Source organism: Triticum urartu, chromosome 5A, assembly GCF_056163025.1.
Source record: "Triticum urartu cultivar PI428250 chromosome 5A, HENAU_Tu73, whole genome shotgun sequence".
Lineage (NCBI taxonomy): Eukaryota > Viridiplantae > Streptophyta > Magnoliopsida > Poales > Poaceae > Triticum > Triticum urartu.
The window spans coordinates 154,697,336-154,769,267 of NC_141877.1; the positions used below are offsets into that span (position 1 = coordinate 154,697,336).

Consider the following 71,932-nt stretch of genomic DNA (forward strand, 5'->3'; position numbering starts at 1 on the left):
TCCTTGGCTGATTTATAGAATGCTCTTTGCACTTCACTTATATCTTTTGAGTATGGCTTTATAGAATGCTTCATGTCCTTCACTTATACCATTTGAAGCTTGGATTGTCTGTTTCTCTTTACATAGACAACCGCCATTTGTAGAATGCTCTTTTGCTTCACTTATACTTATTAGAGCGTGGGCATATCTTTTGTAGAAAGAATTAAACTCTCTTGCTTCACTTATATCTATTTAGAGAGATGACAGGAACTGGTCATTCACATGGTTAGTCATAAAATCCTACATAAACTTGTAGATCGTTGAATATGATATGTTTGATTCCTTGCAATAGTTTTGCAATATAAAGATGGTGCTATTAGAGTCGTGCTAGTTGAGTAATTGTGAAATTGAGAAATACTTGTGTTAAGGTTTGCAAGTCCCGTAGCATGCACGTATGGTGAACCATTATGTAACGAAGTCGGAGCATGAGGTGTTTATTGATTGTCTTCCTTATGAGTGGCGGTCGGGGACGAGCGATGGTCTTTTCCTAGCAATCTATCCCCTAGGAGCATGCATGTAGTACTTTGTTTCGATACTAATAGATTTTTGCAATAAGTATGTTAGTTCTTGGATTATACGCACTGTCACCCTTCTATCATTGCTAGCCTCTTCGGTACCATGCATTGCCCTTGGTGCAAACTTCGTCGGTGCATCCAAACCCCGTGATACAATACGCTCTATCACACATAAACCTCATTATATCTTCCTCAAAACAGCCACCATACCTACCTATCATGGCATTTCCATAGCCATTCCGAGATATATTGCCATGTAACTTGCATCATCATCATATACATGACTTGAGCATTTATTGTCATATTGCTTTGCATGATCGTAAGATAGCTAGCCTGATGTTTTCATGGCTCGTCTGTTTCTTGATGTCATTGCTACGCTAGATCATTGCACATCCCGGTAAACCACCGGAGGCATTCATATAGAGTCATATCTTTGTTCTAGTATCGAGTTGTAATATTGAGTTGTAAGTAAATAAAAGTGTGATGATCATCATTATTAGAGCATTGCCCAATGAGGAAAGGATGATGGAGACTATGATTCCCCCACAAGTCGGGATGAGACTCCGGACTTTACAAAAAAATAAAATAGGCCAAAGAAGCCCAAATAAAAAAAGAGGCCAAAGAAGCCCACCAAAAAAACAAAAAAAGAAAATAAAAAAAAGAAAAAGAAAAATAATGAGAGAGAAAGAGAGAAGGGGCAATGTTACTATCCTTTTACCACACTTGTGCTTCAGAGTAGCACCATGTTCTTCATAGAGAGAGTATCCTATGCTTTCACTTTCATATACTAGTGGGAATTTTCATTATAGAACTTGGCTTGTATATTCCGATGATGGGCTTCCTCAAACGCCCGAGGTCTTCATGAGCAAGCAAGTTGGATGCACACCCACTTAGTTTCAGTTGGAGCTTTCATACACTTATAGCTCTAGTGCATCCGTTGCATGGAAATCCCTACTCACTCACATTGATATCTATTGATGGGCATCTCCATAGCTCGTTGATACGCCTAGTTGATGTGAGACTTCCTCCTTTTTGTCTTATCCACATAACCCCCATCATCATATTCCATTCCACCTATAGTGCTATGTCCATGGCTCATGCTCATGTATTGTGTGAAAGTTGAAAAGGTTTGAGAAACGTCAAAAGTATGAAACAATTGCTTGGCTTGTCATTGGGGTTGTGCATGATGTGAATGCTTTGTGTGGTGAAGATGGAGCATAGCCAGACTATATGATTTTGTAGGGATGAACTTTCTTTCACTATATTATTTCAATAAGACATAACTGCTTGGTTGGTATGCTTGAAGTATTATTGTTTTTGTGTCAAAGGATAGACTATTGCTTTGAATCACTCGTGTCTTAATATTCATGCCATGATTAAACATATGATCAAGATTTTGCTAGGTAGCATTCCACATCAAAAATTATCTTTTTTATCATTTACCTACTCAAGGACGAGCAGGAATTAAGCTTGGGGATGCTGATACGTCTCCGTCGTATCTATAATTTTTGATTGTTCCATGCCAATATTATTCAACTTCCATATACTTTTTGGCAACTTTTTATAATATTTTTGGGACTAACATATTGATCCAGTGCCCAGTGCCAGTTCATGTCTGTTGCATGTTTTTGGTTTCGCAGAATATCCATATCAAACGGAGTCCAAACGAGATAAAAACGGACGGAGCTTTTTTTGGAAAATATGGAAAATTTGGAAGGAAAATCAACGTGAACCAGTGCCCGAGGTGGTCATGAGGCAGGGCCCCCCCTTAGGGCGCGCCCCTACCCTCGTGAGCCCACCGTAAGGCGGTTGATGCTCTTCTTTTTCCGCAAGAAAGCTAATATTCGGAAAAAATCACGGCGAAGGTTTCAGGCCAATCGGAGTTACGGATCTCCATATATATACGAAACGGTGAAACAGAGCCAGAATGGAACGCAGAAACAGAGAGAGACAGAGAGACAGATCCAATCTCGGAGGGGCTCTCGCCCCTCCCATGCCATGGAGGCCAAGGACCAGAGGGGAAACCCTTCTCCCATCTAGGGAGGAGGTCAAGGAAGAAGAAGACGAAGGGCCCCCCTCTCCCCTTCTCTTCCGGTGGCGCCGGAACACTACCGTGGCCATCATCATCATCACCGCGATCTACACCAACACCTCAGCCATCTTCACCAACATCTCCATCACCTTGCCCCCTCTATCTACAGCGGTCCACTCTCCCGCAACCCGTTGTACCCTCTACTTGAACATGGTGCTTTATGCTTCATATTATTACTCCATGATGTGTTGCCATCCTATGATGTCTGAGTAGATTTTCGTTGTCCTATCGGTGGTTGATGAATTGCTATGATTGATTAAATTTTCTTGTGGTTATGTTGCTGTCCTTTGGTGCCCATCAGATGATTGCGTTCGTGGATCACACCCTAGGTTTAGTTGTATGTTGATAGGACTATGTACTGGAGGGCAAGAGTGACAGAAGCGTCAACCTAGCATAGAAATTGATGCATACGGGATTGAAGGGGGACCAATTTATCTTAATGCTATGGTTGGGTTTTACCTTAATGAACGTTAGTAGTTGCGGATGCTTGCTAATAGTTCCAATCATAAGTGCATAGAATTCCAAGTCAGGGATGACATGCTAGCAGTGGCCTCTCCCACATAATACTTGCTATCGGTCTACTAAAGTAGTCAATTACTTAGGGGCAATTTCGCAACTCCTACCACCACTTTTCCACACTCGTTATATTTACTTTATTGTTTCTTTATCTAAAAAGCCCTTGATTTTTATTTACGTAATCTTTATTATCTTGCAAACCTATCCAACAACACCTACAAAGTACTTCTAGTTTCATACTTGTTCTAGGTAAAGCGAACATCAAGCTTGCGTAGAGTTGTATCGGTGGTCCATAGAACTTGAGGGAATATTTGTTCTACCTTTAGCTCCTCGTTGGGTTTGACACTCTTACTTATCGAAAACTGTTGCGATCCCCTATACTTGTGGGTTATCAAGAGTGGACGACGGCGAGGCCTAGGAAGGGGACGACGCGGAGCCGGGCAAGACGCGGCAGTGGATGCCCACGCAGAGAGGAGTACGAGCATTCACTGGTTTGGCTGCGGTGTGAGGCTGCCGTCGCCGCAGAATAACAGGGGGTGTGGGTGAGTGGAGGGATGGCCTGGCCAGCGGTGGGAGTAGTATGGAGGCGGTGAGGCCTCCGCGGTAGCACAGCCGGCCACGGGAGGTAGGAGCAGGTGGCACGACCGGTGCTGCTTTGGGCAGCTGGACCAAGAAGACCAGAGGTTGAAGAAACACTATGGCCGTTGGATGGAAATCATACGGTCACTGAAGCTAGAATTGTTTATATTGACTAAGTTGACAAAGCCCTTGGTACGCTCCAACTTAGCAGGCCCACAGGTCAGCCTCCGAAACGGTGCGCCCCAGATGTCAGGGGGAGGAATCAATTTTTGGGCGGCCAAAGCTAAGAATATCCGAGATTGAAGAAGAAGCACGACATCCGTTGGATAGACATCCAATGGCCACTGCTGCTAGAACCGTGTGTTGACTATAATAAGTTGACAAAGCCTTGCATACGCGTCAACTTATTTTTTAGGGGTCGCGTCACTTAGTAGGCCCACAAGTGTGTGGCAGAGAACTTATAGCCCATTTGCATTTTGTAAGAATGTACAGTCCATTTTTGAATTCTAATGGAATTTACAACAGCCCATTTACAGTTTGTTAAAAGTATAGCCCATTTTCTAGCTAGGACAACGATTAATAATGTCAACCAACCGTTGAAGACAGAATTCAATAAAATTTTCCACATTTCGATGGGATCTGAAATATTTTTATCCCGAAATTTCTAGTCAGATTAAATATAAATTTGTATTACATAAAAATCCAACGAAACATTGCGCACGCAACAATGAAAATTTAAGATTTTCAAAATCCATAAATAATATTTTATAAACTAATTTTGTGTTTGGTGCATTTTTTTATAGTTACTGCCCAGTTTTTATAATTACATCTCATTTATTATTTTTTAAAGCTCATTTTCCTGTTAAGCCTAATGCATCCCTCCTAGGAAAGATTTGCAGCCCAACGGGGCAGAGAATAACAAGTTGACCTTGCCTGGGTATTCCTCAAAAAGACGTATAGCTGGGCTAGCCATTTTCATCTTGAAAAAATTAGTATCTGGGCTGGATATCTGGCATGGGCTAGACGGGCCACAGCCCGCCCAGTTAATACCCTGCTCTCCTCTGAACAACAATGAAATCATCGCCATGAAAAACTCTGCAGTGCTCACGCCTCAAAAACACAAATACTGCTTGAGCTGCTTGGTCCCAGCTGTCGGCCGCACCTTGTGCAATTCACTCGTTCATATTGACTACATAGGTTGACAATGGTGTGGGATCATGATGTCAGGAAACCAGGAGAAAGCAAAAAAATAATATAGTTGTACATAATAAGGAGGCACTTGCGTACGTACGGCTATGGCCCTAGTGGGTCCCTAGTGTCATCCAGTCAAAATAAAGTCATCTCCTGAATCCTCATGTTCGTTGACGATGTTAACAATGCTCGGCGCCACGACGAGCGCAACAACTCGAAGGACAACGGAGAGGGCCTCGCGGGTCCTACGGATGGTCTGATACAGCGCCCGCTGCTCATTCAGGAAGTCAGGATCATCGGACACCTATGAGCAGCTTTGAGAAACTGAGACGGCATGAAACGGTAAGGCCGCGCTTGGGAGCTCTGGTTTATTTCAAACCTGTAATAGCATACAAGTGTAATTTACTCGTCATCGGAAACAACGCGTAAAATACAGGCGTAATGAAACCGAGGGCCCGAGGTCTGTAAGTAAAACCGGCGGGTTACGCGTGTAATTTGAGAGAGTAGTGTATATTTTACGAGCACTGCTATATGGACGACATTACCAGATGATACATGCACGACGTGCGTATCATGCCATCCATGGGCAAGGCTGAAACAACAGCTAACGGCTGGATTAGCAATCATCCAAGTGTCGTTCAGCGTTTTTATCGTGTGTGAAGTACTTCCGATATTTTACTAGTCGAAATCGACCAACCAAGCGCCTTCGCCTGAGACCATCTGCTTCAATTTACAAGCGTCAGTTTTACAAGCGGTTTTGGTTGGAAAACGACGATCCAATCACGGCCTAATATCATGAGTTGGTCGGAAGATCATATGGTTTCACGTCTAACCTACCCGACTTGTCGTATAGGCTATGAATGAAACATCAGACGATGAACTTCTTAAGCATGGAAAGAACAGAAGAGGATGATCTTCTTAACAAGCAAATCACTAGCATTAGATCGACATGCAAAACAATACGAAGCATTATTCTCAGGAGGCACGGTGAACAGCTCGTGATGCCGCATGCCACAACATTCCAAGTTCAACTTTGCAATCAAACACAAGGCCTGGCATTACATAGACAATATTCAGAACAAACCCTTAACACAGGAATATCTCAGCAGAGTAACTACTTACTTCTAAACTGAACACAGGAATAGGAAAAAACACTTGACGCTACTCACAGCAAGGGCGTCCCACTCAAAAATATCAAATGCATGTCTTCTGGCTAACATCAATGAGCAAATTTTGACAAGGTTTTCCAATTCCAATATATTAAACTAATGTCTTCTTGCTAACATTCAAGATGGGAATGGGCCGGGTCGACCCGCTGGGTCACCGACCCAGCCCAAAAATTCAAGGCCAATGGGCCAAGCGGGTTGGCCCTAAATGGTATATGGGTCGGTGGAGCCGGCACCGTGCGACCCGATGGGTCAGATGGGTCGACCCAATCTCATACATGTAGTAGCTATTATACAAACGTACTGTGTAATTAAGTTGTTTATCTAAAATAAAAATCTACTATGTTAGTTACTTGTGTTTGTGTCCAGCGTTGTGAAAACTGTTAAAGTAAATTATGTTCCGTCAAAAGAAAACTAAATATGTTTCTTGTACTGTATTTGGTAGGCAACCACCAGCCGTTTTGGCATACGACGGTTGTTTAGCTTAGATTTGATTGTTTCCTTGCCGTCCAAGGCTCCTATACACATGTACGTGATTCCTATAACATGAGCAGATCGCCCAAGGTATGGCGTTTTCCCTCGGGCATCATTCCTAAATGTGAAAATACGAGACCTTGTTATCTTACAAAATTGTGTAAACAAAGCTATAGGAGTGAATTGGTTAAATTTTGGGTCGACCTTATGTACCCAATGGGTCAGCGAGGCCACAAATTTTTGATGAAATGGGCCGACCCTTGGCCTCACATATTGACCTTGGACCCACAGGGCCAGGTCTAAGGCCAGGTCCAGGTCGGCCCATTCCCATCCTGAGCTAACATCAATGATTAAACTTTGACAAGCTTTTCCCATTCAAAATATGTAATGCCTATGATCGTCCTGTCATAGCTTCTTGTACTTGTTTGGGCACTTTTTTCCCAGGGCACTCCACGTGTTGTTAAATTGTCAATGGTCTCTGCAGACTAGTCATGTCACCGGTGTCTAATAATACTATGTAAAGCTTCTCAGTCATTCCTTCTGTAATGTAGCGCAAACAGTGACTGCTTCTTTCTGCAAAGTGGAACGACCAATTGGACCCAGTAATGCAGCAGTTTGCCTTGGACACATTGGCTCCTTTTGTGTAGTTCAACTAAAATCGAAGTCGGAATAAAACTGAGCTTTACTTTTGATATCCCTGTAAGCAACAATAGGTATAAGGGAAACAATTACTGAGAAATAACGGTTGATGACTTGTACTCCTAGAAGAAAAGCATCTACTGATCTACTTTATCTTAATGGGAAACAAAGCAGGAGAGTAGCAATTCTCCATCAGTGTGATTCATTCATATTGACTGAGACATTATCTTAACAATGCCTTGTTTCAACATGTATAAAGAAAAACAAAGCAGAAAAGTACCATTCCTAAAACAATGCAACTGATTCATTTTAATAGAGACATTATCTTAACAATACCTTGGTTAAACATGTAGAAAGAACTACAAAGCATGATAGTACCATTCCTAACAAGTGTTGCAGTTTTGAACTAAGATTTAGTAGTTAATTAATTCTGAGAGTGGCATTGCTTAATTTTACCAGCGGCATTAGATTAACGAAAAGCATAAACAGTTCCAGGGGAGAGTGGGCGCAAGAATAGTATGTGCTTCCATCAACTTATAAAGGGGGTGATGCAGAGTTTGTTGTAACAAAGCAACAAGCATCATGTCTGGGTTGGTCCCATTTTTGTTCACTACTTAATGGGAAAAGACAGCAATACAATAGCTTCAATTCAACATTTATTTAAAATAGTACCAATACAAGTAGCACAACATCTCAAAGCACACTGCACAATCATGTGGATGAAGGCCTGTACTGACCTTTCATGAGACGGACAAGATAAAATATGAATCTGCCAACACGAATAGGAAATTCAATCTCGTTTTGAGCAGTTGCACTGAAATCAAGCAAAGTGTTTCGCGTAGCGAAGCAAAATGTCGCAATATCAACAAGTTGAATCGATACGAAGACTGGAAACAAATCTTGATCTCCTTTTGTGCAGTTCCACCAAAATTAAGCAAAGTCACCGGTGTGACATTCAAGTCGAACTGCACAAAACACTCTTAAAACATAAGTGTTTCGAGTAGCAAAGCAAAATGTCGCAATAGCAACAAGTTGAATCGATACCCCTGTTTTAACAAAGGCAAAAAAGGCATTGCTTCAATTTTCCGGCGGCATTCTTAGATTAACAATAGCAAAATAGCTGTATGGGACATGCCAGCACCATGTGCGTCCACACGTATAAATGGGTGATGCAGAGTATGTAGCCAAGCAGCATATATGCGCTGGTCCCATATTTGTTCTCTTTGAACCTTCTTCCTATGTGAGGGCAGCAAATCTAGTCCTGCACAAACTACCCGACCCCCCAGTTTCTTTCCCTTTTCAACAAAGAGATCGGTTCCTTACAGATGTGTGTACTGGGTTACCCCCTTTTTCCCTTTTCGACCTACAAGCCAGTCTATACTACTTTCCGCCCCTCCTTTCCTCATTGAACCACGTCCTAGATTCTTGCTCCAGCCCACCGCACCATTCTTTCCTCTTTGAACCAAGACCTAGATTCGACTACAGATCGAAAAAGATCCACATGCAGCTAGAGCAACGACGGTTTCAAAGAAACTTATACCTTCGGGTCGTCGGGATGTGGCAAGGCGTGCGGCGAGAGGCCGGATCTGCCCACACTATGTACGGCAGCGAGGAAGAAGGGGTCGGTGGCCCTCCTGCACAGGCGCTGGGTGAAAGAGAACAGCGCAGCCGTCAGTGGATTGCCTCCCTCGCCGAAGGCGATAGAGTGAACGCTGCACCTCCTCCCCTTCCCGGTGCGATGGGATACTGATGCCTCCTTCACCACCTGTGAGGGGGGAGAGAGAGACAAGAGGCCAACGCAATCTTGTTTAGATCTGGTGAAGAGAGGGTGAGAGACTATGAATATAGCAGACCCTAGCAAATGAACGTTGAGCCTCCAGCGTGTAACATATATGTAGTGCGGCGAGCGTGTGGAGAGTGCAAACCCTAAGTTGATGTCCACTCTGTTTGTGGTCTATTTTTTTCCTAGTTTTTTTTGTTTCTTGTTGCTACATTATGTACTTGTGGGAGCTTAGATGTGATATCCTTAAATAACATATAGATGTGAATTAGACAAACTGATTTTCTAACGTACCAAGAAAGAAAATTCGATCAAAAACACGCCCCCGCTTCCAGGTCGCGAGAGTCGTCGCGCACACACACATAGACATAGACATGCATATCCGTGTTTACGTAAAATTCCATTTCCATCTCCATCTCCAATCATATTTGTCCAACTAGCACATTATTTACATTGTTAATTATATACGCAACAATATTAATGTACAGCATCTCTTGCTTGCGCATGTCCGGACCGCTGCCATGGCCGGTCCTGACCAACCCGAACCCTCTTCATCACCCGTGCGTGCTTCCCGCCTGAAACGGTCAGTGCCGCATTCATGCCCGGCCAGAGCGGACGCGACCTCTCACTGGCGCCGGCATTGAAGCGGCGCGTCGGCCGAGAGAGCGTCGCCCGTGCCGCTTCCGGGTGCACGCGGCTGCTCCGCGTTCAAAGGTCGCAATAGCCGGCTACAACATGCATGTAAAAAGTTCTTGGTAGTCCGTGCTACAGCTAGCTATCCTCCCCCAACTCGTCAATCTCTTCCAGTAGTGCTAGTACTCCATGGCGCGATCCATCGACAAGCAGGCGGGAAAGTTATCGTATACTCGGTTTGCGGTGAGTGGCATGCCGAGCGACCGTGTGGGGTCGAGCCGTGGAGGAGGGTGGGACACGAACATGACAGACGTGATTTAAACGTTGGTTTTTCTCAATGGCGCGATCCAACGAAACGAAACGTTGGTTTCTGTCCGTTTCCATTTTTTCTCCGAAAAAACGGAAACTTTCCACTCCATTTTCATTCCTATTCCAAGGTTACCCTGTTACAACATTCCATCAAATACAAAGGAAAACTAAAACGCATGTTGATGCATCTCAATGATTCACAGATCATAGCCAATATTTACTTCACAACTAAAGAAAAAAGTTGTGAGAGCATGTACGAAAGAAAAACTACTGATGGTGTCGTGGTTTTGTCACGGCAGATGTCCTAGAGAAAGGACTTAGTCATGGAGCCATCGCGACGGGTTAGCTTGAAGGGGTTAAAGCGGACACAAGGACGCAAGAGAGTTTATACTAGTTCGGCCCCTTCAATGAAGGTAAAAGCCTACGTCTAGTTGTGATGGAATTGATGGGGTTTCGATGACTAGGGCGCAAACAAGTTTCGCCTATGTCTCGAGTTGTTGTCTGTTGTTCTTGAACCGCCGCCGGGTCGTCCCCTTATATACACGGGTGACTCTTGTCGGCTTACGGAGTCCCAATACCGGCTCATAGATGTGTCCGGTTTGGTCTCTTCTTATTCCTAACTTACAATACAGGTTAACTACTAACGCCGGTTTACGGCTGCAGGCCTTGAGCTGACCATGGGCCTTGAGCCCTCCTCTGTCTTCTTGGGCTTTAACTTACTTAACTACTGACGAAGTTAACCCGGCCCAGATGGCTGGTTTACGCCCAGTAGTAATATCCCCAACATTAGGCCCCAGATTGATTTGAACGGGTTCATGTCAATCCTTTAATAAAAACTTCATCTTCAACATCTTCTTATAAATTGGTAAACCGCCATGATGTCATCTTCTCTGATTGCTGTAAACCGGAGTGACGTCACCTGTCATAATGAAGCTATCCATTATGCTTCTTTGTTTAATAGATCGGTGGAAATCGAGGCGATAGCTCCGTTTTATGGCCCCTTGATTGTCGCGCCTGACTCATGTTCTTTCGCCTTATAAATAGGACCGAAGGGTCATTTCTTTTCTCCTTCCGTGCCTTCTTCATCTTCCTCGCGTCGCCAGCCTCGGGGCTCCGCCGCCGCCGTTGACCTCTACCTCATCCTTGGCCGCTACATCAACCTGAGCGCACCAGAACATCGCGGCAACCTTCCGCATCTTCCTCAGCTCCAGTAAATCTTCTATCTTTTCCCCCGCAGATCTGGCCTAGGGTTTCGCAGTTCTTCAGTGTTCATTGTCTGCCCCTTGCTCATACAATAGATCTTTAGATGAATCCGCAAATCTTTATTTTGTGCAATGATAGTTGTTTGACCTTCGCCTTTACTTATGCATCTCAAACCATGGGTCTATGTGAACGTTTTGCTCATTGGTTCGGTACTGCTCCTTTGAACCTCTAAGTATTTATCTCTTCTCTGAACTTGCTTCAGATCCAATGCTGTAAAGAAATCTTGTGAAACCTGTTTGTGCGTACTTGTCCATCCGCAATCTCAGCTTTTCAATGCTTAGATCAGGCGGTTTAACCTTATAGAAAATTTTCCAAACCGGTATATGCCATTAGTCCCCTTGTTGAACCGCCAGATGTTGGTTGCTTCATGAAACTCTGGTTCAGATAGTTCTGTCTCCGGTTTAACAGTGCCCATACCAACGTACCTTGATAAAATGCATTTTTGAACTGGGATCTTCTACCTTGTAGATTCCATCATGGCCAAGCAAGTATATGAGTGCAATTGGGTTCCTTCTCGCGTCACAGAGGATCAACTGGACGATTTAGTCCTGATTGGCGCTTTAGGCAGCAAAGATACCATCCATTGGAGGGCTCCTGGCAAAGAATGCCCTCCCACACCTCAAGAAGGAGAGGTTGTTGTTTTCGTAGATCACTTAGCCCGGGGCTTTAAGCCACCCGGTTCTAAATTTTACCGGGATGTTTTAGCCGATTTCCAACTCCATCTGCAAGACACTGGCCCCAACTCTGTTACAAATATGTGCCACTTCCAAGTGCTCTGTGAGGTGTTCTTTCAAGAGGAGCCCATAGTGGAATTGTTCAGAGACCTTTTCCATCTAAACCGCCGTACTGAGTTTACTGATGGCTCTAATACGGAGTTGGGTGGCATGGCGATTCAGAAAAGGAAAGAGGTCACATACCCTCACGCCAAGTTGCACAGTCACCCCAAGGAGTGGAATCAGACATGGTTCTACTGCAAAGACACCACCCCTGCTGGTGAGAATCCCTTGCCTGGCTTTCGTCTGGAGCGGCTCAGCAATACACACCCTTTTCCTCAAAGATTGACTGCCCAGGAGAGAAGCAAATATGCTCCCCAACTGTCAAAGCTCAGAGCCTTTATGGCCAACGGTTTAACAGGGGTTGATCTTGCTCACTGTTGGATATCATGGAGCATACTACCCCTTAGTCAGCGCTCCGGTTTGATGTGCGAGTATACTGACAGTGTTGATGACCCACTGCGACATTCAAAACTCCAGCTCTCCGATGAAGAAATCACAGAGGCTGTGCATAAGATACTGAATGAACCGGAACACGTCTGCGCTAGAACTGGCCTGCTTCCCTTCTGTGCCACCAACAAACCACCAGCTGTAAGACTTTGATTTTTCTCTTTGCTGAATTTGTTATTGATATGTCTGGTCATTGTTTTTAATATCAGTGTCTGCATAATCAGGGCGATGATCCGTTTTGGAGCAAAAAACTGCCACAGGAGAAACCAGAAAAACCAGACAAACCGGAAAGAGCAACCCGGCAAAAGACTAAAGCTGTGAAGAAGACTGCCCACAGGAAAAGAACCACTGCATCTTCTAATCCAGCCCCTGATGATGAGATGGATAATCCGGACTTTGAGGTAGAGCTTGATTCACTTGGTTTATTTTTCATGCGTCTTATTGATGATGATATTTGTCAGGATGATGCCGAAGCCAGCCACACGGATGTTGCAGAGGTAATTATTCTCTCTTCCGATTCAGAAACTTTGCCTTCACAAAAAGTCCATCAGGCAAACCGGAAAGTTAAATTTTCTCATCCTCTTGCTTATTTGGATCCTAAACTTCTTATGAAGACCCAAGAACACGAAGCTCGTCGCACCACCCGGCACAGCGGCCAGGTAGTTACCTCCGCCGGTTTACCGAACAGTCCGGTTCGGAAACGCCATTCAGAGGTCTCTAATTTGCTTGTCAGTGCTTGTCCTAAAGAGGGCTTCTTTCGTCAACCTCTTAATCCGTATGACTCCGATTACCAGGTTACTTCCCACTCATCTTCTGGCGAGTCATCAGCTACTTAGCTCCCACTGCTCAACACAGTGCTTGGGTAAGCTATACTTATTGTGATGTTTGCAGTACATTGCCTTAGAACATATGTTGTATTTGATTTTGTTATTCTTCTCAGGGCCAAACCTAGGCCAAGCAAGAAGGCCCGCCTGGACAAAGCGGCCGAAGAAGATGTCATTCTTGAACCAGGCAAGACACCCAATCTTGAAGCAGCTATTCCTGAGGATATACCCAACGATCCACCGCAGCAGGAAGATGATCTTATTGCTGAAGAGAGACCTACTGACGCCTCAGGTCCTGTCAATCAGCCCACAGGTTCCATCCGGATTGAAAGTTCCACTGGTCCAGCAAAACCTACTAACAAGCCAACAGCCCCAGTGCAAACCAGCGGTACCCAGGATGATGAGGTTGTCATTACTGGCACTGGCCATACTGAGCCAAGCAATCCTGTCGCTTTATCCAAACATTCTGCCAAGGAAGAATTTGCTGCCTTTGGCAAAGGCAAGTGGAACGCTGATCTGACGACTTATGCTGCTCTGAACGCCCAAGATATCCATTCCGTCTATCTGAACCGGTTGTATACCAGTCGCGACTATGAAGCCGGTCTGGTTAATATGATGAAAGAGAAATATGAGGTAACTTCCATATGCTCCTTCCTGCTTGTATGCTTCCATTCTTGCTGACTCTCCTAGCCCCCAAGGGCCGGTTTGTAATATTATTTCAAACCAGGACTTACCAATATAAATCTTGATGCTTTGAAATTCGCTGATGTAGCCCCCAAGGGCCGGTTCAACTTAACGTAGTTAAACCGGTACTTTAAGTAATTGAAATTGCCGCATCAGAATATATACGAGCAAATAGCCATTAGCCCCCAAGTGCCAAGTTGAATACTTGTATTGATCTTGGGACTTTGTAAGCAATTGAAAGATGAAGACCAAATATGCATTAGCCCCCAAGTGCTAAGTGCATAACTTGTTATGTGATTGGTACTTAAATCCTTATACCGATTTGTTGAAGCATATATCTGTATGCATGCAGGCGGAGCTGAAGACGAAAGAAAACCAAGTCACCGATCTCCAAGAAAACCTGAAAACCCAATAGGCTGAAACCTCCAAAGGAAAAGAGGAATTGGCCAGCGCTTTAAGCGCCATGGAACAGCTTAAGGAGAGCTTCAAGAAGAAGCGGGCGGATTGGGCCACTGAAAAGTCCGCTTTGATCAAACGAGCAGAGGATGCCGAGGCTGCACTAAAACCAGTGGCGGATGAACTGACCAGCATAAAGCGGCACGTGCATGCCATGACTACTGCTATCTTTGGTAAGCCAGTTTGCCTTCTGAATTGGCTCTGCCTTCTGACAGAGTCGCCGGTTTATTAACCCTTTATGGTATTTCAGGGACACGCATTGGTCACTTGGGGTCAGATGTGCGGAAGAAACTAAAAGCCGCCTATACATTGGTTGAACAATTGTATACTGGTGCCCAGCGGATCATCTGTACCGCATCTCATAACAAATCGGCGCCCACTTTGATTCAAGATACTCTGATGAAACTGTCGGTGCTTCCTGCCCGGGTTGAAGAGCTGAAGAAATCTGCTGCTCGAACCAGTGCAATCAATGCCTTAATCCGGGCAAAAGCCTGGGTGCCGGATTTTGATCCTATTGAAGCGGCTCAGGGCTATCCCAGCTTGAAGGAAGATGGGTCAGAATTTGGCGAAGTGGATCTGCGAGCAATAAACCGGGAGGTACGTCCGCTAGCTTGTCAACTGGCTGAGGAAGCAGACTTGTCTCATTATCAAGACCAATATGACAGTCAGAACAAGCGAATAGCTGCACCAATCCATGAATCGGAAAATCTGATCCCTCCAATCCGTAAGCATACTTACGCTCCCGATATTGACCCGTCATTGCTGATCCATGATGAAGCTGTTTTTCAAGCATTAATGGGAATCGACTGGACAACTGTGGATTTCCAGCCACTGGGTAGAGAAACGGAGGCTGAAGCGGCGCAGGATGACCCACAACCATCAGGCCAGGCTGGTGACCAAACTTGAACCGGAAGTCGGTTTTAAACTTCCTCTCCTTTGCGAAAAACAATTATATTATTATGGGCACCATGTTGCCTTGTAATAGGCTAGCTGATACCTTTGATGTTGATATGCTTTCGTGCATAATTTGTTCTTCCTGTGGTAATGAACTTTCCAAAACACTTTCTGAAATGAAAAATTCGTCAAGTGCCACCGCGGTTGTACCGTCAGGTGGAATATGATGTCTGCATATATGAAATCAAAACAAAATTTTAAGTATATGATCAAATTTTTGAGATACATAATACCTGCCATCATTGAGCATGAAGTTGGCTTGGCCAATCTTGAAGCGGAGTTTTGCAAACCCACACTGTTGGAGGAGATAATAGCTCCTGTATATATATATATGACGCTGGTTTACCATGTAAACCATGCCGGGTTATAATAAACACCGTGTTACTCCATAAGAGGATGTTAACAACAAGGATCAAACCGGACAAAAAGTCTCCGGATTGACGTGAACTGTGTTCCATCAATTGATTGGTTAAAAAACTTTGTCGATTTAAAAAACACAATGAAAAGCAAAAAAAACCTTCAAAGAAAAGTGTGAAGCAAAAGCAACGACAAAACCGTTTGCCAAAAAAGGTTTATTTAAGCTGATCAAATGGCGTTACCATGGCCAAACACGACCAAGCTCCCGTTAGGTGTAACTATGGTTCTAGTCAGCCAGGTCCCCAAATGAAACCGTGGCATTTATGCCGACCAAATGGCATGGTCATGGTTTGGGTTCGACCAAGCCCCCAAGTGATTCTGTGGCCTTAGGCCGATCAAGAGGCATGACTGGTTCAGACATGACCAAGTCCCCAAGTGATCTGGTGGCTCTCTCCTATCAAGAGGCATGGTATTGGTTCGGACACGACCAATCCTCCAAGTGATATAACACGATGCTATTAGCAAAGCGAACTCAAGGGATAAACCGGAGGCCGCTTTAGAGCAACTCCGTGTAACCTCACATGATGTAAAAGAACAGATACCCTGCTTTAGCTGAGGTTCCGGTTTATTATATTTAATCATAATATATACATTGTCGTAATATGTACATAAGTATAGCCAATGGCTCAGGTATAGTAAGGCCGAAGATGAGCTATATTCCACGGCCTGTTAGTCTCCTCCTCTGATGTACGTGAGTCCTTATGCTCTCGAATATCAATCAGATAGTACGACCCGCTGTGCAGATTCTTGCTGACCACGAAAGGCCCCTCCCAAGGTGGGGATAGCTTATGCATATCAGTCTGATCTTGGATGAGCCGAAGCACCAAATCTCCTTCCTGAAAGGTTCTGGTTCTGACCCGGCGACTGTGACAACGACGAAGATCCTGCTGGTAAATCGCCGATCGGGTGGCTGCGATGTCACGCTCTTCATCCAACCGGTCCAAAGCATCTTGCCGTGCTATCTCGTTGTCCCCTTCAATATAAGCCGTGACACGAGGTGAATCATGATGGATATCACTAGGGAGAACCGCCTCCGCTCCATAAACCATGAAGAACGGTGTGTATCCTGTTGATCTGTTGGGTGTTCTATTGATGCCCCATAACACAGATGGTAATTCTTCTACCCAACAACCCGGCGTTCTCTGCAAAGGAACCATGAGCCGGGGCTAGATGCCCCTCAAGATCTCTTGATTAGCTCTTTCTGCTTGACCATTGGACTGTGGATGTGCCACTGATGAAACGTCGAGCCGGATGTGCTCCCGTTCGCAGAACTCCTTCATAGCACCTTTGGACAAATTGGTACCATTATCTGTGATAATACTGTGCGGAAAGCCAAACTGGAAAATCACCTTTTTGATGAACTGAACCGTCGTGGTCGCATCACACTTGCTAACAGGTTCTGCCTCCACCCACTTTGTAAACTTGTCAACAGCCACCAGGAGGTGGGTCTTCTTATCTTTGGACCATATCCAGCCCCCAAGTCACAAACGGCCAAGTAATTGGAATCATTCTCAATTCTTGAGCCGGTACATGAGCACGCCTTGAAAACCTTTGGCAACCATCACATTGTATGACCAGATCCTCCGCATCAGCATGAGCAGTTAACCAATAAAAACCATGGCGAAACGCTTTAGCCACCAGAGACTTTGAACCAGCGTGGTGACCACAATCTCCTTCGTGGATCTCACGCAAAATTTCACGGCCTTCTTCAGAAGACACGCAGCGTTGAAAAGCTCCTGATATATTGCAATGATGCAACTCGCCGTTGATGATAGCCATGGACTTGGATCGCCGGATTATCTGCCGAGCTAGAATCTCATCCTCTGGCAACTCACCTCGGTTCTTGTACGCCAGGTAAGGAAGCGTCCAATCTGGAATAACATGAAGAGCCGCCACCAATTGAGCCTCCGGATCAGGAATAGCCAAATCCTCTTCACCAGGGATCTTAACCGACGGGTTGTGCAGCACATCAAAAAAAACATTGCGTGGGACCGGTTTGCGCTGAGAGCCCAGCTGGCTTAAAGCGTCTGCCGCTTCATTTTTCCGCCGGTCCACGTGGTCCACCTGATAACCTTTGAAATAACCTGTGACAGTATCCACCTCACGACGATATGCTGCCATGAGTGGGTCCTTGGAGTCCCAAGTGCTAGACACTTGCTGAGCCACAAGGTCCGAGTCACCGAAGCACTTAACTCGACTTAGATTCATCTCCTTAGCCATCCGGAGACCATGGAGCAAGGCTTCATACTCAGCTGCATTGTTAGTACAAGGGAACATTAAACGGAGAACATAACAAAACTTATCACCTCGTGGGGAAGTTAATACGACTCCAGCCCCCGAGCCTTCCAACTGCCTGGATCCATCAAAATGGATGGTCCAATACGTATGATCTGGCTTTTCTTCAGGTGCTTGCATTTCCGTCCAATCATTGATGAAATCAACAAGTGCTTGAGACTTAACCGCTGTCCGAGGCACATACTTCAAACCGTACGGCCCCAGCTCTATGGCCCACTTTGCAATCCGGCCAATTGCTTCCCGATTCTGATATCTCCCAAAGGAGCAGAACTGACCACCGTAATTGAGTGCCCTTGGAAATATTGTTTAAGCTTCCAGCTTGCCATAAAAACTCCATACACCAGCTTCTGCCAATGCGGATACCTTTGCTTGGACTCAATGAGCACCTCGCTGATATAATAGACCGGACGTTGAACCGGATGCTCCTTACCTGCCTCCTTTCGCTCCACCACAATAGCTACACTGACCGCCCGAACATTAGCAGCAACATATAGCAGTACCGGCTCCTTGTCAATGGGAGCGGCGAGCACAGGCGGATTGGCCAATTGCCGCTTTAAGTCCTCAAATGCTTCATCAGCAGCAGAACTCCACACAAACTGATCCGTCTTTTTCAACATCTGATACAAAGGGATTGCCTTCTCACCCAGGCGACTGATAAACTGGCTTAGCGCAGTAATCCGGCCTGCCAGGTGTTGAACATCGTTGATACACTTCGGTTTAGCCAGGGAGGTGATAGCCGTGATCTTCTCCGGATTAGCCTCAATTCCCCTGTTGGACACAAGAAAACCCAATAGCTTGCCCCCCGGTAGACCAAAGACACACTTGTCCGAATTAAGCATCATCTTGTATGTTCTCAGGTTATCAAAGGTTTCCTTCAAATCATCAATCAGAGTCTCCTTCTCCCTGGATTTAACCATGATATCATCCACATAAGCATGTACATTACGGTCAATCTGCTTGTGAAGACAATTTTGTACACACCGTCGGTAAGTTGCATGGGCACTCTTGAGCCCGAAGGGCATAGACACATAGCAGAAGGCTCCAAAGGGAGTTATAAATGTTGTCTTCTCCTGGTCCTTAACTGCCATTTTGATCTGATGATAGCCAGAATACGCATCCAAAAAACTTAAACGCTCACAACCCGCCGTAGCATCAATAATTTGATCAATACGGGGGAGGGAAAAAGGATCTGCTGGACAAGCTTTATTAAGATCTGTGTAATCCACACACATGCGCCAGGTGCCATTTTTCTTGAGGACCAGCATTGGATTGGCAAGCCACTCAGGGTGAAAAACTTCAACAATAAAGCCAGCTGCTAAGATCCTGGCTACCTCATCTCCAATCGCCTTGCGTCTTTCTTCATTAAACCGGCGGAGGAACTGTTTCACCGGTTTATATTTAGGATCCACATTAAGTGTGTGCTTAGCGAGTTGCCTCGGTACACCTGGCATGTCGGAGGGCTTCCATGCAAAAATGTCCCGATTCTCACGGATGAACTCGATGAGCGCGCTTTCCTATTTCGGATCCAAGTTGGCACTAATGCTGAACTGCTTGGACGAATCGCCAGGTACGAAGTCAACAAGCTTAGTTTCTGCTGCCGATTTGAACTTTAGGGCCGGATCATGCTCCATAGTTGGCTTCTTCAACGGAGTCATGTCCGCCGGATCAACATTGTCTTTATAGTACTTCAACTCCTCGGTGGCACAAACCGACTCTGCATAAGCCGCATCTCCTTCCTCGCATTCCAAAGCGATTTTGCGGCTTCCATGAACCGTTATTGTCCCATTGTGACCCGGCATCTTGAGCTGCAAATACACATAACAGGGTCGAGCCATAAACTTGGCGTATGCCGATCGCCCAAACAGGGCATGATATGGACTTTGGATTTTCACCACTTCAAACGTCAATGTCTCCGACCTGGAATCATGATCATCCCCAAAGGCCACTTCCAGAGCTATCTTACCAACGGGATATGCTGATCTGCCAGGCACTACACTGTGGAATACTGTATTAGACGGTTTGAGATTCTTATCTGTTAGTACCATACGACGGAAGGTCTCATAGTACAGGATGTTAATGCTGCTCCCTCCATCCATGAGCACCTTGGTGAACTTATAACCTCCCACCTGAGGCACCACCACCAGAGCCAACTGACCCGGATTATCGACCTCGGGTGGGTGATCCTCTCTGCTCCATATGATTGGCTGTTCAGACCAATGTAGATAACGTGTTATGGTCGGTTCAACAGAGTTGACTGCCAGCCTCTGAACCTTCCGGTCTCGCTTGTCCAAGCTAGTGGTGAAGACATGGTACTGCCCACTACTCAACTGCTTTGGGTTGCTCTGGTAACCTGACTGTTGTTGCTGTTGGTTGTAACCACCCTGGTTGTTCTGACTATTTTGACCATTATGTCCGCCCGGATTACCATTAAATCGTGAACCGGAACTTCCTCCACCGTAACCCGGCCCGGATCCTGGGCCACTGCCAGATTCGTGTTCATACCGGAAATTATTAGAATTCTTGAACTCCTGCATAATAAAGCAATCCTTCCAAAGGTGGTTTGCTGGTGCCTCCTTCGTCCCATGTCTTAGACAGGGCTGGCTTAGCAGATAGTTTAGGCGGTTTGGGTTAGGGTTGGGTGCTCCATTACGATTTTTCGGCCTACCCTTGCGTCGCTGGCCATTGTCCTGTGCATTGGTATTAGCCACAAAGTCCATGTTACCATCCGCTTTACGCTTGCCTCCTCCACCATTGCCTACCCAGTGATGCTGCTGACCTTTGGAGCTGCTGTTCTTCTTCCCTTTCCCTATCTTGTCATCATCAGATTCGGGATCCTTGGTACTATCAGAATCAGCATATTTCACCAAAGCGGCCATGAGGGTCCCCATGTCGATGCAATGATGCTTCATCCGTCCCAATTTCAACTTCAGGGGCCCAAACCGGCAGTTGCCTTCTAGGGTTAATATTGCGGTGTCAGCGTTGATGCGGTCTGAGGAGTGCAACACTTGTGAAACCCGGTGCACCCAATGAGTCGTTGATTCTCCTTCCTCCTGGACGCATGCAGCTAAGTCCACTATCCACATAGGCTGTTTACAGGTATCCTTGAAATTGCTGATAAACCGGGCTCGTAATTGGGCCCATGAACTGAGAGAATTAGCTGGCAAGCTTTTTAACCAAGTACGGGCCGTTCCTTCAAGCATCATGGTGAAGTATTTCGCACACGCCGTGTCATCCACATCAAGCACCTCCATGGCCATCTCATAGCTCTCCACCCACGTCTCTGGAGGTTGATCCGCCGTGTAATTTGGTACCTTGCGCGGGCCCTTGAAATCCTTACGCAGGCGCACGTTGCGTAAAGCGGGGATAAGGCAAGGCACCCCCAAAGAACTAGAAGTAACACCAGGCTCGATCGAGATGGTTGGACGAACCGGCGTGAGCTGCCGAGCCTGATGCTATGCGGCTAACTCGGCCTCCCTGCGCGCTCGGGCCCGGTTCACCACTTCCTGAGCGTCATCAGCACCACCCGTCGGGTTGTTGCCACGGGGTGCTCTGCGTCATTCATTACTCGACACTGCTGGTTCATCCATATGTCTGCTATAGCTCCGGCTTGGACGGGGGGTCGAGTGGATCCGGTCACGGCTGTACGAGTACGCTTCCTGTTGGGCCAAAGCTGTCCTCAGAAGTTCCTTGACCCGTCGCATCTCTACTGCCTGTGGCGAGTCACCTTCAATTGGAATGGCCTCCAGCCATGCAGCAGCGGCAACAAGATTGTCCATTGGGTTGGAGTAGTGACTCGGAGGTGTTAAAGCATCCTGAGGTATAACAGTGTTTTGACGAGGCGGGTCCATCTGACGATGCTGAACCGGTGCACCGGTCCCAGGGGCTTCTGCCCGGTTCCCCTCCCGCGGATTGCCGGCTCTTGGTCCTGGAGTGTTGAAAAGGTCTCTGGCCTCGAAAACCGGAGGTAAGCGGGATCGGTGCTTCCTCCTCATGACTTCATGCGACGCGCTCTGGTCCAACATAAGCCTGTAGGCCTGTGCGTCTAAAGTGGCCCGCTCTGCGGCCATCCTGGTGTCCTCAACCGCCAGATCCGCCTTGGCCTGGGTGATCTGTTCCTTTACCTTTGCAATATCCATGTTGTGAACGTCCTGATCTGGCGGATTAACTTCCGCCATAAGCACAGCCAACGCATCAAATAGTTCTGATAGAACCTGAGCCGTCGGGCGCACAGGGACTCCTGCCCCGGCAGCCATCGCCACTGCTGAACCGGAGATCATTGCCGCAGCTGTCGAATAATGAAGCACTGCTTGTGTTCCGGCCATGAATATTCCAACCCGGTTGGGTAGATCAGAGGGGTCCAGAATACTGTCGTCATCGGAACAACTCCCAATCCGGCCATCTTGTAGCTGATAAAGAGATTCGGTTTCTCCGGTCGAAGATTCGTCACCGGAACAAACGATAGTCGCTCCGCGAAATTCTGATCCGTCGTCATAACTTCCTCCATGGATGACTCCCACGAAGGCACGCTTCACGGCCGGTTTAACCCGGGCGGATTGCGCACGCTGAGCCGTCTCGACGAGGTCGGTGCGGATGTCCGGCTCAGGGCCCGGTTCACCGATCTTGCCAATGAAAACGTGAATGCTACCAAAGGGGGCCCGGTACCCGTACTCAATTGAGCCGGCCTCGGGGCCCTAGCCTACGTCGTTGATGTAGAGCTTGCCGCGACAACTCTTAGTCATCCGGCCTACAGCGTAGCCCTCGAGTCCTTCAAAGAGGCCCTCCAAGAACCGGAAACCATCGTGCGATAGCCCCATGGTGGGCGCCAACTGTCGTGGTTTTGTCACGGCAGATGTCCTAGAGAAAGGACTTAGTCGTGGAGCCATCGCGACGGGTTAGCTTGAAGGGGTTAAAGCGGACACAAGGACGCAAGAGAGTTTATACTAGTTCGGCCCCTTCAATGAAGGTAAAAGCCTACGTCTAGTTGTGATGGAATTGATGGGGTTTCGATGACTAGGGTGCAAACAAGTTTCGCCTATGTCTCGAGTTGTTGTCTGTTGTTCTTGAACCGCCGCCGGGTCGTCCCCTTATATACATGGGTGACTCTCGTCAGCTTACGGAGTCCCAATACTGGCTCATAGATGTGTCCGGTTTGGTCTCTTCTTATTCCTAACTTACAATACAGGTTAACTACTAACGCCGGTTTACGGCTGCAGGCCTTGAGCCGACCATGGGCCTTGAGCCCTCCTCTGTCTTCTTGGGCTTTAACTTACTTAACTACTGACAAAGTTAACCCGGCCCAGATGGACGGTTTACACCCAGTAGTAATATCCCCAACAGATGGGGTCACTACGACTTAAACCCTAAAACCTAAACATGATTTAATTTCCTTGCCAGGTAGAACCTGTCGAAGGAAAGATGGCTGGCACCCTCGGATCATACGATACTTTTGTGCAGTTCCACTAAAATCGACCTGAGCACCCCTGATGGCAAAGATATTGAAGAATTGTGATTAGAATAATAGTACTGGCACTAGTTCATGAGACATAAACTCATCACAAGTAGAAGCCGGTAGAAGCAGAGAAAGATCGACATGGAGATGGAGCTACGACAGTGGAGCAAGCCGGCTCCAAAAGGAAGATGGACTACCTGGGACGTCGGGCTGTAGCTAGAAGGGCGGTTGGGACGCGACATCGGCCCATACCGCGGTGACCCCCGATTGGGACGCACCGACTGTGGGTTTTCTCCCTCGCCGATGTCGACCGCGTCTACGCAGAACATTGTTCCCTTCCCCCAGCTGCGGGATCAGGCCTGTCATTCTATGCTTGTGAAGAGAGCAACCTAAGCAATCAGGCTTGTAGCTTAGGCTCCTGCTAGTGTATATATAGTGGTTTTCTTTTTATCTCCATATGAACCATTTTATATTGCGTACGTGTCATTCAAGAGTGAAATGATGGTTGCTTCTTCCGACTAACTTACTGTGTGATTTGACTGCTCCTTAGTGGCCCCTACACGTACTCCCCCTACGTGTATGCAACATTCACACATACACATGGACGCAAAAACGCACGTGACGCCCTAATGCATGCATGTCCGAGCACACGATGAAACACACACGGTCACGCTCAAGTGCTCAACCTACACGTGCATGCACACACATACTCAGTCAGGGTGAGCTAGTGACCGTATAAACACCGGAATATATATATTGAGCGCAATGAGCGTATTATGAAGTCCATTGACCGTATTTTTACAAATATACAGTGACAGACCGTGTATTTATCTCATTTGAAATTAAGCCATATTAACCGGAGAGGAGGCAGTATGGACTAGCATTACTTTGATGTGTCCCATCAACTTGCCGAACGAGGAGAAGGTTGCAGGATGGGAGAATCTTGCGTGCGGCAGCTCACAGGACAAGGAGAAACTTTTGACTAATGCAAGCTCTCCCTTGCTCAGGCGGTGGACGTGCAACAGTTAATTCGGTGTCAGATTGCCAGAAGCATACACTATACTACTACTAGTTCTATTATTGTTTGACTTCCCGAATAGGCGAACAGCCAAGCGCAAAGTTTAGTAGTACTACTACTATAGTCTATAAAGGTACGTACTATACTAGTACTAGGAACCGGATGGAGGAGCGTCTGCACTCTTATTATAATTTTAAATGTGATAAAGCAATCTTCAACACATTTGGTTCTCTTTGAGGGTTCTCGCATGTGATAATGGAGTTGATTGCATGGAACATTCGCCACAATTCTCGCTTAATTCTGGCTCATATCCTGTTACAAATAGTAGCGCTCGGTAATATTTCCTCTTTTTTTGTTATTCAGCATGTAAACATGTCAGTAAACCTTGTGGCGCATCTTCGTGCAAACCGTGCTTGCTGCACTTTGAATGTGGCCGAGAGCTGGCTTGATGAAACACCTCGCTTCCTACTTCTTTTTTTGCGGGGTACCTTGCTTCCTAGTGACCAGTGTCTTGGTTGATCATCCTAAGAATGCTTATATATGAATAAAGCAAAAAAGATTAAGCCATACGAGCGCTGCTATGCAGACGACTCATGGTGCACGATTCTTGCACGACAGTGCTAATCAAGCCGTCCATGCCTATGAGCAAACTACGACATGCCAATGGATTCACCATCGTCCAGCTTTCGTCCGAACAAGTATCGTCTGCGTAGTAGTTTCGAAGCCATATTAACTGGAAAGGAGGGAGTATGGACTAGCACTACTTTTTGGTGTGTCCTGTCAACTCACAGAACGAGGAGAAGCTTGCAGGACAAGGTGAAGCTCGCTTACGCCTTTTGACTAATGCAACCTACCCTTGGTGGACATGCATCAGTCCATTCGGTGTCAGATTGTGAGAGGCATACACTGTAGTACCCAACATGCGGACTACCATCATTGTTCGACTTCATGAAGAGGCGAAGAGCCAAGTGTAGTAGTATGAGTAGTACTACTACTAGAACCGCATGGTGGAGCATCTGTACTCTTATTTTTTTATCTCTGAAAAAGTACACGTTTATTCTGAAGAAGGGCGGAAAATGGCAGCCCAACATGTAATGAATGATACCGATCAACCAACCATGCTCGAATATATCTTGGCCTCTGTGCGAGCCTGTCTGTGTGTTCTCGCTCCTCGGCTCTCTCAAGGAACGGCGGGTTGGCTCTTTGCCGTCAATTGAGATCGGTTTGCTCACACTCCTGTCCCACATGTCAATGATATGCCAAGAGGACGTGCGTTGACCGACTGGCCATACGCGTACTTGGTTTTGCACCTTCATACTACTCCCTCCATCATAGTTTACAGGGCGCGCTTCATTATGATGCATTTCCACCACCAGAGAGACTTTAGACGCGTTTGGTTTAATGCTCAATTAATTAGGGCATGGTAACCGCAATCAAGTCCACAATTTTCTCTCCATGTATTGTACTACTACGGAGTGGAGTAAGTGCATGCATGTGTGTACCCGGGGTGGAAGCACTGCATGCATGTGTGTACGCATTATTCCCTCTAGTAATAGACGTCGTGCTATAACTACCAATGCTATTTTTCAGGCCGAACGCTAGTCGCCTAGGTCCCACAGATTTGTTTTTCTGAGGCACGTTGTATAAACAGTGACGAATGGAGTAGTATGAGCGGATTCAAAGAAGAGCGTATTGATGGTTGCTTCTTCAAAGCAACTTATAGTGGGAAAGGTGGGGCTTATGATTTGACTGATCATTACTCACTATTAATGCGGCGCAACGACCGGGCTGAGTCTCCCATGCGGTTGTGCACTACCCCCTCGGTTCTTAAATATACTCCAGAGTATTTGTCTTTCTAGAGATTTCAATGAGTGACTACTTAAATATTTGTCTTTTTAGAGATTTCAAATGGACTGGCACGTACTGATGTATATAGACATATTTTAGAGTGTAGATTCACTCATTTTGCTCCGTATGTAGTCACTTGTTGAAATCTCTAGAAAGACGAATAGAATATTTAGGAACAGAGGGAGTACACATACGAAGCAAAATGAGTGAATCTACACTCTAAAATATGCCCGTTTGAAATTTGTAAAAAGACAAATATTTAGGAACGAAGGAGCATAATTTTGTGCATGGCACATGGACATGGATGATGAAGAGGCTTCTGGCAATGCTATCAAGCTTCCATCATTGTTTACATAATTGACGTACTATACAAATAATTTTCCAGCGACATGAAATTGTACAATGGTGTGAGCTTTCAGCTTTTGTTTCGCGTGTCTTGCCATCGATGCTCTTTCGGAAACAATAAAAAACTAACTTCCTTGCTAATGCATGTCAATTATTAGCATATCAGAGCTAATAATTACATCACAACTGAAGACAGAGTTGTGAGAAGGTGTTAAATTAAAATTGATCCATGCTTTCATTGGCAGCAACATCCCCCCAGCTCTGTCTAAATCAACAAGGCATGTTGGGAAAAAAAGTAGCTGACTGGAGCATGCAACATTCTGATCATGTTGTGCAGTTCCACTAAAATAGAGCTGAGCGTCCTTGTTCCAAAGATATTAAGTGTGATTACGATAATAGAGGACTGCTGATGAAATAATAAACACACAAATAGAAGTCGGTCACCTTTGCAGTCTCTCTTAAGACTAACTAGTTGGAGAAGATTAGGCTCGGAGTTGGATGAGGAGGATAGAGCAAAACTAATCTCCCTTTGTGTAGTCGCACTGAAATGTAGAGACGTTGCCAGTGTGACATTTTAGTACAACCGCACAAAACACTCTTAAGATAAAAGTGATTTGTGCAGTTCACCAAAAGGTCGCAATAGCAACGAGGTGAAATGGATAGCCATGTTTGCAAAAAAGAGGTAGAAAGGAAACAATTACTGGCCAATAACAGTTGATGACACATGCGACGACAAAAAAGAAGCATATTCCTTGTCCTAAGGGAAGATAACAACACGGTTGTGTTTGTCTAAAACGGTGTGAGGACGAGAATGCAATATGGAAAGTACGCCGGACGAGCTACGTTTTGGGCAAAGAAGTATGGAAGATCCACATGCAGCGACGTGGGAAGACGGGAAGTGGAGCAAGGCCAGAGGGGATACCTAGAGGTCGTTGGGATGTAACTAGGTGAGCGGCGGCGGGAAGAATCTGCGAGCAGGTGGCGTAGGCCCTGCCGCGCCGGAGCTTGGTCAGAGAGAACGGTGTGTACCGCAGATCGGGACGTGCTGCCTCAGCGTCGTCAAACGGAGAAACGATGCACTTCCTCCCTTTCCCCCGGCAAACGGGATGCGGCCGGATCAGTGACCAACGGTGAGAGAGAGAGGCCACAGCACTCCCTTTCCCTTGGCGGACGGGATGCGGCCGGATCAGTGACCAAGGGTGAGAGAGAGAGGCCACCACACTCCCTTCCCCCGGCGGATGGGATGTGGCCGGATCAGTGACCAATGATGAGAGAGAGAGAGAGGCCACCGCAGCCTTGTGTGAGATACTCTGAAGAGCGACAAACCAGGCAGGCAGGCTCCATTGTATATAGTGAGCGGACTACATTTTTCTCCATAAAAATTGTTTTATATTCTGTGTACGTGCCATTGAGCGATATAACTTTATTTAAAAATAACGCGGCAATGCGTCAAGTCGAACTTTGTTTCGTGCACGCGTGGTACACGACCTCCCTAGGTAAACAACCGCTACAGGCATTCAAATTAGCACATGGGCTACCATTTCGTAAAGAAATGAGCTCCACTGTGTACCCGTGCGGGTGTGGCTGGGCACAAAGCGTGAGTACATGCACGGTGCACCTATTCTCTTCTTGTATATGTACACCACCTACGTGGGGTTGTGTGAGAGAGATACAAACCTAGAGAGATATAGTGTGTGGGTTCTTGAGTGTTTTTTGGGGGGGGGTCAATCAAAAAATGTAACATATGCAATGTGTGTGAAATAGAGTCCTGGATATAACATATATATAGAGGGGGCGATCCACGAGAAGAGAGTGGAGGTATCATCGGCTTGAGGCGTCCATAGAATCGAAGAGAGGGATGATGTGTGTGTGTGTGCGCGCGCGCGATCGATAAAGAGTGCCATCGAATTTGTGTGTGCCCACGTCAAAGATATAGAGTGGCTGGCCTACTGGAACGTGAGATGGGACATGTGCAGTTTGTCTATGTGGCATGGATACCTATCTGCAGCGCTCGACTATCGGTGTGTGGTGGGGGAAGAGGGAGGCCCAATTAACTATAGAGGTACAATGGCTGGTATATGTGTGGAGGAGGAGAGAGGCCTACCTCATGTATTAAGGAGATCGATCTGCCTGATGTATTAAGGGAGATCGATCGGCATCCATGCATATGTGCAAGAGAGGAATAAGGTTGGGAGAGAGACAGAGCTATAGTGTTGGAGGGGGTGGTAGTGGAGTTGCTTCTAACAAATGGTGCGATAGGCTTGCTAGACAAACGGAGGGCACGCCCGCAATATCAATAAGAGAGGAGATGGCCGCTTGTTGTCTGTGCACGTGCGTGTGAGAGACGGGTCAAGAGGCATGCACGAATGATGAGGGGGGACGATGTGGCTGTGGTAAGCAGACGTAACTACATAGGAAGATCAATCACCCTTTGTTAGAGAAAGGAGAGACATAACTTGTGAGGTACGTCGATCGATGGGGGGGTAGTTAAAGTCGATCTAGGTATATGTTGGGAGATCGATCGGTATACATGCATGTGTGTGTTAGAAGCAAATGAGGCACGAGAAGAAGGATAGAGAGAGAGGGATGCATGTAGGAGGTGGTACGAGAGGCATACTATATCGAGGGGGGAGGAGTGTGCGAGTACGAGAATGATGAAAAGAGTGGTGGGAGTGAGGCATGGACGGTGACAAGAGAAGAGGGGAAGCTTGTGTTTGTGCTAAGCACACCTGGCTAGAGAGGCATATCGATCGATTTGTGCTGTAAAGAAGGAGCTAGGGGGCCTACACACACCGTGGTTGAACGACCTAAAGTGAAAAGACGAATTTGCGCGATGGAGCTAGAGAATGCTGAGGGAGGGTGAGAGGGATGCGGGCGTGTGCATGCACAAGAGAAAGTTAGTGCTAGCTACAAAGATAAGAGGGTTGTGTGGGTGTAAAAGACGAATAGAGATCATATATACTTCATTATAAAAAGAGAATTCGGATATTTGAAGAATTTATCATAGTGTTTCAAACCGACGCATGTGTGAATATATATAACGGTGATACACATGGTGTGGTTATGAACATGTTATACTACATTTAATATATTTTATCTCTACTCTTATAAAAACGGAGTTGTTGATGATGGTGTGCCTGCCATCCTGCATTATAGGCCATCTGATTTATATCTGGCGGATAGCAAGGAAACTATGATGGTTGAAGTTGGCAACAATCATGATTGTAGATTCTTATTGAAATAGAGAAACGAATTCAAATTTAGTTCGAATTGCAGCGGTAGTATAGACATTTGGAATGCACTAAAATGTTGATATGAGTAGGTTACATGCATTATACAGCAAGCGAAAAAATTTAATCAGACATAACATGGATTCATAGTAGCTTTGAATAATGAGATTTTTAAGACCGCCTTTGACTATTGACAAGATTGATAGTAGTACATGAAATGCACAATGTGAAAATTATATCATTGAAAGAACCTTTCACAGACGAATTTAACGGTGTGCTTTGTGTAAGTTGCATGTCATATATCATTGCTCTAATATTTGGTCAAAGTTAGCATCAAAAAACGCATTAGGCCCTATATAGATGGAAGGAGGGAGTAGCTTTGAATAGCATTTGTATAGTAAAACGAGGCAAGACTCTCTCTTTGTGTGGTGCGAATAGTTTTATTTTTTCGTTTTCTTTTTATTTGAGGGAAGTGTGAATTGATTTGGTACGTACAAGTACAATATTACTACACGTTAGGCTTGTCCCTAAAATTCAACCCGCGTCTTGTTATATCCCGAAAATTCAGATATTGTGCTCCCAAAACTGGCGCCTTCACAACCCGCGCCTTGCTATCCCGAAATTACAACGCACGCGAAAACTCCCTCCAGCTACCAAATCCCGACACGTGAAATCCCCCTTCTAACCCTGAGCCAAAAGGGCCGCTAGTTCAAATCGGTGGGGGGTACTTTTGTAACACACCCTACATTTTGGACAAGAACGTTCCTATGTCATGCTTCACCCCCTCCCATCGTCCCCTTTTCGCCATTCGAAATCCCAGGCCGCCATAACCTCTCCGCTCCAGCCGCGAAACCCCACCCTCCTCCGTCCTCCATGTCACCGCTGCCCAGCCGGAGCCTCTTCCCTGACGACGCCGTCCATCGCAATAGCTCAACGTCCCTCGTCCACCTCCCCGGATGAGGATCCGTCGTCCATCTCGCCATCCCGCCGGTTTAGCTGCCCCGTCCTCCACCTCCAAGGAGCTGCTCCGACGATCGCCTCATCTATCACAGCTGCTCCATCCCCACAGCGCCGCCTTAACCTGCTCCACCGGAACCGCAGCATCCTCACCGACTCCTCGGACGAAGCCGAGGCCTACTTGGCGCCACCAAAGAGGTTGTACACTCATTGCATCACACCTTCTCCTTAACTCGACCTCCCCGCGCCGACGGTGCTCCATCTCGCACCCCCATGGAGCGGCTACCTTGAAGCCGGTGCCGCAGGAGACATCTCCACGGCGGCTCTCCCCTAGTGCGAGGCCCCTTTGGCGGCGGCGTCCATACCATCCGGATCTGCTGCTGCTGCTCCGGCTCTCGCTCGATCGCTCGCTCGCCCAGCTGCTGCTGCCGCTCTCCCCCTCGCTCGTGCTGCCGCTCTGCTCCGATTAAACCACACTTCAGTCGACTGAATCAACTTTTGGGTCAGTCGATTTTCAGGGGTTGGGGGGGCTCACCGGAGTTAAGGAAGAACCACCCGCAGCGGGGACGGGGGCTCGCTGGAGAGGTACCCCACTATCTATCTTAGGGTTCAGGGTGGGGGCGGGGGGGCTAGAGGGCTGGTCGGGGGGGGCGGTGGCGAGTTGTTTCGAGGCGGCGAGGCCGGCGGTTCAGCAGGTGTTGGCTGGCGGCTCAGGGGGGGTGCAGGTTGAAGATGAACTGCAGGCCCTCCCTAAACTACATGTCAAGTGCCTCTTTGCTACCATTGCGTTCAGTTTCGACAGTAGCATTCAGATTCCACAGTAAATTTCAGTTTCGACAGTTAAGTTCAGAGTCAACAGTTTTTACCTCATCTGTTGTAGTCAGGTGGTTTTTGGTGATGTTAATTTTACATCCATTTTACATCATCTATTGGAGATGCTATTAGAATCCCACTTGATATTGACGATGTCTGTCTTGTGCTGCTTCAGCCTTGACGTGTTACGGCTCACCAGAGCTGCTCCAATGACAGAACGATCCATCACAACAGAGTAGTGCCCTGGATGCCGTCTACAGATTCATCAGATCTTCCTCCACACCTCCGACAGCCACCTCTGCCTCAACTACTTCAGCGACCAACCCAATGATGCTGAGGTCGACACGGCTACGGCAAAGAGGTTGTACACTTGTTGCATCACTTGTTACTATACATTCACGTCGATCCATTAGGGCTATTTTGGTTCAACGGAAAAACGTCAATCCACTGGTTGATACCATCACTCTAAATTTCTGCATGCTATCCTTACATAATCTCACCATATTTTTTTCGTATGCACGTCAGATATTGTACACAGTCATGCTGAACATGTAGAGAAAAAAAAGAAGAGTTTTGCGCGGCAATACAATGTCATGCAGACATCGCTCCATGGTGGGTTCAATGGCAAACCCTCCCCACCCCTCCCCAGATTGTAATCCAGAGGAAGATATCTGTTCTGAGGCGGATTCAGATGCCGCTGACCACTCCTATTTACCCCCAAGGTGTTTGCTCTACCCTGGCATGATGATGTTAGTCATATCATGCATATGTTGCCTTGCAGTGCCTACTTTTGACATCATATATGTCATCTGCTTAGTTTAGACATGTTTTGTAATGCCACCTGTTTAGTTTCTATATCATATACGGGAATTATACAGTCTCATCTCTTTTAGCCAGCCATAATATATGTGAAATGTGCAATGCCATCCTATTTAACCAGGAATCATATATTTGAATGATATCTTGCCCATCCTTTTCTTCATTACATTTCCATTTGTCGACAATGTTTGTACATTAAAATACTCTTCTTCTGAATCAGCCATTCGGGTGGGAGCTAGAAAATCTGGAGTGAAAACAAGGCCTTCAGAGCAGACAGTGCTACCTGTCAAAGCAGATCTCTTGTTGGGTCCCGATAGCTCCTCAGAGATGGATTCAGAGACAGATGACCAGTCCTATTCCCCCACTGAGGTGTATGCTCTAACTTGGCACGGTTATACTGCTCATATCATGCATACGGTGTCTTGCATTGCATAGTTTAGACATCATATACACAATATTCAACACCATGTTCTTAGTTCAGACATCATATCGAATGCCCTCTGTTTAGCATATAAATCACATATGTGAATTAAATGATGCTATCCTGATTACTTAGATAACATGTAGGTGAATTCTGTCATGCGATCTTGTTTAGTTATTCATCATATCTTTGAATTATGTTATGCTATGATATCCAGTTTAGATAGACATCATATATGTGAAATTATGTCATGCTATCCGTTTTAGTTAAACAATATACATGTGATAACCCACAAGTATAGAGGATCGCAACAGTTTTCGAGGGTAGAGTATTTAACCCAAATTTATTGATTCGACACAAGGGGAGCCAAAGAATATTCTCAAGTATTAGCAGCTGAGTTGTCAATTCAACCACACCTGGAAACTTATTATCTGTTGCAAAGTGTTTAGTAGCAAAGTAATATGATAGCGGTGGTAGCGGAAACAAAAGTAAAGACAGCAAAAGTAATGTTTTTGGTATTTTGTAGTGATTGTAACAGTAAAAGCGGGAAAGTAAATAAGTGTAAACCAGTATATGGAAAACTCGTAGGCACCTGATCAGTGATGGATAATTATGCTAGATGCGGTTCATCATGTAACAGTCATAACATAGGGTGACACAGAACTAGCTCCAGTTTGTCAATGTAATGTAGGCATGTATTCCGTATATAGTCATACGTGCTTATGGAAAAGAACTTGCATGACATCTTTTGTCCTACCCTCCCGTGGCAGCGGGGTCCTATTGGAAACTAAGGGATATTAAGGCCTCCTTTTAATAGAGAACCGGAACAAAGCATTAACACATAGTGAATACATGAACTCCTCAAACTATGGTCATCACCGGGAGTGGTCCCGATTATTGTCACTTCGGGGTTGCCGGATCATAACACATAGTAGGTGACTATAGACTTGCAAGATAGGATCAAGAACTCACATACATTCGTGAAAACATAATAGGTTCAGATCTGAAATCATTGCACTCGGGCCCTAGTGACAAGCATTAAGCATAGCAAAGTCATATCAAGATTTGTCGGCGTTCTGGGAACGGGGGTCCCCAGACTTGCCTGCCTGCGGCATGCGGCGTGGCTCAGAAGGGGCCCCAGCGTGGCCCATCTTCACCAACACAAACCCAAGACCCTCGCGAGGGGCCAAGCCTCATGGGGCGGACGACGCGGAGCTTCCTCAGGCATGGCCTCGTCAGGCTGGCTCACGAGGAGGCGGAGAGATCAAGGCGGGGTACCTCACGAGGTGCCCGTGACGCAAGCCATGACGACCAAGGGCGCCAGGCGGGTGCCAACCCGCGCAGTGTCCTCCTTCCTCTTTGGTGCAAAGGGGGGCAAGCAGAGCCGCGGAGTACCGAGGCGTCAGGCAAAGGTTGCCATTTCGGTGCAACGAGACCAAGACCAGGAGGACTACGAGATGGAGGTCACCGTGGAGCCCAAGGCGGCATCATCACCAGAGCTTTGTGCCGGCGAAGACTACTTTTGTCAGGATAGCTGATACTAGCTGTCCCCCTTCAAATTAGCCCGCCATTGTTGGCTCCCTTCCCGCTCGACATTTGGGAAGAGGACCAGGGCCTCTATAAATAGGACCAGCCACCCACAGAGCAAGGGGGGTCGGAGGAGAGAAAAAGAAAGGATCAGAGAGAGAGAGAGAGAGAAGTGTGACTGAACTCCTCCCCGCAGTTCATCGCCCCAGCCAAGAACAGACCCTCGCGAGGCTGTTCTTCCTTGTATTGTTCGTCATCATCAGCCCAAGAGGCAATCCACCATATCACACACTGGAGTAGGGTATTACACCACAACGGTGGCCCGAACCAGTATAAACCCTGTGTCTCTGGTGTTGTTCTTTCCACAGTTTAGATCTTAGCGAGGCGGAGGGGTGCAGGTAGGTAGGAGGCGAAATCTCCGCGCGCACCCCAGTGTTCGAACCTCAAGGGTCTGCCGGAACCCGAAATCCGACATTTGGCACGCCAGGTAGGGGTGCACCGGAGTTCTCTCTTCCGCCACTGCCACGGCCCATCTCGCGATGGGTAGCGCGTCGCCTGCTCCGGCCGCCGGTGCCGGCGCGGGGGCCAGGGGGCTCCGAGCCCTGGCCCCAGCCCTGCAACAGGCACGGTGGCCGGACAAGCTCAAGCCAACGATGACGCCGTGCTACGGCGGCACGACAGATCCGTTGGCCTTCTTGCTGGCGAGCGAGGAGGCCCTCCTCGAAGCCGGAGGTGACGATGGGGTCGTGGCCAACTGGCTCCCCATGGCCCTCACCGGCGCCCCGCGCACATGGCCGCTCCACCCGCCGGCAGCCTCAGTGGCTTCTCAGGAAGAGCCCCGCAACCTCTTCCCCGCCCATCGCGCTGCGCCAACACCCCCAGTCGTCACGGCCCTCTTGGGCGGCTCGCAGGCGCCGCCTACAAGTCACCACGTCAGGCCGTTCATCCGACGGGTCAGCGCCGCTTCCACGCGGCAGGGGGCTCCCCTGGACTGGGCGGCGCCCGAGACCGGCCTGACCTTCAGCTCGGAGGACCACCCCTCCAACTCGGCCTGCTCGGGTGCGCTCCCCATGCTGTGCACCCCCACCATCTGCCAGGTGGCCGTCACCAGAACCCTCATTGATGGCGGCGCGGGCCTCAGCATGCTCTCAGTCGAGGCCTTCAACCTCCTCTGCATACCCCTGGAACAGCTGCAACCCAGCCGGCCCTTCTTAGGCGTTGGGGGTGAGTCGTCCAGCTCCTTGGGACAGATCCGGCTCCCAGTAACCTTCGGCACCTACGACAACTTCCGCACGGAGCTGGTCGACTTTGACATCACCCCCATCGGCCTCCCCTACAACGCCATCCTCGGCTACCCAGCGCTGGCCCAGTTCATGGCCGCGACGCACCCGGCGTACAACCTCATGAAGATGCCCGGGAGCAGCAGTGTCCTCACTGTGCACGGGGACACCGGGGAGGCGCTGCGGGTGCTCAAGCTCGCCTTCAAGACGGCGGCGCCGGCACAGCCCGCCGACTTGGAGACCCCCGACCCCAAGGGGGCTGCACCTGCCAAGAAGAAACAGTTGTTCACCCAAGACAAGGCAGAAACCAAGCAGATACCCGTCGATGAGGACAGGTCCACCAACGCCACTTTCACCATAGGCGCCCACCTCAAACCCGAGCAGGAGGAGGCCCTGGTCGGGTTCCTGCGCGCAAACAAGAAGAAGGCCAGATGGCAGTCCATAGAAAAGCAGGCCTTCATCGTCCAAGAGACCCGCAAATTAGAAGCCGCTGGGGTCATTCGCGAGGTCCGGTACCCGGATTGGTTAGCCAACCCTGTCATTGTGCCGAAGAAGGGAGGGACTTCACCAACCTCAACAAAGCATGCCCGCAAGATCCGTTCCCGCTCCCCCGCATCCACCAGATCATCGATTCCACTGCGGAATGCGGCCTGTTATGCTTCTTGGATGCCTTCTCTGGGTATCACCAGATCAAGATGGCGGTAGAAGACGTCGAGAAGACAGCCTTCCTAACCCCGTGTGGGGTGTACTACTACACATGCATGCCATTCGGGCTGTGTAACGCAGGGGCGACCTTTCAGCGGCTGATGCACATCACCTTGGGCCCGTAGCTCGGGAAGAATGTTGAAGCTTACGTCGATGACATTGTGGTAAAGTCTCGGGAGGCCAGGACCTTGATACAAGACCTGGAGGAAACCTTCGCGAGCCTCAACACAGTGAACCTACGGCTCAACCTAGAGAAGTGTGTGTTCAGAGTCCCCTCGGGAAAGCTCTTGGGTTTCCTCGTGTCCCACCGAGGCATCGAGGCTAACCCGGAGAAGGTCAAGGCAGTGGAAGACATGAGCCCGCCAAAGACCCTCAGAGAAATGCAGAAGCTCACGGGGCGCGTGACCCCGCTAGGGCGCTTCATCTCCAAGTTGGGGGAACGAGTGCTGTCCTTCTTCCAGCTAATGAAGAAAAAGGGGCCCTTCGAGTGGACTGAAGAGGCCGACAAGGCGTTCCAAGATCTCAAGAGATACCTGACCAGCCCACCGGTCATGGTGGCTCCGCGCCCTCAAGAGCCCCTGGTGCTTTACCTCGCCGCCACTCCCTACTCCGCCAGCGCAGCCTTGGTGGCAGTCAGAGAGGAGCGCCAAATCAAAACCGCGGCAGCAGCCCGGGACAAGGTGGAACAGGGACAAGGAAGGCCCACAGAAACTTCAACAGCGGCTGAGGAGGATCAGCTGCCGCAGAGGGGCGCACCGGAGGTTGAAGAGGCCCCTCTCCCAGATGGCCAGTCTCAGGAGGCCTCATTGCCTCAAGAGGCGCCATGGTCTCCGAAGGGAGCCACCAGCACTGACGCACTCCACCTCGTTGAGCACCCAGTGTACTTCGTCAGCACGGTGTTGTGGGATGCAAGGGCACGGTACCCCATGCCTAAGAAACTCCTCCTCGCGCTACTGGTGGCCTCGCGCAAGCTGCGACACTATTTTCAGGGTCACCCCATCAAGGTCGTCTCATCATACCCCCTGGAGAGAGTGCTCAGGAGCCCTAATTCAGCTGGAAGGGTCGCTGAGTGGAACATAGAACTGCAAGCGTTTCAGCTCGAATTCAGCACGACCAGAGTCATCAAGGGGGCAGCGTTGGCGGATTTTGTGGCAGAATGGACGGAGGCGCCAGGCCTCAAGGCTGACGAGGATCGGTCCCTGTCCTCGGGAAGCGAGGCGCTAGAAGGCTGGGTCATGTACTTCGATGGGGCGTTCTCCAGGCATGGCGCGGGGGCTGGGGCAGTGCTTATATCGCCCACTCAGGACAAGCTCTATTACGCCGTGCAGCTCTGTTTCCAGCAAGGTGAAAAGGTCTCCAACAACATAGCGGAGTATGAAGGTTTAATAGCGGGCTTGAAGGCTGCGGCTGCCCTGGGGGTGAAATGCCTCACCATCAAGGGCGATTCGCAGCTCCTTGTCAATTTCTCCAACAAGGTGTACGAGCCGAAGGATGAGCACATGGAAGCCTACCTAGCGGAGGTCCGTAGGATGGAGAATCAGTTCTGGGGGTTGGAGTTGCAGCATGTGGCCCGTGGCACCAATCAGGAGGCCGACGACATCGCCAAATGGGCGTCCAGGCGGTTACCTCAGGAGCCTGGCATTTTCGAGGAGCGGCTCTTCAAGCCCTCAGCCCTGCCGTCATTATCGAACACGGCTCAGCCCCGGGAGGAGCTCCCCCAGCCACCTGCCTCAGGGGCTCTGGCCTGTGGCCCGGCCTCAGGAGCACGCCTGCTCCTGACGATGGAACCTCAGGAGAGATGTTGGATCGCGGAGCTCCGGAGTTACCTAACGCAAGGGACCCTACCGGAGAAGGAGGAGGAAGCGGAGCGAGTGGCACGCCAGGCCACGGCATACTGCATCAAGGATGGAGAGCTCTACCGGAAGCGTCCAAACAATGTATCCCTGTGCTGCATCTCTAGGGAGCAAGGGAAGGAACTGCTGGAAGATATACACGGCGGAGACTGTGGACATCATTCATCATCACGGACCCTCGTCGGCAAGGTGTTCCGTAGTGGGTTTTATTGGCCCACCGCGCTCAATGATGCCGTCGAACTAGTGAAAGCTTGTGATGCCTGCCAGTTCCACGCCAAGCAGATCCATCAGCCAGCAGGAGGCTTGCAGACTATCCCCCTTTCGTGGCCATTCGCAGTCTGGGGGCTGGACATCTTAGGCCCGTTTCCTCGGGCGCCCGGGGGCTACCGCTACCTCTATGTCGCCGTGGACAAGTTCACCAAGTGGGCTGAAGTGGAGGCTGTCGGCGCCATTCCCGCGGGTTCCACAGTCAAGTTCATCAAGGGCATCGTGAGCCGGTTCAGGGTGCCGAATCGCATCATCACGGACAACGGTTCGCAGTTCACCAGTAACCTCTTCAAAACATACTGTGCTAACCTTGGAACGCAGATATGCTACGCTTCGGTGGCGCACCCCCGAAGCAACGGCCAGGCCGAGCGAGCCTGCGGCAGAGGTTGGTACAACGAGCTTCAGTCCGTGTTGTGGTCCATCCGCACAACCGCGACCAAGCCGACTGGAGAGACCCTGTTCTTCCTGGTCTACGGAGCCGAAGCGGTCCTCCCTCACGAGGTCAGACGTCGCTCCGCGCGGGTCCTGGCGTTCGACGAGGCGCAGCAGGACGCCATGCGGGGGATGGACCTCGTGCTGGGGGAGGAACGTCGCCGAGAAGCCGCGCTACGAGCGGCGAGGTACCAACAAGCACTGCGGCGATATCACTGCCGCAACATCCGCCCCAGAACTCTCGAGGTAGGAGACCTCGTGCTCAGGCGGGTTCTCTCTAGGGAGGGGTTGCACAAGCTCTCTCCCATGTGGGAGGGCCCGTTCAAAGTTGTTCATGTTTCCAGGCCCGGCTCCGTGCGCTTGGAGACTCAGGAGGGGGTGCCAGTCTAGAATGCATGGAACATCCAGCACCTCCGGAGGTTCTACCCCTAAAAAGGCCGAGAACCTGTGAAGAAGGCGAATGCCTGTGAAGCTATCGCGTTTTGGAAAAGGCCCAGAGCCTGTGAAGAAGGCGAATGCCTGTGAAGCTATCGCGTTTTGGAAAAGGCCCAGAGCCTGTGAAGAAGGCGAATGCCTGTGAAGCTATTGCGTTTTGGAAAAGGCACAAAGCCTGTGAAGAAGGCGAATGCCTGTGAAGCTATCGCGTTTTGGAAAAGGCCTAGAGCCTATGAAGAAGGCGAATGCCTGTGAAGCTATCGCATTTTGGAAAAGGCCCAGAGCCTGTGAAGAAGGCGAATGCCTGTGAAGCTATCGCATTTTGGAAAAGGCCCGGAGCCTGTGAAGAAGGCCAACGCCTGTGAAGCTCGCCGCCCGTGACACTCTCACGTAATAATGAGTTGGGGCTGTACACGCCCCGGAGTCTCAGGAGCGCCGGCCTCAGGCCCTGGGGCTCCCTCCCACGCCAAGTGGCAGCACTTAGCTCCACGCTGGTGAGAAGACGTCGAAGACTAGATTAGGTGCCGAACGCGGCTTTTCATTTGCTTTCCGCAGTTGGCTTGTTCCTTCTCATTCGAAGTTTTATTGAAGTTGTTGCCGTCTTTGGCTTGTGGTTCTTCGACTTTTCACTCTCCTGCCTCGATTTCTCTTGTGCAAGGCCTCGCGAGGGGGGGCAGCCGAGCGCCCTCGCGAGTGTTCCTATCCTAGTCATTCAAAGGGTTCGCGACCTGGGCCCATTACAGGAGCCCCCTCCAGTCCGTGCCCCACGGGCACCGTGACACAAAAAAAGGGCCTGGGTCGGTCGCCCCCCACGGCCGGGGCCGGGAACTATCCACGCACGGGCACGTAGCCGGAAGGTACGATAACGAAAGCAAAACGATGATTAACAGCAATAACCCAAACACGCCCCCGTAGGGCTCCACACTACTGTCTTTGTTATGCAGGAAAAAGGAAAAGAAAGAACAAATCTGGTGCAGCTCGCCTCACACCGGCCCGCAGGGAAGGCCCGAGCTACCTCCGGAGCTCAGGCGGACTCCCTCTCGCGCTTCACCAGGGCGCGACGGCGGGCGGACACGTTACCACCTCCCAAGCAGAAACGACGGCGTGGAGGCTGGCCGCGGCCGCTGCTAGAAGAGTCGCCGCCTGAAGAAGAGCCGGAGAAGCTTGAGGAACCCTGAGCGCCGCCAGCCGCGCGAGCGCTGCCCTCTCCATCATCGCCGGAGCTGGGTTCCCAGCCGCGGTCAACAACCTCGGGGCAACACCCTGCGCGGCGACCGTCTTCCCCAAACACCCTCACGTAGAGGGTGGCATCGCCGTCGAACTTGAAGTGTAGGGTGCACCGACGGCTCAGACCACGCGCGCGGGCAAACGTCTGCCAACCACGGGCCAGGGACAGGCTCCCGGCCGCGGAGACCTCCAGTGAGACCCATGAGGCCCAACTGCAGCAGCCGTCGGCCTAGAGCCAGAGGCCGCCCAGGGCGCCGGCCGGGAGCTCGCCAAGGAGGAAGCGAGGAAGTGGAAGCCGGGTGCTAGTCGGCTCCGCCGACCACACGACAAACTCCAGCAGCACTTCAGCAGCGCGAAAGCGCGGCCTAGGGGGATGCGCAGCCGGAGCGCGCCCCCCGGCCGCAGCAATCCGCCCGTCGCTGTGCTGAAGATCGCCTCCATGGCCGCGGGGAGCTACCGTGGTGGCCACAGGATGTTTGCGAGGGCGCCCTCGGCCGCGCTTGGGCGGGGGAGAGGCGGGCTCAACCTGGTGAGCCTTCCCCTTCTCTGCGGCCGAGAACCTCCTCGACGGGGCCATGAAGAAAAAGGAGAAGCAAGGGGGGATGAACTGGAAGGGCGCGCGCCGGTCCGTACTTATAGCTGGCGAGGGCCATCCAACGGCCCCCACGATCTCAGGTAATTATGACCCACTTTGCATGCAGGGACTTGTCCAATCCGTGCAGTTGCCGAGGCGCCATGGGGAAGTGGAGGCGCCCACGTCCAATCAACCGCCACGCGGCGCCCAAGGCCGCAGGCTATTAGGGCCCGCGGCGCTTCGCTCTTGCCCTTCCGCCTCCTCGCACGGCCAAGTCCGGGCGCGCCTTGGGCCTGGGGGCTACTGTCGGCGTTCTGGGAACAGGGGTCCCCAGACTTGCCTGCCTGCGGCCTGCGGCGTGGCTCAGAAGGGGGCCCAGCGCGGCCCATCTTCACCAACACAAACCCAAGACCCTCGCGAGGGGCCAAGCCTCGCAGGGCGGACGACGCGGAGCTTCCTTAGGCACGTCCTCATCAGGCTGGCTCATGAGGAGGCGGAGAGATCAAGGCGGGGAACCTCACGAGGTGCCCGTGACGCAAGCCATGACGACCAAGGGCGCCAGGCGGGTGCCAGCCCGCGCAGTGTCCTCCCTTCCTCTTTCGTGCAAAGGGGGGCAAGCGCAGCCGCGGAGTACCGAGGCGTCAGGCAAAGGTTGCCATTTCGGTGCAACAAGACCAAGACCAGGAGGACTACGAGACGGAGGTCACCGTGGAGCCCAAGGCGGCGTCATCACCAGAGCTTTGCACTGGCGAAGACTACTTTTGTCAGGATAGCTGATACTAGCTGTCCCCTTCAAATTAGCCCGCCATTGTTGGCTCCCTTCCCGCTCGACATTTGGGAAGAGGACCAGGGCCTCTATAAATAGGACCAGCCACCCACAGAGCAAGGGGGTTTGGAGGACAGTAAAAGAAAGGATTAGAGAGAGAGAAGTGTGACTGAACTCCTCCCCGCAGTTCATCGCCCCAGCCAAGAACAGACCCTCGCGAGGCTGTTCTTCCTTGTATTGTTCGTCATCATCAGCCGAAGAGGCAATCCACCATACCACACATTGGAGTAGGGTATTACACCACAACGGTGGCCCGAACCAGTATAAACCCTCTGTCTCTTGTGTTGTTCTTTCCACAGTTTAGATCTTAGCGAGGCGGAGGGGTGCAGGTAGGTAGGAGGCGAAATCTCCGCGCGCACCCTAGTGTTCGAACCTCAAGGGTGTGCCGGAACCCCAAATCCGACAACATCAATCTCAGAACATAGTGGATACTAGGGATCAAACCCTAACAAAACTAACTCGATTACATGATAAATCTCATCCAACCCATCACCGTCCAGCAAGCCTATGATGGAATTACTCACGCACGGCGGTGATCATCATGAAATTGGTCATGGAGGATGGTTGATGATGACGACGGCGATGAATCCCCCCTCACTGGAGCCCCAAACGGACTCCAGATCAGCCCTCCCGAGAGGTTTTAGGGTTTGGCGACGACTCCGTATCGTAAAACACAATGATTTCTTCTCTCTGATTTTTTCTCTCCGAAAGCAAATATATAGAGTTGGAGTTGGCGTCGGAGGGTCAACAGGGGGCCGACGAGGTAGGGGGCGCGCCCTAGGGGGCGCGCCCCCCACCCTCGTGGAAAGGGTGTGGGCCCCCTGGTCTTCATATTTGGCGAGGATTTTTTATTATTTTTTCTAAGGTATTCCGTGGAGTTTCAGGACTTTCCGAGAATATTTGCTTTCTGCACATAAAACAACACCAAGGTAATTCTGCTGAAAATAGCGTCAGTCCAGGTTAGTTCCATTCAAATCATACAAGTTAGAGTCCAAAACAAGGGCAAAAGTGTTTGGAAAAGTAGATACGACGGAGACATATCAACTCCCCCAAGCTTAAACCCTTGCTTGTCCTCAAGCAATTCAGTTGACAAACTAAAAGAAAGAAAGAAAAACTTTTACAAACTCTGTTTGCTCTTGTTGTTGTAACTATGTCAAGCCAGCATTCAAGTTTTCAGCATAGATCATAACTAACCACATTTGCAATAATCCTCAGGTCTCACAATTACTCGTATCAATAGCATAATCAACTAGCAAGTCATAATAATAAATCTCGGATGACAACACTTTCTCAAAACAATCATAATATGATATAACAAGATGGTATCTCGCTAGCCCTTTCTGAGACCGCAAAACATAAATGCAGAGCACCTTTAAAGATCAAGGACTGGCTAGACATTGTAATTCATGGTAAAAGAGATCCAATCATAGTCATACCCAACATAGATTAATAGTGATGAATGCAAATGATGGCTGTGCTCTCTAGCTAGTGCTCTTTAATAAGAGGGTGATGACTCAACATAAAAGTAAATGGATAGGGCCTTCGCAGAGGGAAGCAGGGATTTGTAGAGGTGCCAGAGCTCGATTTTGAAATAGAGATGAATTGTATTTTGAGCGGTATACTTTCATTGTCAACGTGACAACTAAGAGATGGCGATATCTTCCATGCTAAACACATTATAGGCGGTTCCCAAACAGAATGGTAAAGTTTATACTCCCCCTCCACCAACAAGCATCAATCCATGGCTTGCTCGAAACAACGAGTGCCTCCAACATACATCAGGTCCCAGGGGGAGTTTTGTTTGCAATTAATTTTGATTTAGTTTGCATAAAGCATGGGACTGGGCATCCCGGTGACCAGCCATTTTCTCGTGAGTGAGGAGCGGAGTCCACTCCCCTTGAGAATAACCCGCCTAACACGGAAGATAAGGACAGCCTTTGTTGATACATGAGCTATTCGAGCATACAAAACAGAATGTTTATTTGAAGGTTTAGAGTTTGGCACATACAAATTTACTTGGAACGGCAGGTAAATACCGCATATAGGAAGGTATAGTGGACTCATCTGGAATAACTTTGGGGTTTAAGGGATTGGATGCACAAGCAGTATTCCCACTTAGTACAGGTGGAGGCTAGAAAAAGACTGGGAAGCGACCAACTAGAGAGCGACAACAGCCATGTACATGCATTAAAATTAATAAACATTGGATGCAAGCATGAGTAGGATATAATCTACCATGAACATAAATATCATGAAGGCTATGTTGATTTTGTTTCAACTACATGCGTGAACATGTGCCAAGTCAAGTCACTTAAATCATTCAAAGGAGGATACCACCCCATCATACCACATCATAGTCATCTCAATAGCATGTTGGCACACAAGGTAAATCATTATAACTCATAGCTAATCAAGCATGGCACAAGCAACTATGATCTCTAATTGTCATTGCAAACATGTTTATTCATAATAAGCTGAGTCAAGAACGACAGGCTCATCATATTTACAAAAACAAAAGAGGTCGAGTTCATACCAGCTTTTCTCATCTCAGTCAGTCCATCATATATCATCATAATTTCCTTTCACTTGCACGACCGAACGGTGTGAATAATAATAAGAGTGCACGTGCATTGGACTAAACTAGAGTCTGCGAGCATTCAAGAAACAGGAGAAGACAAGGCAATATGGGCTCTGGGTTAAATCAACAATAATGCATATAAGAGCCACTTCAACAATTTAATTATGGTCTTCTCCTACTGACCCCCAAAGAAAAGAAAAGAAAACTATTTACACGGGAAAGCTCCCAACAAGCAAAAGAAGAATGGGAAATATTTTTGGGTTTTCTTTTTAATTATTACTACTACAGCAGAAAAATAAACTACTACTAATGTTTTGTTTTTCTTAAGGTTTAACAACCACACAAGAAGAAAGCGGGAAAAGGAAAATAAACTTGTCGGTGTTCTGGGAACGGGGGTCCCCAGACTTGCCTGCCTGCGGCCTGCGGCGTGGCTCAAAGGGGGGCCTAGCACGGCCCATCTTCATCAACACAGACTCAAGACCCTCGCGAGGGGCCAAGCCTCGCGGGGCGGACGACGCGGAGCTTCTTCAGGCACGGCCTCATGAAGCTGGCACGCGAGGAGGCGGAGAGATCAAGGCGGGTACCTCATGAGGTGCCCGTGACGCAAGCCATGACGACCAAGGGCGCCAGGCGGGCACCAGCCCGCGCAGTGTCCTCCTTTCCTCTTTGGTGCAAAGGGAGCAAGCGCAGCCGGGGAGTACCGAGGCATCAGGCAAAGGTTGCCATTTCGGTGCAACAAGACCAAGGCCAGGAGGACTGCAAGACGGAGGTCATCGTGGAGCCCAAGACGGTGTCACCACCAGAGCTTTGTGCAGGCGAAGACTACTTTTGTCAGGATAAGTGGTACTAGCTGTCCCCCTTCAAATTATCCCGCCATTGTTGGCTCCCTTCCCGCTCGATATTTGGGGAGAGGACCAGGGCCTCTATAAATAGGACCAGCCACCCACAGGGTAGGGAGGAGAGAGGTTTAGGGAGATCGAGATAAACAATCGAGAAGAGAGAGAGAGAGGGGGTGACTGAACTCCTCCCAGCAGTTCATCGCCCCAGCCAAGAACAGACCCTCGCGAGGCTGTTCTTCCTTGTATTGTTCATCATCATCAGCCCAAGAGGCAATCCACCACACCACACACTGGAGTAGGGTATTACACCACAATGGTGGCCCGAACCAGTATAAACTGTGTGTCTCTTGTGTTGTTCTTTCCATAGCTTAGATCTTAGCGAGGCGGAGGGGTGCAGGTAGGTAGGAGGCGAAATCTCCGCGCGCACCCCAGTGTTCGAACCTCAAGGGTCTGCCGGAACCCGAAATCCGACATTTGGCGTGCCAGGTAGGGGTGCGCCGGAATTCGTCTTCCACCACCCCGTTCTCCTCCGACCATCGCGCCCATGTCCAATGCTCGTCGGGCCCGCGCCAAGTGCCGGGCCGCTCTCGCTTCCCGCGTCGCCCAGACGGCTCCTGTCAGCGGGCGTCCTCGCCATTCCCTGTCACCTGCCGTCAACGCCGCCGCCGGCCCGGCGGGGGACGAGCAGCAAGCATCGTCTCGGCATCCGTCCGTGCGGCAAGACGGCCGCACCGCAACTCCCTCGCTCACCCCGGCTGGTTCTTCGTCCCGCGCGCTCCATGCACCCATGGAGGCTCGAGCTGCGCTCATCGCGGCAAACGAGCTCCTGCGGTACCGTCCCGTCGACGACGTCTACGAAGAATGGCTCGACCGCGTCGCCGAGCTCGTCCGCGCCGCAGGGGGCTCTCCTGCGCCGTCCGTTCCGCTGCACTGCACCCTGCCCCGCGTGGGCAACGAAGCTCCGGCGGCGCCCCGGCCGCCTCCTCCTCAGGAAGGCGCCATGGCTCCAAGGCGCGTGGTCCCTGGGCGGAACCCGCTCCGTCAGGTGCCAGTGCGGCAAGAGCAGAGCTGCCAAGAAGTCCCTCGCCCGCAAGAAGCTGCCCGGGCGCTCCCTGCTCCAGCACGTCGCGACCATGCTCCTGCTCCCGCACGTCAAGACCCCGCTCTGCTCCCGGCTGCAGCGCGAGGGGACATGCAAGACCAAGCTCTCCGTCACCCAAGGCCTCCCGTGGCCACAGCAGGATGCCGAGCCTTCACCACCGAGCTACGCAGCGTCGCGTGGCCTGGCAAGTTCAAGCCAGACCTGCCTCCTCGTTACGACGGCACGGCTGACCCTGCGGAGTTCCTCCAGCTCTATGAGCTGGGCATCGAAGCTGCCAATGGAGAAGATAAGTTCATGGCGAACTGGTTTCCCATGGCGCTCAAGGAAGGGGCCCGCACCTGGCTCCTGAACCTGGCTCCAGGCATGATCTCCTCCTGGGACGAGATGCGCACCCGCTTCATCGCCAACTTCCAAGGTACTCACGACCGGCCACCCGCCGTGAGCGACATGCGCCGCATCAAGCAACAACCCGGGGAGACCCTGCAGAAGTACATCCAGCGCTTCAACAACGCACGCCTCAAGATTCCCAGGGTGACTGAGGAGGCCATCATCTCAGCCTTCTCCGACGGCGTGCGCGATGTCAAGATGAAGGAGGAGCTGGCGATGCATGAAGACCTGTGCACTTCCTTGGAGTTGTTCAACTTGGCAACCAAGTGCGCCAGGGCTGAGGAAGGTCGTCTCTCCCTCCTCGAGCTGCCTGCCGTAGACCCAGAAGAGAAGAAGCCCAAGGCCAAGGATGTGAAGCCCAAGGGGGCTGCCGTGCTCGCGGCAGAACCAGACACCAAGCGGGGCAGAGATCAGCACGAACCTTCCAAGGGCAGTCGGTACTGTGTGTACCACGACCTCCACACCCACAACACCAACGAATGTCAAGAGCTCCGAGCCGTGCGAGAAGGAAGGATCGGCCATCGCCCCGACCGCGGTGACCGGGGCTACGGTCGAGGAGGAGGAAGGAACGCATGACACTGGGAAGACCGTGGCCCGCACCAAGGGTGGCGCGATCAACCTTGCGAGGATCGCTGGCAAGACCCGCCTCGTGAGGGAGACTGGAGGGATCAGCCTCGCGAGGATCGCCCGCAAGGCAACGCAGGCCTCCCTCCGCTGCCGCCGCAGCCAAGGAGAAACGAGGACCGCCACCAGGAAGAGGGGGCTGGGGGCTTCCAGGAGCCGCACGCGATTGCCTGCATCCTGGGCGGGGCTCAAGCCCCAGCCTCTCAACGCATCTTCAAGCAGTTCGCCCGTGAAGTGAATGCAGTCCTCCCCAGGCTCGAAGCCACACGCCCTCTCAGGACGTCCGCGTGCGCCATCACGTTCAGCTCGGCAGATTAGCTGAAGTGTGCGGCTACAGCCAGAGTCCTCCCGATGCTTTGTTCCCCAATCATCAGCAACATGGTGGTCACCAGGACCCTCATCGATGGCGGGGCAGGGCTCAACGTCCTGTCCGTGGAAACATTCAACAATCTCCAAGTGCCCTACAGCCAGCTTCAGCCAACCAAGCCTTTCTCCGGAATCACCGACGGCTCCACGGTCCTGATTGGGCAGGTCCGCCTCCCTGTCACCTTCGGGGCACGTGACAACTACCTCACCGAGCTAATCGACTTCGACGCCGCTCACATTCGCCTGCCGTACAACGCCATCCTTGGGTACCCACCGTTGGCCAAGTTCATGGCCGTAACTCACCACGGCTACAACGTCCTCAAGATGCCAGGAAGTGGCGGAGTCATCACGGTGCCCTGTGAAGAGAAGGACGTGGTGTGTTCCCTGGAACGAGCCTTTCAGGCCGCGTCACTGGAAGACCCGGATCGCGGAAGCAGGAGGCTTCCCGAGACCGCCCCCAAGAAGAAGAAGACATCGTCTGGCCCGGCCTCAGGAGGCAGGCCCCTCTGGGCCCGTGCCTGCCCAGGGGAACCTCCTTCCATCGCATAGGAAAGCGCCCGGCGCCCTCCTCAGGCAGGGCTCGAGGGCTCTCCCCTGGAGGGCCACCGACCTAGCTAGGGTCACAAGGGAGGCGCTTGGGCACCACATGGAGGCGTGTTTCGAAGCATGTTTCCCTCAAGAAGGAGTAAGGCAAGGAGAGCCAGACCCTCAGGAGTTCGTCAGCAAGGCCATTCAGGAGCTACAGGAGTCAAGAGTCATGAAAGGCGGCCGCCGCCTACCAGCAGTGGCTCCCCATCCAGGCAAGGATGGTGGGCTGCGCGTCTGGATCGACATACCAGGGCTCAACCGAGTCGCCTCTCTGGAGCGCCTCTGGCCCTCGCGAGTGGGGCGCTGCGGAGGTCCACCCCACAGCTACGTTCGCATGCCTTACGGCTTGCCGAACGCGGCTTCCACGTACCAGCGCCTCATGAGGGGCATCACGGAGGCACAAGAGGCCAGGCGTTCCGCAGCCCTGGCGGAGATGGAGATGGTCCGTGAGGAGCCATCAGCGCCTCCGGAGCCTCCCGAGGCCCCTGGGCCTAGGGGCTCGTGAGGATCGGCTTCCGCAGCCCACCGAGTATGCTACACCAACACCCCTTCGTCCTCAACGTCATCAGGTGACATCTTTCAAGTTTCACTTCCAGCTGGGAGCGCCCCCCAGGGCTGCATTATTCCCAGGCCGCGTGGGTCCGTCCCTGCGGTGTGTATCCCTTTTATTTCATGTTGTTAGCTTACCTTGTTGGGGGCACCCCTCGGGCTGCATGATCCCCAAGTCACTCGGGCCAGACCCAGCGGCATGTATCCCATTTGCGTTTATTTCCAGTTGTCGGAGTAAATAGCCATGGGTAGCCTAGCCGGCTTCCCCTGGCCCTTCTGAAAAAATTACGAGCCCGTCCGGCTCTCAAGAATCCAAGACATGGAGCCGCCTTCCCCTTGCTGGCTGCCATCCAGGCCGGCTTTCGGAAGGCGGCCCGACTTTAGCCCTCATGAAGAAAGCCACGGGAGGGCCGACTTCGGGAAGCCGACCATGAGAAGGCCGACTCCAAGAAGCCGGCTCCCATAAAGCGGTCGAGACCGTACCCTCAAAGTTTGCACCCACCTAACGGCGGTGCGACGGGGCGTGGCTACAGTGAAGCCTGCCACCCCCGAATCCCGGAGCACGCCTGGCACAGTGCGCCGTACGAAGTAGGCATAACACGTCCGGCGCGGCACTATTGCCATGATTGACCTTGGTGTCACCCATGACAGGCCACCAGCGTGGCCCACAGATGGTGGGCCCCTTCGGGCAGAGAGATGCCCGAAGGCGGCCACGCCTCCAACTAGTCGGCCTAAGACAGGGCCAGCTCCCCGCAGCCGGCTTGCCGCCTCCCTCGAAGGAGACGCCTCATTAAGGAGACAAGACGCGGTGAGGCTACAGCGATCGCCCGACGGGCGGCGGCACTGTAGCCGCGCCTACCACGACGAAGCCCACGTCACCAAGATGGAGCCACAGTAACCAGCCGCCGACCAGGCCCTGGACAGCGGGGCCTGCCTGTCGACCAAGGGGCCAGCAGCCGGCGGGACCCACCAGTCGGCGGGCCCCAGCAGCCGGCGCAGGAGCCGGCGAGCGCAGTCACAAACGGCTGGGCCCCGCGCCCAGTCGGATTACCATTGTACCCCCGGGGGGTGGGCCTATATAAACCCCCCGGGGCACCCATGCAAAGGGTTCGACCCCCTGCTAGTCCTAGACACCACACAAGGAGAAGAAGCAGGCTAGCCATGCCCTTCTTCCTCCTCCCACCAAACAGCTCAAGGAGCATGTGTAGCTACTTGTTCATCTAGTGATCATGCGGAGACCCCGCTGAGCAGCAGTAGGGGTGTTATCTCCATGGAGAGCCCCGAAGCTGGGTAAGATCCGCCGGCGTGCATGTCTTCGCCTTATCCCGTTTCCAGGCACCGGCGATGTCTTACTGGCTCCCACAATGATAAGCCACCCGTTGGCATATATCGCACCTACCACCCGACATTTGGCGCCCACCGTGGGGCCAGGTGCACCGTCGTCCGGAGACCTGTTCTGGACGGGAACCTTCTTCCTCCCCCGCGAGCATAGCCAGCCCGGCACGCCCGATGGCACTTGCCACAACGCGCTGCAAGGCGTCACCAGCGTCTGCGCGGCGAGCAGCCTCGCCGATCTCCTCGACAAAACCCTCATCTCAGACGAGCTCGCCTCCGATGCGGGCACCGACCACCTCGCCAACCTTCTCGGCCAGCTCCATGTCTCCAGCGAGCCCGCTGTGGACCTGGAGTCGGTTGGCTCCACCGACCCGATGCCTGTCGACTCCGACACGGCCTCGTTCGACACCTTCCCCACCAACGTCACGATCTACAACGACCCGCTTCCCCGAGCCGGTTGCTGCGACGCTGTCACCACCGAAGTGATGGTTGTCGGCCACGGCGGCCCGGCCGACGAGAGCACCCACGACGCCCCGCACGCGGCGGCCCACAACTTGTTCACCCCCCTCCCGGCTAATGCCGACGATGAAGCACTGGAGGCACGCCGCCTCGCCCTCCTCGCTGAGGGCCGGAGGCTGGCTTCCGTAAGACGCCTCACTGAGGCCTACCAGCGCGAAGCTGACCGCGCCGCCTTCGGCACGCCGGCCCCGGGCGGGCCAAGCTAGGCCGGCCTTGTCAAGCAACGCGGCGCCGTCATCGCCGACACGCTGGGAGTTGACCGCCCGGTCTATGCCACTCCGCTCGAGAACTTGCATGCCGCCCAGGCGGCCGTAGACGAGTTGGACGGCTTGGAGGCCGAAGACCTCCCCCACATGACCCGGCGCATCCAGCAACTGATTGACGCAGCCGCACCGCGACATGAAGCCGACGCCCGCGCGGAAAGCCCTCCCCCGCGCCGAGATCATGGCACGACGTCTTGGACACCGACCACGAGCAACACCCGCGTGCGGTGTGAGAAAGAGCTGGCTGCTAGCCGCAGCCGGACCCGAATCTCCATCGAGCGAGACGCGGACGGCCATTCCCGAGCCATGGAATGGCGGGGCAACCCGCCTCCGCCTCCACCCCGTGGAGAGAGATATCCCGCCCCGCCGCCAGTGGCGCACCCGACTCTCAGCGGCCGGCTAGGCCGCCGCGAAGGAGTCGGCGAGAACGACGCCCGCCATCGGATCGACCGCCTGGCGTGATCCCTGGCGTTGGAAGAAGAAGAAGATGTCGGCCCGCCTTGTTTCGGCCCCCGCATCCGCGACGAGCCCTTCCCCAAAGGGTTCTCGCTCCCAAGAGACACGCCCAAGTACAACAGCTCCGTGAAGCCGGAAGATTGGTTGATCGACTACTCCACCGCGGTTAGCATAGCCAACGGCAACCGGCGCGTTGCCGTGAAGTACGTGCCCCTCATGCTGTAGGGCACGGCACGGACCTGGCTCAACAGCCTCAAGCCGCGCAGCATCAACAGCTGGCTGGATTTCACCGAAGCTTTCATCCGCAACTTCACCAGCACCTACAAGCGGGCCCCCAAGCCCAGGCAACTCTCCCTGTGCGTACAGGGCCCGGCCGAGTCCACTCATGACTACCTCACGCGTTGGGCCGAGCTCCGCAATTCTTGCGAGGGGGTGCACGAGGTGCAAGACATAGAATACTTCAAAGCCGGATGCCGAGAAGGCACCCTCCTCAAGCACAAGCTCCTCTACGACAAGCCGACTACCCTCAACGAGCTTCTGGACATAGCGGACAAGTACGCCACCGCCGACTCCTCGATGAAGACCGAGCTTCGGGTAGACGTGTCCGGGAAAGTACTTAACCCGGCGCCCAAGATGCCGGCTGGGGATTCCGGCCGACGCCCACACTCGAACGACCACAAGCGCAAGGGCCCCGCGCCGCCTCCCGCCAGTCGGCAGGTGGCCACAGTTGAAGACGCGCCGCTTGAAGGGCGACCCGCGCCCAAGAAGCCCATGGGCGACAGGCCGGCTTGGCAGCCGGCCTTCTCCTACGAGCAAACTCTCGACGCCCCGTGCAAGTTCCACAGCGGCGCGAAGCCGTCCAACCACACAACCCGGAAGTGCCCTTGGCTCACCCGAATCTCCAAAGGCGAGGGGCTCGTGCCGCCTCCGCCTGCCGGCCCGCCGCCTCCGGCCCCGCCGCCTCCGGCCTCTCGGCCCGCAGTCAGAGCCGTGCACGACGAGTTCCCCGACGAGCAAGCAACCTACATCGTCTTTACAAGCCAGCCCGAAGACCGGCACAGCACACGCCGAGAGCACCAGGAAGTCAGCGTGGTCGCTGCCAACCGCGCCGGACACATGCATTGGTCACAAAAGCCCATCAGCTGGAGCCGGGCCGACCATCCAGAGGTGATGCCGTCTCTCGGCTCTTATGCTTTGGTCCTGGAAGCCACCCTTGCAACGGACAGACGCGCCGCCCGCTTCTCCTGTGTGTTGATAGACGGCGGGAGCAGCATCAACATCCTGTACCGTGACACCCTGGAGAAGCTAAACGTCAAGACGAAGCAGCTCATGCCTACTCGGACAGTGTTTCATGGCATCGTACCCGGCCTGTCCTGCGCCCCCATTGGCAAGATCAAGATTGATTTGCTTTTCGGGGACAAGGAGCATTTCCGCCGGGAGGCAATCTGGTTTGAAGTGGTGGACCTGGAAAGCCCTTACCATGCATTGCTTGGCCGACCTGCCTTGGCCAAATTCATGGCAGTTCCCCACTATGCATACCTCAAGATGAAAATACCAAGCACCAAAGGCATCATCACCGTAGCCAGCGATTACAAGAAGTCCTCTGAGTGCGCAGCAGCCAGCAGCCGGCTGGCCGAGTCCCTTGTGATTGCCGAAGAAAAGAAGATGCTGGACCGAGTTGTGGCCATAGCCGGCAAGCAGTCGGCCGTGTCCCCCGACCCCAAGGAGCATGATGCTCAAGGATCTTTCCAGCCGGCCAAGGAGACGAAGAAGATACCTCTTGACCCCGAGCACCCAGAGAGGTTTACCGTCATCGGGGCAAACCTGAACAGCAAATAGGAAGGCGAGCTCGCCGATTTCCTCCGTGAGAATCGGGACATCTTTGCATGGTCCCCCAAGGACATGCCGGGTGTTCCGAGGAAATTCGCCGAGCACAAACTACACGTTCGAGAAGACACAAAGCCAGTCAAACAACCCCTTCGCCGACTGTCGGAGGAGAAACGCAGGATTATGGGGGAAGAGATAGCCCGGCTTTTGGCAGCCGGCTTTATTATGGAAGTTTTCTTCCCAGAGTGGCTCGCCAACCCGGTCCTCGTGCTGAAGAAGAACAACAAGTGGCGCATGTGCATAGACTACACAAGCCTCAACAAGGCCTGCCCCAAAGATCCCTTTGCCCTGCCAAGGATTGACCAAGTGATAGACTCCACAGCCGGATGCGAGCTGTTGAGCTTCTTGGATGCTTACTCAGGATATCACCAGATAAAGCTGGATCCGGACGACCGTCTGAAGAACGCCTTCATCACGCCATTTGGAGCCTTCTGTTACCTGACTATGACATTCGGCTTGAGAAATGCCGGTGCCACTTTTCAGCATTGCATGCAGAAGTGCCTCCTCAAGCAACTCGGCAGAAACGCTCACGTTTACATGGACGACATCATGGTGAAGACGGAGAAGCGCGGCACCTTGCTGGGAGACCTCAAGGAAACGTTTGAGAACCTACGCCGGTTCCAAATCAAGCTCAACCCCGAGAAATGCGTGTTCGGAGTGCCAGCCGGCCAGCTCCTAGGCTTCCTGGTCTCCGAACGCGGCATCGAATGCAACCCGGTGAAGATCAAGGCCATCGAGCGAATGGCGATCCCCACCAAGCTTCGAGACATTCAGAAGTTCACCGGGTGCTTGGCCTCCTTGAACCACTTCATCAGCCGGCTCGGACAGAAAGCTCTCCCCCTCTACCGCCTCATGAAGAAGAGCACTCACTTCGAGTGGAACGACCAGGCCGACCAAGCTTTTCACGAGCTGAAGAAGATGCTGGCCACGCCGCCCGTTCTGGCGGCGCCGACTGAGAAACAGCCCATGCTCCTCTACATCGCCGCAACCAGCCGGGTGGTCGGCACCGTCATCGTAGTCCAACGCCCAGAAGAAGGCCGAGCCCAGCCGGTCCAGAGGCCGGTGTATTATTTGAGCGAGGTGTTGTCTGCCTCAAAGCAGAACTACCCGCACTACTAGAAGATGTGTTACGGCATGTACTTCACCGCCAAGAAGCTGAAGCCCTACTTTCAAGAGCATCCCGTCACGGTCGTATGCACCGCCCCGCTGGCCGAGATCATAGGCAGCCGGGACGCATCCGGCCGGGTGGCGAAATGGGCCATCGAGCTGCCCCCCTACACGATCTTCTACCAGCCCCGCACCGCCATCAAGTCCCAAGCACTGGCCGACTTCCTCGTCGACTGGGCCGAGACCCAGTACTTACCGCCGGCTCCCGACTCCACCCATTGGCGCATGCACTTCGACGGGTCCAAGATGCGCACCGGCTTGAGAGCTGGCGTCGTCCTTACCTCTCCCAAAGGCGACAAGCTCAGATACACGCTACAAATCCACTTTGCCGCTTCCAACAACGTGGCTGAGTACGAGGCGCTCATAGACGGGCTCCGGCTTGCCAAAGAACTTGGCATTCGCCAGATCCTATGTTATGGCGACTCGGACCTGGTGGTCCAGCAATCATCCGGCGACTGGGACGCCAAGGACGCAAATATGGCGAGCTACCGCTTCCTGGTCCAACAACTCAGCGGATACTTTGAAGGATGCGAGTTCCTCCACGTACCGCGAGCCGACAACGAGCCAGCCGATGCCCTGGCTCGAATAGGCTCTACTCGACAAGCAATACCAACCGGTGTCACTCTACAACGCCTCCTCAAGCCATCTATCAAGCCGTCTCCAGAGTCCGACTCCATCTTCGTGCCGCCTGACCCCGATGCGGCCGGGTCCGGCTCGAAGAACCAAGCAGGCGACCCCGAGACTCCCGCAGCCGGCCCGGGGACTTCGGCAACCGGCTCGGGGACTGCCACACCCGGCTCGGGGACTGCGGTAGCCAGCCCGGGGACTGCACCAGCACAACAGCCGGCGGACGACTCCAGCATCTCACCACCTAGCCCGCCCACCCTGGTGGCAGTAGCCACATTGGCAGTAGAAGAAGTCGCAGCTCCGTCATGGGCTCAGTCTATCCTCAACTTCCTAGTAAACCAAGATCTGCCGGCTGACGAAACAGCAGCAAGACAAGTCCAACGTCGAGCCAGAGCATACACAATCGTCAACAGAAAACTAGTCAAGCGCAGTGTCACTGGAATCCTCCAACGGTGCGTCGAGCAAGAGAAGGGCATTGCAATCCTCAGAGACATTCACCAAGGAGAATGCGGCCACCATGCGGCCTCAAGATCACTTGTCGCCAAAGCCTTCCGCCATGGTTTCTTCTGGCCGACTGCTTTGGATGACGCCAAAGAATTAGTTAAACATTGCAAGGGGTGCCAACTCTTCAGCTCCAAGCAACACATGCCGGCTTCGGCACTCAAGACCATTCCCCTCACTTGGCCATTCGCCGTTTGGGGACTGGACATGGTGGGCCCATTCAAGATGGCGCGCGGTGGCATGACGCATTTGCTCGTCGCCGTGGACAAATTCACCAAGTGGATTGAGGCAAAGCCGATCAAGAAGCTGAATGGGCCGACTGTTGTGACGTTCATCGCAGACATAACAACTCGGTACGGCGTGCCACACAGCATCATCACCGACAATGGCACGAATTTTGCCAAAGGAGCCTTGGCACGTTTCTGCGCAGCCCAAGGTATCCGGCTGGACTTAGCATCCGTCACCCACCCGCAGTCAAACGGCCAGGTCGAGCGAGCCAACGGCCTCATCCTCTCCGGCATCAAGCCCCGACTGGTCGTACCTCTGGAGCGCTCAGCCGGCTGTTGGCTCGATGAGCTGCCGGCTGTCCTCTGGAGTCTGCACACTACACCAAACAAGTCAACCGGCTTCACCCCTTTATTCCTTGTGTATGGTGCCGAGGCGGTCATCCCAACTGACATCGAGTTTGACTCGCCTCGAGTAACCATGTACACAGAAGCGGAGGCCAAGGAAGCACGAGAAGACGGCGTCGACCTGCTGGAAGAAAGTCGGCGGTTAGCCCTCAGCCGGTCGGCCATCTACCAGCAGGGTTTGCGCCGCTACCACAGCCGGAAGGTCAGGCCAAGATCTTTCCAAGAGGGCGATCTTGTGCTCCGGCTGATCCAGCTAACAGCCGGCCAGCACAAACTCTCGGCCCCTTGGGAAGGCCCCTTCGTCATCAGCAGAGCTCTAGGCAACGACTCCTACTACCTGATCGACGCACAGAAGCCGAAGGCACACAAGAGAGACGACTCTGGCAAGGAGTCGGAACGACCATGGAATGCCAACCTCCTTCGAAGATTTTACAGTTGAAATGCAGTATGTATCATGCTAACTTTTGTATTAAGTACGAGACAATAGGCCCCCCGAGGAGGGCTCGGGGACTGCCATCCCTTATTTATGAATGAAAAGTATCATGCTTATGACCTTGTCATTTCATTTACTTGTTCCGTCTGGCACCGGGTTCGACTAGTCGGCTCGGGGACTGGCCGACTGGAGTTATATTAGAAGTCCTACCCGCAGTCAGACAAGTAGTGTGCCGGCTCCCAAGCCTTCTCTTGCCAAAAGTCGCAGTTCGAAGAACCGGCTGTCCGGCTGGCAAGAGTTAAAGGCAGGAACGGGCGCCCACATGAAAAACGGCTAGGGACTAACGGACTAATATAACAAAAGCCGGTTTTTCTCCCACCACCGACTGGCTACCAGAGTAGCCGGCCGGCCGGTTTCCATTCACTTCACTTCAATCCAAGAAAGCTCAAGTACTTGCCTCCCCAAAGAGGGAAGGCGGCAAAGGAAAAGGCCTAAGGATAAAAAGCATACGCGAATGGAAACCGAACATGCACATAACAATATTTACATAAAAGACCTCCGAGAGGCCAGCATCCAACATAGTTTGGATACACCCCTAGTGGGTGGAACTGCGAAAACATAATGAAGATTGTTCAAAAGACAACAAGCAGGAAAGATAAAGACGGCAGGTCAAGTTGGCGGAGCGACCGACGAGCCGGGCTGGTTGGCGGAGACGGTCGTGCCCGCTGAAGGAGCGGCCGGCTGGCGAACTTCGGCTTGGTCACCGCCTCCCGCAGAGGGCGCGCTTCCACGCGCCTCGTTGCTGGAGGCATGGTCGGCCTGAGGTCGGCCGGTTGTTCCACCAGCCGGCTCGACGTCTTCGCCGTCCTCCTCTTCGTCATCCTCGCCCTCGTCGCTGGAGGCAATCTCCTCCGCCGAGTCCTCGCCCACCGCCAGGTTCAGCCCGAACCACTCCTCCGGCTGAGCAACACCGTCATCATCGATTTCGGGTGCGAAAACGCTGATGTCGGTGCACTCGGCGATCGTCGAAGCCCGCTGGGTGATAGCCGGCCTCACCTCCTCCAGCTCCGCGTCGGCCTCCATCCGCCAAGTGCGCAGCTGGTCCAGGCTCAGCCCTGGGTACCAAGCCCGAATGACCTCCAACGCCCGCCCGGCTCCGAGGCGGGCCGCCGACGCCTTCCAAGCCTCAAAGCGACCGACTGCGACCTCCAGCCAGTCGGCAATCCGGCTTGGGGTGCGGGGGATCGTCTCGCCGGGCCAGAGGGCGGCCAACACTTGCGCCCCGGCACGTTGGAGCCGGCGAAGCATCCGATGAGCCGGCTGCAACCGCGCCTGGACAGCCAAGAGCTGCTCCTCAAGCGTCCGGTTCGCATCCGGCGCGATGTTGGCCCCCGCCTGACAGCGCGCCTCGCGATGGGCCTCAATGCTTTGGACGGCGAAGGCGGAGTAGCCGGGGAAGTAGTCTGCACCAAATAATAAGCAGCAGCACAAGTTAAGCCAAAACCCAGGCGGCAAGGGGCAGGAGAGGGGCGAGGAAGGCGGCTTACCATCGATCAAGTCCTCGATCCGGCCGAAGCCTTCATCCAGTGCTCGCCGGGTCCCAGCCCAGCTCGCGGCCTCGGTCTCATACTCTGCCTTCAGGGCGGCCTCGCTATCCTGCGCCTCCTGTAGGGCCGCCTTGTGGCTCTTCTCTTGGTCGGCCAGCTTCTTGGCCAGGCGATCACGTTCCTGGACCAAGGCAGCGTACTCGGCGTCCTTGGTATGAAGGGCGGCCTTCGCTTCGCCGAGCTCCTTCCTCAAGTCGGCGTTGGCCCCTGAAGACAGAGAAAAAGAAAAACCAATAAGGAAAGAGTCGTCAAGAAAGATCCGACCCGACTGCTCAGCAGTCGGCCTGAATCTCGGGGACTACACCCAGTGGGTGCGCTGACGCGCCCCCACAGGAGACAGACAAGATCGAGTACTTACTTCGGCTGTCGGCCAGGTCGTCGGTCCTCCGAATCAACTCCCGAGCCTGGGAGTTGAAGGCGGCAGCACGGGAGTTGTGATATTCCTGGAAGTTCAAACAAGAGGCAAAAATAAGGTAGCCGTCAAGAAAGATCCGACCCGACTGCGCAGCAGTCGGCCCGAATCTCGGGGACTACACCCAGTGGGTGCGCTAACGCGCCCCCACGGAAGAAATCAAGAAATCAAAAGCGGCCAAGAACGAAGGACTCACCCGGATGGCGGCTCGCGTCGACAGGAACTCCTGGGTGAACTGTTGCAGCAGGGCGGCCTGAGCTTGCAGCCGGCTCCGGACCCCTTGAGCCGCCACATTCAGCTCGCCAGTCCCTCCGCTGGAAGTCCACTCGGACGTGGCAGTGCTGGCCGCCTCCAAATCTTCCGCCGACTGGCCTGCGCCCGCGACTCGGCGCAATTCCGGCGGAGCGGCGCCTCCCCCTGCACGCCGGCCCGTCACCGGCTGCATCTCAAGGCTGGCTCTGTCCTCCGGCTCACCCCCGGTCAGCCCCTCTGGCGCTGCTGACGATTGGCCGCCTTGGCCCGCTCTTGTTGGCGCTGCTGGCGGAGCTCTCCGCGCAAAGGCCACGGGGTCCTCCCCCCTCTCCATCAGCGGCGGGTCTTGGACGATCTCCTCCGCCAAGGGCAAAGGGGTGTCGGGGGCCACGGCTCGGAGGGGAATGGCAAGCAGCGGAGGCTGGTTGCGCAAACCCTCCGCCTCTGGCTCCGCGGTCGCCGCCTCCGTCTGGGCCTTGGCTGCCGCGTCGGCCTGCTCCCTCGCCACCTGGCCGGCCGCTTTCTCCTCCGCCTCGCGCTCCTCCCGCACTTCACGGGCGTTCCGCTCTGTGGCCTCCCTGAGGTCGGCATGGGGGTCCACGCGGCGGGAGCTTGCAGAACCTCCAGTCGGCCCAACTACGGAGCCGCCCGGACCACGCTCAAGGGAAAGCGGCGCCCTGTCCAGCAAACGGAAGAAATTAAGAAGAATGCTCGAACAAGAAGAGAATGATGAAGAGCATGCGACAAGGCAATTGACGACTTACGCTGAGACCGCCTGAGGCTGCTTCACCGCCTTGCGGAAGCGGGCCGCTTTCGCAGCCGCCTCGTCTCGCTTGGTCGCCGCGGTGGAGGCTTTGGACTTCTTCGGCCGACTGCCGAAGAGGCCTGAAGCGGCCCGGCGCTTCTGTGCGCCACCACCGGCAGCCGGCGCGATGGACGAGCCCGTACCCTGATGGTCGGCCGCCGGCTGGCGACGTAGGGCGACTTCGGCTTCAGCATCGTCCGGCCAGTCCTCGAAGCTCGCGGTGAGCCTTGAGTCCCCGGGCTCGGCGTCGTCCCCCATGATGGCGTCTTCCATGGCGGCCGCCCCCAAGTCCGGGTCGTCGACATCGTCTGCCGTGCGGTCGGGGGCATACTGGCGTTCTATCCCCGCTGCTCCGGTCGTCGGCGGGAGAAGGGGGTTCTGCTAAGAAGAACCGACTGATCAGAAGCCGGCCATCATAAAGCCGGCTACCAACGAAAAGAAGAAAGAAAAGAAAGCTTACCACGGGCGGAGGGTTGGCGCGAGAATACGGCGCCTTGCCGTATCGCCAGTCCTCGGCGAGCTTGCAGTTGGAGATATAGTTTACCATATACGATACCTCCGCGTGAGGCATCTCCCTGGTGCTCAGCCGGCTTGGGTCGAAGCGGCGGCTCATCTGGCACATCATGTGGGGCCGGCTTTGGAGAGGAGATACCCGGCGCTCCACGAAGGCGGCCACCAAGTCGGCCCCGCTTAGGCCTTCTGACTGGATCATCACCCGAAGACAGGAGATGGCGGCGTTCCCGGCCTGAGACAGTGACCGGGACCGGAAACTCCATGAGGGCTGCCTCCCAGCCGGCAGGTTGACGTGGTCCCCTTGCTCGGCGACGTTCTTCACGTAGAAGTATGACTTCTGCCAGATCTTCACCGACTGGATCAGGGGGATGGGCGGGAACGGGTTGTTCTCGCCCGCCCTCCTCATGGCGATGAAGGCCCCGCAGGGGGCAGGCACGCTTGCGACGACGCTGCCGAGTTTGCTCTGGAAGAACTCCCCCCAGAGCTCCAGCGTGGGGAGCAGCCCCAAGAAACCTTCGCAGAGGGAGACGAAGGCCGACAGTAGCATTACCGCATTGGGCGTGAGGTGATGCGGCTGAAGGTTGTAGAACTCGAGGAAGGAGCGCAGAAATCCGCTTGCTGGAAGGCCGAAGCCGCGCAGGAAGTGCGAGCGGAAGACGACCCGCTCGCCCTCCTCCGGCGCCGGCGAGACCTCCGTCTCTGGCGCCAGGCGGACCCGCACGAGGTTGGCGTCGGGCAGGCGCCGAGTCTGGCGGAGGAATTCTACGTGGTCCTCATGGACGTTGGAGCCGTCCCACGAGCTTGACAGCGCCATGGGAGCGAGACGATGTGGAGGCGCGGCGGCGCTGAGACGGGAGGCTGCAGCGGCAACGAGAGGAAGAAGCGAGGACGAGAAGGGGCGGAGCAAGAGAGAGCGTGCGAACCTCTGTCGCTCCCCCTCCTCCCCCTACTTATAGGCTCGCGTGGCGGAGCCGAGGAGGCGCGGCGTGGGGAAACGTGGGGATCGATCGTGCCCACTCCCCCACGTCCCGCGCTTATTGTGCCTTAACGGCAAAATAAAACCGCCGCGGGAAGGCGAGCGGCCCATGTGGGCCACGGAAGATCCGCGCTCGGACCAAGGCCTGCGAGTGGCGGGCCCGGGCCTGCGGCGGCGTCCCATCACGCGCGTGCGCTGGCAGGATCTCGCTGCCACGTGGCCACGGGAGGGCCCGCGGTCAGCACGCAGGTCTCCCCCCTTTCCCGCCTGTAAGACGCGGAGCTCTCTGAAGTCGGCATACACCCGCAAAGCCGGCTCTTCAGGATGGCAAGCTGACCAAGCTTCTCGTCCCTTTGTCCGCCTCGGAGCTCGATCAGCTTCGGGGACTACTGTCGGAGTAAATAGCCATGGGTAGCCTAGCCGGCTTCCCCTGGCCCTTCTGAAAAAATTACGAGCCTGTCCGGCTCTCAAGAATCCAAGACATGGAGCCGCCTTCCCCTTGCTGGCTGCCATCCAGGCCGGCTTTCGGAAGGCGGCCCAACTTTAGCCCTCATGAAGAAAGCCACGGGAGGGCCGACTTCGGGAAGCCAGCCATGAGAAGGACGACTCCAAGAAGCCGGCTCCCATAAAGCGGTCGAGACCGTACCCTCAAAGTTTGCACCCACCTAACGGCGGTGCGACGGGGCGTGGCTACAGTGAAGCCTGCCACCCCCGAATCCCGGAGCACGCCTGGCACAGTGCGCCGTACGGAGTAGGCATAACACGTCCGGCGCGGCACTGTTGCCATGATTGACCTTGGTGTCACCCACGACAGGCCGCCAGCGTGGCCCACGGATGGTGGGCCCCTTCGGGCAGAGAGACGCCCGAAGGCGGCCACGCCTCCAACCAGTCGGCCTAAGACAGGGCCGGCTCCCCGCAGCCGGCTTGCCGCCTCCCTCGAAGGAGATGCCTCATTAAGGAGACCAGACGCGGTGAGGCTACAGCGATCGCCCGACAGGCGGCGGCACTGTAGCCGCGCCTACCACGACGAAGCCCACGTCACCAAGATGGAGCCACAGTAACCAGCCGCCGACCAGGCCCTGGACAGCGGGGCCTGCCTGTCAACCAAGGGGCCGGCAGCCGGCGGGACCCACCAGTCGGCGGGCCCCAGCAGCCGGCGCAGGAGCCGGCGAGCGCAGTCACAGACGGCTGGGCCCCGCGCCCAGTCGGATTACCATTGTACCCCCGGGGGTGGGCCTATATAAACCACCCGGGGCACCCATGCAAAGGGTTCGACCCCCTGCTAGTCCTAGACACCACACAAGGAGAAGAAGCAGGCTAGCCGTTCCCTTCTTCCTCCTCCCACCAAACAGCTCAAGGAGCATTGTGTAGCTACTTGTTCATCTAGTGATCATGCGGAGACCCCGCAGAGCAGCAGTAGGGGTGTTATCTCCACGGAGAGCCCCGAAGCTGGGTAAGATCCGCCGGCGTGCATGTCTTCGCCTTATCCTGTTTCCAGGCACCGGCGATGTCTTACTGGCTCCCACAATGATAAGCCACCCATTGGCATATGTCGCACCTACCACTCGACACCAGTTATGTGTTCGACCCACCATGCTTGATTATTTGATGCCGGTCCACGGCACCTCTTCTTCTCCATGCCGACCACTTGCACGTTAAAGGGGGGGTACCTGAGCATTGCGACTCAGGGCTCTTACTGGCTCTCCAGCCCTCACCCTCTGGCCTTGTCCACGGCATCGCGACCTGGCATACCAGGGACGGCTGAGACCAGCTCGAGGGCCGGGACCCGAGGACATAGAGTGCCGGCATCTAACCAAATTTGCAGGGACACATCACAAGATAAGGCCCAGTGTCAGGCGCAACCCGCCTAGAGGTAGGGCCCCGTGAGTCCCGCGCTGGCTCACGGGTGCCCAGATACACCTCGCCAGGCCCTACCGTGCCAGCCACGTGTCCGGGCGGGGTTGTACATGCCTCGGGGGCTCCTCCCGGAGGGGGGCCCCCTCCCACGTACCAGTGGAACCACCATGCTCCGCGCTGGCTGACGACACTGCCGAGGAGCGGCTATGCCCGTACACATACGGAAGCGCTATGCTCCGCGCTGGTGATAAACAACTGAGGGTGGCCCCCGGGCCGCATCAACCTCAGGGAGCCCAGAGCTCAGTGTCTAGCCTCATCGTAACGCCTCCCCTCGGGAGTGCCGCGCGAGGGGGCTGGGCACGGGGGCTGCGCCTGGGTCACGCCCAGACGCACGCCGCCCAGCCAGCCCCCCCCCCCCCCGGGCCTGGTTCATCGCGCGTCTCTCCCCGAGCGGAGCCAAGGTACGAAAGTCGTTTGAGCATCAAGGGGGACTCCTGAGCATCGCGACTCAGGAGCCTAACTGGTCACGTAGCCCCTCACTCCTTAGTTCCGAAAGGCTAACGGCGGTTGAGGTATGCGCGCGGCCGGGCTCTGCAGACGTAGAACGGTAGATCCACCCACATCACACCTCCCTACTTGCTGTTCGTGCGCCAAGGGGGACTCCTGAGCATCGCGACTCAGGAGCCTAACTTGTCACGTAGCCCCTCACTCCTTGGCCCTGTCCTGGTTTCCGGTTGGGACTAACGCTGGGTGAGGTATGCGCGGGGCCGGGCTCTGCCGGCGTAGAACATAAGCAAGTAGGAAGGAAAAGCGCAAATTTCAAGGAATTCAAAAGCAAATATTACAGTCCACACTGTTATCTCAATGCCAAACGCAAGTTTAAACGCCTCCCCGAGGCATGATACATGTGCAGGAATTAAAGGCAGGACAGGAGCCACAACGGAGTCACTTGTCGGCGGTGGAGCAGCGCGGAGTGGGTTCGCGTCATGGAGCAGTGGGGTCGGCAGCGCCTTGCTTCGGCTTGGTGCTGAAGGCCCGGAACTTCCCCAGCAGAGCCTCCACGCGACCCTTCACGGCCTCGGCAGCGGCAGCGGCACGCTCGCCGCTTACTGGTTCCAGCAAGCTGTCGAGGTCGACGCCGGGATCGCGAAGGTAGATGTGGGTGAGGACCCATGTCAGTGCTGCAGAAGACAGGACACGCGCCTCGGCCTCGGCCGTGGGGCCAGGACCAAGGGCGACATCTTCAAGAGCACGAACCAGGAAGGGAAGCAGCTTGGCGGGGCCGTCCTCGGCGCCAGCCAGCGGGCTCTCCAGGCCGCTGTCGTAAAGCGTCCTCAGCGAGGAGCGAGCCTTCGCCTCCATCTCCGTGAAGGCCACGCGGTCCTCGGCAAGAACCAGGGCCTTGTCGTCCAGATCGGCCTTCCTCGCCCCCAACTCCTGCTCCAGCGTGCCTAGGCAGTCGCGGCACTTCCTGAGCTTGACCTCCCTCTCCTTGACGGCCGCCTCGCGAGCCTTCACGTCTTCTTCCTGCTCTTGGCGAAGGCGGACCTCTTTCACGAGCTGGTCCCGCAGGCCTTGCAGCTCGTCCTCCAGCGCCTTCCAGCGACCACGGACGTCGACCACCTCCCCCAGGGCTGCGTCACGAGCAGCCTTTGCCTCAAGGATGGCCTGCTTCTCCTCGTCACAAGCCGTCGAGGCTTGGACCAGCGCCGCCCGAATCGAAGAGTCAGAGCGAACCCATCCTGAAGCCAGCTCCAGGCGCCCGGCCACCAAGAGAGGGTCGGCGCCAAGAAGATCCTGCCGCAGTCGGTCCAGCTCAGCAACAGCGTGATCCAGAAAGGCAAAAGGAGTCCGAGAAACAGCACCCGGTGGAGTAGGAGCAGAAGGCGGCGGCGCGGCCACAGCATCCTGAGGCGGAGTCTGCTGCGCCCCAACGGCTGTAGTGGCGGCGGCAGGCAAGGACACCTCGGGAGTCACTTGGGCCGTGGGGGCTGAGCTCGCCCTAGCCGGCTCAGCCAGGCCTCGCAAGAACGACTGGGCAGGAGAAGCCTGTGCGTCGCGGTCACCCTCCTTCGCGGGCAAAGGCGCTGCCACGGATGGAACCTCAGGAGCCCCCTTCGACTTCTTTGCTGCGGGCGCCAGCCTATCCAAGAGATGCGGACGTCAAGCCTCAGAAGCAGAGCAAGAAATAAAGACAAGAATCAAATGCTTACAAGTCATCGCCATTGAGCTCAAGCGGCCTCCGGCCAAATTTGAAGCCTGAAAGCCAGCTGGAAGGGTCAACCTCGGGAAGCTTCGAAGCGAAAGGTGCATCTGTGGTCCGCCTCGGGGCCGGGGCAGACCCGCGGGAGATCAGCCCGGTCATGTCCTTCTTCGGGATCGGGGGCAAGCTCCCGCCGTCCTACTCGCCGTCATCCTCATCGTCATCGCTCGGAGAGAGGCGGAGAACACGGGACCTGCACCGGAGGAGGGGAGCCCTCGACTCTCCGTCAGTCGCCTCGGAGTCAGGCCCTTTTTCCCGCTCCCCTCCTTCCTCCTCTTCGCTGGAGTCGTCGGAGGACACGTCCACCGATTCCCCGGGAGTTTCCATGGGCACGGGCCCGTCCCCGTTGAAGACGGGCATGGACTCCACTACCTTCTCCCAGTTGTCGCGGAGGAACAAGGGCGTAGGAGCGCCCTCCAACCTCGCCACGTCGCCCCCGACCTGAGATTGGAGGACCGCAACCAGATCTCCGTCGGCCAAGGCCGCGGGGCTCGGATGGGGCCTCCACATCGGAAGTGAGTACTGCCGAAGTGGAGCCAGCTGGTGCTCCAGGAACTCCCTCAGCAGCGACGCGCCGGTCAGCTTCGCCGCCGCCATGTTGGCTGGCCTCAGATCCGCGTCCATCTTCTCCAACACCAGCTTCGTGCGGGGGTCCGCGAGCTCCGCTCGACCCCAATCGCTGGAGCTCGTGGGCTGCTCCGTGGGCAAGATCAGCCGAGGGTGGATGCGCCCAGCATCCGCCAAGACCCACTTGCTCCTGAAGCCCTCAATCCTTTTCCCGGGGTTCGAGATGGCAATGGCGCCACCGTACGCGATGAAGCTCGCGCACGCGGAAGCAGGACCATGAGAGGTCCGGAGGTAGAAGTAGTGGCGCAGCAAGGCCACTGAGGGCTGCACCCCTACGTGAGCCTCGCAGTAATAGGCGAAGATTTCCAGGAGAAGGACGGAGTTGGGGTGGACATGCAGAGCCTGTAGCTTATAATGGCGGAGGACAGAGAAGAAGAACTCGGAGAAGGGAGGCACCAGGCCAGCAACAATGGCACTTACGAAGAATTGATAGAAGGTGCTCCCTTGACCCTCAAGGGTGGCGGAGCCGGCCTTGAACACCTTCGCCCCATCGATGCCCCGCGCCGCCGCCATCCGGCGCAACCAGGCGAGGCTCGCCTCCGACACGTTCGGCGAGTCCAGGGTAGACGAGTACCAAGCTACGGCCGGGGGCTGACGAGGCGCCATGGCTTCCTAGGTCACGCGGTCGGAGTAGATCTGGAAATTTTGGAGGAAGGAAGGAGAGGCACAAGAAAGGGGATCTAAGCAGCAACCGGAGAAAGCAAAAAAGCAAAGCCTAGGCAGATGCCGCTCCTTTATCAACTCGCGCGGTTGCTAAGGCGCCCACGTCCAATCAACTGCCACGTGGCGCCCAAGGCCACAGGCTATTAGGGCCCGTGGCGCTTCACTCTTGCCCTTCTGCCTCCCTGCACGGCCAAGTCCAGGCGCGCCTTGGGCCCGGGGGCTACTGTCGGTGTTCTGGGAATGGGGGTCCCCAGACTTGCCTGCCTGCGGCCTGCGGCGTGGCTCAAAAGGGGGGCCCAGCATGGCCCATCTTCATCAACACAGACTCAAGACCCTCGCGAGGGTCCAAGCCTCGCGGGGCAGACGACACGGAGCTTCTTCAAGCACGGCCTCACCAAGCTGGCTCGCGAGGAGGCGGAGAGATCAAGGCGGGGTACCTCATGAGGTGCCTGTGACGCAAGCCATGACGACCAAGGGCGCCAGGCGGGCGCCAGCCCGCGCAGTGTCCTCCTTTCCTCTTTGGTGCAAAGGGAGCAAGCGCAGCCGCGGAGTACCGAGGCATCAGGCAAAGGTTTCCATTTCGGTGCAACAAGACCAAGGCCAGGAGGACTGCAAGACGGAGGTCATCGTGGAGCCCAAGACGGTGTCACCACCAGAGCTTTGTGCAGGCGAAGACTACTTTTGTCAGGATAACTGGTACTAGCTGTCCCCCTTCAAATTAGCCCGCCATTGTTGGCTCCCTTCCCGCTCGATATTTGGGAAGAGGACCAGGGCCTCTATAAATAGGACCAGCCACCCATAGGGTAGGGAGGAGAGAGGAGAGAGGTTTAGGGAGATCGAGATAAACAATCGAGAAGAGAGAGAGAGAGGGGTGACTGAACTCCTCCCAGCAGTTCATCGCCCCAGCCAAGAATAGAACCTCGCGAGGCTGTTCTTCCTTTTATTGTTCATCATCATCAGCCCAAGAGGCAATCCACCACACCACACACTGGAGTAGGGTATTACTCCACAATGGTGGCCCGAACCAATATAAACCCTGTGTCTCTTGTGTTGTTCTTTCCATAGCTTAGATCTTAGCGAGGCGGAGGGGTGCAGGTAGGTAGGAGGCGAAATCTCCATGCGCACCCCAGTGTTCGAACCTCAAGGGTCTGCCGGAACCCGAAATCCGACAAAACTAGCATGGATATTACAGTGAAAAAGTATGAGCACCGACATTAGCAACGAGTGTGTGTGAACATAAATGTAATGTCGGTGAGAAATACGTACTCCCCCAAGCTTAGGCTTTTGGCCTAAGTTGGTCTATGGCCACGGCTGGCCTGGCGAATATAAATAATAGTAGTTGTTGGGGTCGTACTGTGATGAGGAGGAATAGTTGGGATCATACTGTGATGAAGAAGAAGACTCTGACTGCCACTGGCTGACAGTCATTTCTGGATCCCAAGAATAAACAGATTGTCGTGGGGGCTCATCGTGTGGTTCATGTTCTGGCTCCTCGGTAGGTACAGGGTTCCAGTAGGCGTGAATAGCCGTCAACGGAACAAGGTATGTGCCTACAGTCAAATCAAACAAAGAAGGAGCAGGCAGGGTGATAGTCTCAGGATGATGTTTATTAAAAAACAATTGTTATCTAAGCTCCCCTGCCCTATTCTTAACAATAAAATCATGTGCTACCATACTTTTATGATCTAGATAAACACGGGGCAGCACCTTTTCTTCCTTCTCAGCATGCCTAATAGGTATGTTAAAATGTGCGGCTAGGCGTGTAGCATAAATGCCTCCAAAGATGGGGCCCTTAGTACGGTTCATATTTAACCGTCTGGCAATAATACCGCCCATACTAAAAGTGTTATCACTGTATAAACCTTGGAGTAGAATAATTATATCAGGGATACTAAGGTTTCCACAGTTTCCGCGTCCAATTAAACAACGGCTAGCAAATAATGCAAAGTAACGTAAAACAGGAAAATGTATGCTAGTGATTCGTGCATCGGAAACCTTCCTGGTTTCTCCTACAGTGATATTATTAATAAATCCCTCCACATCATCATGGTGTGGTTCTTCTGTCTTGCCCTCAAAAGGGACTAAACAAATACGACAAAAATCAAAAAGTGGCATCTCCTTATGCTCATCATATAAATGAAATTCCACCGTAGGTGGTGAGTTCCTAGGATGAAATAAAAGTTTTGCACAAAGGTATTTGTGAGTAAGAGATACTGATCGCATTGGTCGTGGAGGAAACCGGTGAGGCCTGCATTGTGAGCCAATTCATGAAAATCTTCATAGATACCGGCTGCTCTCAAGAAATCATCAGAAGGCCATTCACACACCCGAATCTCCGCGGTGCGCGGCAAATTATACTTAGGCTTCGGTGCCTTTTCCTTCGAGCTTTGGCTCGATGAGCCCCTCAATAATCTCCTCATCATTTTCTGAAAAATTCTGAAATTTTTAGTAACTTCAAACAAAAGTGAACCAGCTTCAATAATATTGATAGTAACTACTCCCACAAGTGCCTAGAGCCTATATCATGCATCAAAACTACTTGGAACCATATAAATTTGACATGCAAGCTCAAGAACATGGTCACCTATGCAGCATAAATTTGCAATGAATAAAGCACTAGAACAAAAACTAATTGGACCAATGGAGGAGTCACATACCAAGGAACAATCTCCCCAAGCAGTTTTGCGAGAGGTGCTTTGAGCAAGGAGATCAAAAATCACAGCAAAAGTGGCTGGAACTCGTGCTTGAGTTGGTTTTTTGGGTTTGTGTGAGGCAGAGGAAGAAGCTGGGTGCTGGGATAAGTGGAGGAGGGCCACCATGGGCCCACGAGGCAGGGGCGCGCCCTAGGGAAGGGGGCGCACCCACCACCCTCGTGGCCCGGTGGCAGCTCCTCCCGCGGTAATTTTTGCACAGTAAATCCTCAAATATTCCCGAAAAAATCATATTAAATTGGCATGGCTTCTGAGGACTTTTATTTTCGGGATATTATTATATTGCACGGATAAGTCAGGAAACAGACAGAAAAATACTATTTTTACTTTATTTCTACTAAATTACAGAAAATATAAAGAGGGTACAGAAGTTTGTGCTTCTATTTTCATCCATCTCATGCTTATCAAAAAGAATCCACTAACAAGGCTGATCAGGTCTTGTTAACAAACTCATTCCGATAATCATGAAACTGGAGAAATTTCGAATAACACTAAGTTACCTCAACGAGGATATGCACATCCCCAATAATAAGAATATCATATTTCTTCTTGATAGTAGGAAGAGGGAATTCAAAACCTCCAAATATAATCGATGGAATTTTTCCAATAGAGTTGATACTATGAAGTTGAGGTTGTTTCCTCAGAAAGTGTACCGTATGCTCATTACCATTAACATGAAAAGTGACATTGCCTTTGTTGCAATCAATAACAGCCCCTGCAGTATTAAGAAAAGGTCTTCCAAGAATAATAGACATACTATCATCTTCGGGAATATCAAGAATAACAAAGTCCGTTAAAATGGTAACGTTTGCAACCACAACACGTACGTCCTCACAAATATCGACAGGTATAGCAGTTGATTTATCAGCCATTTGCAAAGATATTTCAGTAGGTGTCAACTTATTCAAGTCAAGTCTACGATATAAAGAGAGAGGCATAACACTAACACCGGCTCCAAGATCACATAAAGCAGTTTTAATATAATTTCTTTTAATGGAGCAAGGTATAGTAGGTACTCCGGGATCTCCAAGTTTCTTTGGTATTCCACCCTTAAAAGTATAATTAGCAAGCATGGTGGAAATTTCAGCTTCTGGTATCTTTCTTTTATTAGTAATGATATCCTTCATATATTTAGCATAAGGATTTGTTTTGAGCACATCAGTCAATCACATACGTAAAAAGATAGGCCTGATCATTTCAGCAAAGCGCTCAAAATCCTCATCATCCTTCTTCTTGGATGGTTTCGAAGGAAAAGGCATGGGTTTCTGAACCCAAGGTTCTCTTTCTTTCCCATGTTTCCTAGCAACAAAGTCTCTTTTATCATAACGTTGATTCTTTGATTGTGGGTTATCAAGATCAACAGCAGGTTCAATTTCTACATCATTATCATTACTAGGTTGAGCATCATCATGAACATCATCATTAATATTTTTACTAGGTTCATGTTCATTACCAGATTGTGTTTCAGCATCAGACATGGAAATATCATTTGGATTATCAGGTGGTTCAGCAATAGGTTCACTAGAAGTTTGCACAGTTCTATCATTTTTCTTCTTCTTCTTTTTAGAAGAACTAGGTGCATCAATATTATTTCTCTAAGAATCTTGCTCGATTCTGTTAGGGTGGCCTTCAGGATACAAAGGTTCCTGAGTCATTCTACCAGTTCTAGTAGCCACTCTAATGGCATAATCATTTTTCTTACTATTCATTTCATGGAGCAATTCTTTTTGAGCTTTAAGTACTTGTTCTACTTGAGTGGTAACCATAGAAGCATATTTGCTAACAAGTTTAAGTTCACCTCTAATATTAGCCATATAATCACCCAAGTATTTAATTATATCGGAATCATATTTCAATTGTCTACCAAAATAAGCATTGAAATTTTCTTGTTTGACAATAAAATTATCAAACTCATCAAAGCATTGCCTAGCAGACTTATAGTGAGGGATATCACCTTCATGAAATCTATAGAGAGAATTTACCTTTACTACCTGTGTCGGGATATCGGGAGGTTCCTCAATGAATAAAGGATTAAGATCATATACTTCGTCAACAGGCGGTATATTAAGACCATGTATTTCTTCAATAGGAGGTAAATTCTTAACATCTTCAGCTTTAATACCTTTTTCTTTCATAGATTTCTTTGCCTCTTGCATATCTTCGGGACTGAGAAATAGAACACCTCTCTTCTTCGGAGTTGGTTTAGGAATAGGATCATTAATTGGAGCGGGAGCTGGCTCAGGAGCTGGCTCAGGAGGTGCCCAATTATTCTCATTTCTCAACATATTATTCAATAGAATTTCAGCTTCATCCGGTGT

The 71,932-nt window shown here is 52.5% G+C and overlaps 1 protein-coding gene across 1 annotated transcript; it reads right to left on the minus strand.

Moving 5' to 3' along the window:
- Positions 1–7,254: 7,254 nt before the first annotated feature.
- LOC147970649 (uncharacterized) lies at positions 7,255–59,392 on the minus strand. Its single transcript, XM_087523544.1, has 4 exons — positions 59,144–59,392; positions 58,894–58,978; positions 58,066–58,742; positions 7,255–7,269 (listed from the first exon to the last, which is right to left on the minus strand). The coding sequence occupies exons 1-4, from the start codon at positions 59,390–59,392 to the stop codon at positions 7,255–7,257; spliced, it is 1,026 nt and encodes a 341-aa protein (XP_087379670.1).
- Positions 59,393–71,932: the final 12,540 nt, after the last annotated feature.

Coding starts and splice junctions, on each gene's coding strand:
- LOC147970649 (XM_087523544.1), bottom strand. CDS start 59,392: ATGCAGCCGGTGACGGGCCGGCGTGCAGGGGGAGGCGCCGCTCCGCCG. Junction 58,979..59,143: donor CGACGCGAGCCGCCATCCGG/GTGAGTCCTTCG, acceptor TTGAACTTCCAG/GAATATCACAACTCCCGTGC. Junction 58,743..58,893: donor CGACCTGGCCGACAGCCGAA/GTAAGTACTCGA, acceptor CTCTGTCTTCAG/GGGCCAACGCCGACTTGAGG.